We start from the raw sequence: 72089 nt of genomic DNA, 5'->3' as shown, positions 1-72089 counted from the left end.
AGCCTGAGTTGTGGCCTTATTCATTGGAACAGTTTGATCAGTTCCTGAAACCTGGTAAAACAATAGTAAATCACATATGGGCTCCAAAACTACATCTTTTGTGTTTAAAAAAAAGTTAATAACTATGGTATGTCTACTGGACCACCTAATTCATCTTTTACTGGTCCTCCCATATCTGTTTCTACTGGCCCTTGGGTAGAACCCAACCCACTCGGAGGTGTCTCAGTTTGATTTCCTTTACTAGATTTACCATATAGCAGATGTCTCTTCCTCCTCCTCCCGGTATACCTCTTTGACGATTTTTTACCATTTTTCTTAGGTGACACTTTCTTCTTGATTGATGGAGACACCGATGCTTTTTTCTTTATTTTTTTTCATGTCTTTTTTGTGATTCAATATCACTATTATCAGTCTCATAACCAGGAGGAGGAGGCTTGTAGGCCTCATCCTCGGCACTCTCGTATCCGTCATCCGATGAAGAATCATCTGTGAACACAACGGGCTCTTCCTCTGGTTCTGGCTCTGGTTTGACTGCCATTGGTTGACTTACTGGGTGCTTAAAGTAGATGTAGAACTCATTTCTATCTGGACAACTTAGGGTAGCTTCACACATGTCATTAATATCCTGGTCACCCTTAAGGATATGAAGCCCAAACTCCAAGTTTCTTGCCGCTGGATCAAGCCAGTAAATTTCTTTGTATTTTGGATAACCTAATCCCCTAAAGAGTTCTTCCAAGTCCTTCTTGTTGACAAAATCAACATCCATGGGTGAAAATTTCTCAATCTTTCCATCTACATACTGTAACACTCCATTTGAATCTTTCTTTAATCTCCCACCATGGTGAAAAACAGGGACAACAAACACAGACATCTGTAAAAATTCAAACCACAATTCAGTAACAGAGCTAAACTTCAAACTTAATCAAGAATAAATAGACTATAATGTCTATCAGTTAAGAATTCTTAACTCATCAGTAAACACAAAGGTAAAAACTTTCAAAGTTAACATCACTATTATAGTTTCGCAACAACCCTAACTCATCAAACAAAGCTAGTGCTTCACCCCATCCACCTATAATCACCATGCAGAGGAGAACTGAGTTATCAAAGCTAATTTCACTCCCACTATCTGACACACTCCTCAACTTGATTGCAGTAAAAGATAAAGTAAGTCGAAGAGAACGATGCATTCTTTACCTTTTTAAAGAAATATGCCAAATGCAGTCAATGTCTTCCCACACAGTGGTGCAACACGCTCGCACGTCCTCAACGTAACGCTCTTTTGGAGAGAAGGAGAAAGGTTTTCAGAATTAAAGGCAAATGTAAATGATGAGGGAGAGGAATGTGTTTTATGAAATAACACTCTTTATGAAACGCAACGTTTTAACAAAGGTCTAGGGGCGATTTATCTCAATTATGAAGGAGAGAAACTCATGTGGACAAGTTACTAACACATCAGCAAGTGACCTGCTCGAAACCGGTTGCAAGAACTGAAACGTACATATATCAAAGTAGATCTAGACCGATTTGAATTTTTAGATTTCTTAGGAGGTGGAAAGTCTATCAGGTTAGGAACCGGAAAGAGCATTTACTCAATTAAAAATAATAATGTTTTGTCTTTTTAAATGTAGTGAAGTGATGACATGAATAATCTAATGAAGAGGCAGTAGTAGTAGATACACAGGTAAACTTATCTCCAAAGGCACGCACACACTCCTCACTCGGTATATTCCTATCACTAATGACGCGTCATAATTAATATTTTTTTATTAATATTAGATATTATTTAATTTATATTTTACTTTTATATTATTATAATTTAAAATTTAAAATTTAAATACTGATAATTAAAAATAATAAATTTTATTAGTTATATAATATTACGTTAATTAATATTTAATAATAGAAAAAAATTTATTCTCCTTCTTTACGAGATGTTAAAATGATACACCTCTTTCCTCTATTTATAAAATGTACATTTTCTTAACTTATAACTTTTAAAAAGCCTCATTTTTAACCTATTTTAAATTTTTTGTATTAATTAATTTTAACTTTATCTATTTAAAAAAATTTTATTTTTTAAAAAATACTTTTTAACAAAAATTTTATTTTTTATTATTAAATTTTGTTTATCAAATTACTTATTTAATAAATTATTTTTTATTAATTAAATTATATTTTTACTAAAATTTTTTTAAAAATTTAATAATTAAATTATTTTTTAATAATTTTGTAATTATTAAATTATTATTTTATCAAAATTTTTGTTAATAATTTTTTTATATTTTATTATTTTAACATTAAATAAAAAAATCTTATAAATGTATAATAATTAATATATTAATATTAAAAAATAATATTATTAAGATTTTTTTTAATATTAAAATAATATATATTGATCGAAAAATTAATAATAAAATATAAAAAAATTATTAATACAAAAATTTAAATTAAATTAATTTTTTTTTTAAATTATAAAAGAATATACATCTTATAAATAGAAAAAAGAGAAGTGTCATTTTAATGTTTCGTAAAAGAGAGAAATAAAATTTTGTCTTAATAATTACTGTACGTATAATGAACTAATGGTGTAAGTGTAAGTAAGCTGAGGTCAAAAGTAAAAAAGTCCACGCATATATATATTTCACGAAAGAACTCGTCAACTTCTTTCGCTATTTCTTTCTCTTCTTCGTGTTCCCTTCCAACAAATTTTTCTACCCCTTGACATCCTTATAAGAGCATCAACCTTCACCCCCGTTATTAATCTCCCTCATCACAACAACGAAAACAATCTAAACTAACACCACACACACATATCTAATTAGCATCAGCATCATGGGGCTAAGCTCACGAACTATAGAGATTACTGTTATTTCCGGTAAAAACGTTCATGAGAAGGAGGAATCATACGTCGTCGTTCGAGCTGAGTCACTCAAATCTTGCACAACAAAATCAGCCAAAAACACTGACATTATCATCAACAATAATCATACCTCAAGTTTGATTTCATGGAACGAGAAGTTATTGCTTGAGATTCCAATGCATGCAAGGTCCATTACATTTGAGGTTCAATGCAAGAATTCAAGAGCAAGTAGTGCTAGACCGGTTGGGATGGCAAGGATTGCTATTTCGGATATATTGTTGGGTGGTTCGGGGTTCGGCAGCGACAGCGACGTCGACAATAATGTGTTGAGTTATACGTTGAGGGACTGGGATGGACGGAGAAATGGAGTTATTCATTTCTCCGTAACGACTGCGAAGATCACGGCCGCCGTGGAAGAAGAAGTGGAGCCGCCGGTGAAGGGTTTGGTTGAGGATCACATGAAGAAGAATAATAAGAACTCCAATGAAGTTGTTCTTGGTGTTCCTTTATGGTGGAACTACCCTAATATTATTTGAAGATCTATATTATTGCTCTCTTTTTTGTTGTTGTTTTAAGTTTATTCATTTTTTGTTTTTCCAGATCAAGGATTCACTTAATTAATTGCTCTTTAAAAACAATGTTCTGAGGCAACAATTTTTTATATTTTTTATTATTATTTGGCTACCATAGCATAAATACTAAATTATTCTTAATAAATAAATTTTATAAATTTATATATACAAATTTTAAAAAATATAAATATAAATTATATTATTCTAAAATTTTAATAAATATAAATATAAATTATATATGTCTAAAATATTTGTAAATTTAGATATAAATTATTATTATTTTTGTAGCATTATTTTTAATTTTATGCATATCTCTTGTAATGAGATATATTTATTATTTAAGCTCACATAGAATTTTCTATAAATCGTAATTAGCTTGCTTCACTACTTAGTTTTTTCGTATTACTTTATAAGGAATTCTTACTTGAAAAACACTTACGTATAGATTAAAATTGTACATAAAATACATAACGACATTCCATGCTAAAGAAGAAAAGAAAAGAATGAAAAAGCAAAACTCAAAAGTACAATGTTCACATTCTTATTAATTATTATATTATATATTAGTAAATAAAATTATCATCTTAATTTAAACGGAGTTATTACGTGTTTGGCAAGTTATATGGTCAAAGTGAATAACAATACTTTTAGTTGAAAGTCGGTTGCTGGTTACGGTTAAGTTCACAAGGAAAATAAACAATTGCGGCCATTTCACAAGGGATTTGCGCGGTTTAGAACCGCCGCTACACGGATCCGCGAATTTGATTTGCTGCCAAGATTTTGGTAAGCGAAAAAGTCTAAGAAGCCAACTATAACATAAGCTAATTTAAGTTAATTTTTTGTATTTTTAGTTTTAAAATTCGAAAAATTAAGATAGTGAGAAATCGTATTTTTTTTAATAACAAGGATTATACTTTTTCAACTAGTTAACTCTACCTAACTAGCTACCCTTTTAATTGCGAAATCGTTGATAATTGATCCGTTCTAATTCTCTAAATATTTTATTAACAAAATTACACATACACTCATTCATGTTGTAGTTATGGCACTACTATAGGATTAAAGAGAAAAATTAAAAAATATGGCTCATGTGTGTACATTTATTTTTTTTAAATTAAAGATAAAATATTCTATATATATATTAAAGATAAAAAACATGTCCACTAAAATTAATTATTATATATTTACTTATAATATATATTATTTAACATATTTTTAATGTGTATTTTATATTAGTTAATGAATGGTTTTTGATAACTAATAATATTGATATGAAAAAGTATAGGGTACCAACATATTATCTGCCAACTTCTGCCAACTCTTATTTATATTTATGTTTTATAGAAGTGTGTTCGTAGATGTGTCTAATAATTAATATATTTTAAACACATATATAAAGAGACACATCCAGAAAATATATCTATAAAGACACTTCTATTAAACACAATTATAAAAAAGATATTTTTATTAGACACATCCACGAACACACTTCCATAAAACACAATTATAAATAAGAGTTGGTAGAAGTTGGCAGATATGCTGTTGGTAACGTAACGGAACCGGATTGATATATACCTAACATATATAGTTGATTAAAGAGAGTACGTGCATACAAAGTAGATATAGAAGTAAAAGCTCAACACCAAAGAGATGAACGTTTTCAAGAAAAAAAAAAATCTAAAATCATAGAAATGAAATATTTTCATGATAGAGTTTGAAGAGAAGGTGACGAGGAAGAAAGAGTGTGAGTTATGTATCTCGGTGAATGAACAATGCGAGAATTGATTGAATGAATCCATAGCATACACACTAGCTATTATTTATACCAGATATAGCAGTTACCCAAAAGAAGCAACATATATAACAGATTCTGTTAAAACAGAATAACTGAAACTAATTTATCACCCTATCAGTTACACTGAATAATACTAACTCCATTATTCTGGAGAGAGAGTGTTGAAAGAAATCTAAAGCCAGAGAAAAAAAAAGTTTTCAAATATTCTATTTAAAAATAAATTTAATTTTGATACATTGTCGTATAAAATAATTTTATACGTGTATTCAATTATATATCGTTATGTCAATAAAAATATCTATTTTTTATATTGACTATGTAAATAGTCATTCAAACAAATAAATTAATTAGATGATTATATAAAATCTTACACTATCAGAATATTGAATTAAAACTTTATATATATTTGACATTTTGAAATTGTTCAACACTTTAATTTGACCTTTTGTCAATAAAAACAAAGTACCTAAATTATAAGAATAACCTCATAATTAATTTGATTTGGAAGTCTTATTGAGAAAATTACTAAGACAAAGTATTTGGAGCCATTGGACTAAAGGAGTGTATGATTTCATTGTTTACGAATATTTATCTACTTTTTAAATTTTATTTGCCTATAAACCATGTCAATTTTAAAAACTTATATACCATAAATATTTTAATGGGTTAAGTACCATTTTAATTCTTAAGGTATAGGTAAAAAAAATTTTCGTTTTCAACTTTTTTTTTGCATACTAAATCATCCCTAAGATTTAACTTAATTTTAAAATCATCCTTACCTTAGTGACCAAAATCGTATGGAAGTGACGGTGGAAGTAGAGATAGAGATGGATCATGGACAACTTCTTCTTCTCTTCCCTCTTCTTCTTCTTTTCATCTCCCTTTGCTAAAATAGAAACACTCTCTTTCTCTTAATTTTTTTTATTTTATAATATTTTTTATTATGAGTAATTTAGTCCAAAATTTAATATTTAAGTAAAAAATAACGATTTTAAAATTTGGTATTAAACCTTAAGAACGATTTCGTATAAAAAAAATATTAAGAACAAAAAAAAATTTTCGACCTACATTTTAGAGACTAAAATCGTTCTTTAACTCTTTTTTAATTGCATAAAGGAAAGGAGTAAAAACCAATTTGTAATAAAAATATATATAGTTTATACATCAATTATGCTACATATATAATTCATCAAAATACATCTATAGAAAAGATATTTACCCTCATATAAAATATGTTTAGTTCTCTTTATAATGAGTCTAGAATTTTACAAAAACAATGTATTAGTACATTCATTTCAATAAATTATTACAAAATGCGTTCCAAATTAAAAATATCAAAATTATAAATATTTGTCAAAAAACTGGTTTATTTACATACTGGGACTTAATGATTCGTGTTTGGTAGTAGAAAGGGAACATATATAATATTAAGTCACATATTTGTATTTTGCAGTGAAATGTGAAAGACTAGATCACCAATCACATTATATATTATGTCACATGGCAAGAGTCTCAGCTGGCTTTTTTCAAGCCAACTAAAACCAGGACTCTTATGAACATTTTTTTACATTATTTGACAACAAATCAATATTAATATAATTAGTCTTCTCTCCTCTATTCTTAAAAATTTATATATAATGCTAAGAAAAATGCACATACATCATTTTACATCAAATCAATATCAATGTAAGATCATAATCTACAAAACACGGATATTTTATTGAGTTGTGGTGTTCACGTGTCGGACACATTTCGAATACGACACTCACTAACATTTGTCCGACACACGTATTTGCTGTGTCCAACCGTATCTTAATAAAAATAAAAAATTCTTCTCCGGACACGCTTAAACACACCTAAATACCATCACGTATCATCGTGTCCAGTATTATTCTTAATATATATTCTTAAAATAAATTTAGATATAGTATATATTATTATTTATTAAAATAAAAAATATTTTAAATATTTGATATAACAAAAATAAGATATTAAAAAATTAAAAAAATTAATTTATATTTTAATATTAATAAAATATCAAATATTATTACAATTTGTCTAAAAAATATTTTATATTTTATATGTATGCGTGTCCCTGTATCTTATAAGATTTTAAAATTTGCGTGTCGATGTGTCCTATATCCGTATCAGAGTGTCCGTGCATCATAAATCATAATACTCCTATAATTTTGTCCTCTTTCTTCGCATGTAATCATATTTTCTTGACATTAATAATAGTTAAGAAAATAATAGCTACGGAAAGTGCTCTTCTTTAAATTTCGAGGTTAACACTAATTTGGTATTAAATATAATGTTTGTGACTTTCATTTTTTGTTTTTGTTTTTTTCTTTTTTTTATGAATAAAGTAAAGGATCCTACGCCTTATGACTTTTAAGTTAATAACAAATCAATGCAAACTTCAAGTTATGCTTCATCTTTATTTTTATTTTTTTTTCAATTATATCTCTATATAGCATTATATGATTTTTTAACATTGTAATAATTGTTATATGTTACTTTTGATTTTCAAATTATTAGTATATACATGTGTAATGATGATGATAACAAACTTTATTTACTTTCAATTTTTTTTTTAAAACCACACCAAAATATTTATTCAAACCAAAACCATAAGCTGCAAATTTCACTTTAATCTTGTTCCTTTTTTTCCTCCCTATGCACTAGTTCATTTTAAGTCTGTTCTAAGCTTTAACTTTTAGTAGATAATAATATATATTGATGCTGAAATAAAAATTCAAAAGATTTTAATTTACCCTTACCTCTATATATGTACATAATCTGTCTAGAGTGTATTGTGCATAACATAATTGGACTTGTTGTTCACCAAAGTTTTGAATATGTATTATTAATCTATTATTATAGGACGATAAATTAATAGTTATAATAACCTGATATGTTTTCTTTTTATTTTTATTTTTGTAATCTGTAGGATCTGGGTTATGGGAAAAATGTATTGGAATTGCAAGCTATATTTAAATTTGGTTTATTGTTTAACAATATAAAATACATATAATTTTGGAATATGATCTATCTCTAATAATTTGTAATTTTCTTTGTTGGAAGAAAGAAAGAATACCCTTTTAGAGTTGCAAACTATTATTATTGGCTTTGGGTCAGGACTTGGGGTCTCAACAAAATGGAGTAAACTAAAAGACTAAAGTAGAGTACAAATTAAAAGAACCCTAATATTGCTACAAAAGTGATGGGTCCAACAATGCACCTACATACGTATAAGCTCTAACCCCACTCCTATTCCTATATGCTCTTCTTCTTCTCCAATACCACACCACTCCAATAATTGTATCAATAATTATGGCCTATTATTACTCATAACATTTAAATATTTTTTTTAGTTGAATCACAGCCATCATGTCTTTCTTAGATTTATGTATGGATCGCACAAAACAAGATTGATGGTACACTACAAGAAAAATCACTTTTAGTAGTCATTTATTTTACTTTTAGCAGCAATAAAAGTAGTCGCTAATACGTATACCGGTAATTAAACATTAGCCGTTTTATACTTCGTCACAAAAAGGTTTTAGCGGCAATTATAACCTTTGCCGGTAAAAACCTTTTTAATGGCCGCAAAAAATATATAACTTTTAGCAGCTATTTTCTTGGCAATTTATATGGCCACAAAAAAAATTCTAAAATTGCAATGTTATTCATTTTTAGCGGCCATTACTATTGCCGTCAAAACCTATTTTACCGGCAATTTATATGGCCACTAAAAAAAATTCTAAAATTATAATGTTATTTACTTTTAATTGTCATTATTATAGCCGCTAAAATCTCAAAACTTTTCTTAGAAGCAACGAACTATTTTTTTTCTAGAATCTCAATTATTTTTTACAACAATTATTATTATTATTATTATTATTATTATTATTATGCATAATATAAATATACTGAAATTAATTACTACGAAATAAGATATTTCATTAAACAAAATATTGATACACAAATTTTTCTTAAAAAATAGTAAATTATGTTACAAATCTAAACAACAAAAAATTCTACAAGCCTATAAGCTTGTGTAACTATATACATTCATTAATAAATTCACTAGTATCTCAAGGACTCAGTTATGATATTTCCTTCCACTTGTGGAAGTTGAATGTATGGGGTTCACATCTTAATTCATCATGGCTACCCACATGAAAAAGCATAATGACCATAATACTGTTATGAAGGGAATTAATGAGATCAAAATAAGAGATTATACATAAAAAATTGTGTATATATTACAGTTCTTTTCAAGTAAGCCACTAGTTACCATACCATATCTCCTGGTGTAGAATTAAAGTCACCAACCACAATAACTTCAGGCGTGCATTCATATTGATCTGACACCAGAGTTTTGAATTGTGATAATCGAGAAAGAAGATATTTAGCTTGTGCAAGCTTGACATCAGTCCATTCAGATCCTTGGGACAATAACTCAGTATCATTAATGAATTTCACCACTAGAGCAACCATGTGTCATATAACTAGAGCTACACAAAAAGCATTGAAAAGTAAAAGAATTAGACAAGAAAAATAAAAACAAAGCATGCCGTTTCATACCAATAAAAATGTGTGTTGGCCACAATAACAACATGACAAGAGGGATCTTTGACCCTAAACGCAACCAAAATTCCTACACAGTCATGCTTTAGTCTCACACAAAGATCATTGGGGTCTCCACAATCTTCTTTATTCGATTTAGGTCCTGAATCAAAAGATCAGTTAACGAACAAATATTGCACACATGCATTTGGTGCAGAAACAATCAAAGGAGTACAGCAATAACAGACATGAAAAAGCAGGATAAATGCATAGCTTCTGTAAGTAGTCTATCAGTAGGTTAATACTCGGTAACAATATCAATATCAAGGCAGTATTATACACAAGATGGGACAGTCTCTAATATCAATAAGAAAATACATGCGCTTGATACACTAACCATCATTGGATGCAGCATCCTCTTGTTTATTTGGCTGACCTTTGCTTTCTTCGTCATCATTTGGAGAGTTTCCATCTTTAATTGACTTTACTAGATCATTGTATTCAATGTTCTTTTCCAAAACCAACTCTGCACTAAATACCAGAAAGTAAGAATAAATATAAACTAAGAATGTTGAAATCATTAAAGACTAATTGAAGTTTTGATAACTAATCAGTCCCATTGTTTTACTAAAAGACAGGACAAAAATGAGAGTCAGATAAAAAGAACCACAATGATCTGAATACCAATTACACATAACTAGCATACTACCTTGTTGTGTAAATATAGTAAAATTTGTAGTTCACAATAATTTACTGATTAAATTTTGTATTTTGGTATCAATATTTACAAATGAAACTTGGGAAGCAAAGAACTTTACTTGAGTGACGGGGAAGGAGAGTGTGGGAACAAAGAGCTCTTCACATAAGCCTACATAACAATTTTTGTTTAAATTAAAATTAAAAAAATAGTCAAAGTCAATGGTTGCGCATTAAAATTTAGATTTTGAGAAACTGAACATACCTGAGCTAATATGTTATACGAGACTAAGCTGAATCTAACGCCTGAATTTAATTATAAAACCTAAAGGAAAAATTAGATTTGACATAAAAGAGAAGAAGTGAAACAAACAAAGTTTGAATACGATGGCGTTACCATTAGGTTTAGTTATCTCACCAAAGTCAGGGCACAGACACAGCCCCTGCACAAAAAGAGCACATAAAAGGGACTTGCAGGATGATCAGTTACCAGCAAGATCCACACATTAATGCTGAGAATCGAACAAATTCATATTTATAGCCTGAAAACCTTGAAAAACACATAATCAACAAAAGGCCCAAAAAGGAACCATAAATTTGAGGAAAGAATATGCTTGGATACAATACATGATGCCTGTCAAATAGCGGTGAAAGATTCAAGCATTGAGGGAAAAAAATTTTCATCTACTGCATTTATCAGAATTATATTAAATGATATATGAAATTTCTAAGAATCTATCACCAATCAGGCTTAAAATTTCCATAGGAGCAAATCCTAATGAAAGTATAAAACTATCTTAAGAAATACATAGATTTAAAGCAATGACATTTTGATCAAGGTTTTGCTCAAAATAGCATTGACTAAATGGTAGAAGAACCGAAATCTATGTGAATTTCAATTCATACATAGCATAACGAATATAGCTTGTAACTGAGTCAATTAATAAATCTAAGTTGAAAATAAATACACCAACGTACTCACTATTTTAGATTAGGATCCATAATTTTCTGTATCAATGTCTTTGCCCCAGCAAAAAACCAAAATGGACAAACAAACTCTGCAGCATTGATCTACATGTTTAAAAGAAAAAGCAGCAGTTATTACTTATTAATCTATAGCACTACATGCCCCTAGTAGTTTTAAATAATTGTTGACAGTATGCCTTCTATTTGTGCATTGCATTGTTGATACCAGAATCTGATTATGGAGATGTTTCAGAAACCAGTGCTTGACGAAAATTCTGTTTGTCCTTCACTCTTCTCTACCATTTAGACAATGATTCTCTCATATTCTCTGACACCACTAACTTCTTGAACCTTGACCCCATCTGCATTCACATAACCAAGCATTTTGAGAACAACTTCTAATAATGTAGAACAATAAGAAGAACAAGAATCTCCTTAACCTGTGTGATGATAAAATAGAGGAAAATTTACTGCCACCTAAATTTAGAAGAGAAAAAAGAAAGAAACATTCAACGGTGAGGAATCATTCAATTCAACCATTATTTCAGAAATTCAGTATCTTAGAATAAGCAAAAATTAACAAACTCAAACAGAAATAAAAAAACCTAGCAACTCGTATTATTAACAAAAGTACAAAACAAGCAAAAGTAAATTGAAGCAGCAGTGCTTATCGACGGCGAAGGAGGAAGGCAAGTGACGGAGACGGAGGAATCGGAAGTGACGGCAATGGAAGAAGGGAAGTGATCTTGGACAGAGAGCGACAGAGAGCTCGAAGAGGCATGTTGACCTCGGGGGGAGAGAGAGAGAGAGATCTCAAAGACACGACGACTGACCAAGCAACCTTTGTGACGGCAACGCCACGGGGTCAACGCTCTCTTCATGCAACTGCGACAAAAAGAGGAATGATGAGAGCTAAGAAGAGTTCCGCGATGAGAAGAGTGCGACGGCACCACGGTCTGTCCCCGCCGATGGCGACAGCACCAGAGGAGAAAAGTTCGGCAATGAAGGATGGTGACGGTGCCTGGGTTTAGGGTTAGACTTCTCAGAGAGTAAAAGAAAGGGGGTGAGGTAGATGTCTGTGGATTTTGTTGTTCTTGTTATAAAAAAATATTTTAATAAAAATAATACCAGCCACAGTATAATGACCACTAAAATTTTTTTATTAAAGGTAGTTTTTTTATATTTAATAATAGAGTTAATTACCAATTATGTCCCCGAATTTGTAAAACGTTGACATAAATAACCCTAATATTTGATTATGACAATCATACCCTTAAAAAAGTTAAAAACGCTACAAATCTGTCCATCCGTGAGGAGAACCCTTCTCCGTTTAACAGAGCTTGGTGATGTGGCAAACGAAATTTCAACGTGGCCTCCGTAAAGGGCTTCAATCCCTTATCTCCCTTATATAGAATTGAGAGAGAACATTTTCCCTAATTTCAGCAGAAAACAAAACTCTAACCATTGCCATGCATGGTGGAAGGAGAGTCATGTCCAATTGTAATCGAAGGACACAGTCTATAGAAAATAGTAGCTCTGAAGGGATCGAAGAACATGTGAGCAAGCCATATTGTGGGACATGCTTCTGCCGTCTTCAAGTGGTGGCGTTAAAGTCGAAGACGAGGAGAAACCCAGGAAAATGGTTCTTCAGGTGTCCTCTGTGGAAGCTATGTATGAATTTTCTGCTTCATTTATCCCTCCGTTGACAATTGAGCTTGATGAATGGTTTTTGTGTTGGGGAGACGAAGAACACTGGGTGCCGTTATTTTCAGTGGATGGACGAAACGAATGAGGAATCTGCTGGGGTGGAGGAATGCTCTAAGAATGGCACAGTAGTATGCAATGCATGTGGGGTCTTGAAAGGGAGGTTTACCAGTGTTGAGACTGAGACGACACACAGAGATTGAAAGATGTTGATAGAGCAGATGAAGAGAGTTGAATTACTTCTGTGTTTCATTCTAGGTGGACTTGCAATGGTTAGGGTTTTGCTTTCGGCTGAAATTGGGGAAAACGTTCTCTCTCAATTCTATATAAGGGAGAAAAGGGATTGAAGCCCTTTACAGAGGCCACGTTAAAATTCCATTTGCCACATCACCAAGCTCCGTTTAACGGAGAAGAATTCTCCTCACGGATGGGCAGATTTGTAGCGTTTTTAATTTTTTCGAGGATATGATTGTCGTTATCAAATATTAGGGTTATTTATGTCAGCATTTTACAAATTCGAGGGCATAATTGGTAATTTACTCTTAATAATAATAATACCAGCTATAATATTATGGCCACTAAAATTTTTTATTAAAAATAGTTTTTCTTATATTTTTAGTGGCAATAATAATAATTGCCATTATAATATATAATATTAATGGCAAATAACCAAAAAAATGGAAACTCACCAAAAAATATAATATTAATGGCAAATATATAATAGCCACAAAAACATACTTAAATAAAAAATAGTGACTATTGTATTATTGCCGCTAAATATTTGTCGCTAAAATAAATTATTCTTGTAGTGGTAATTGAGATTTGATGTTTAAACTTTAATACCAAAATTAGGGGTATACGCGGATCAGATATGATATCCGCACTTTTTAGTGTCGGATCCGATCCGCAAATGTTCGGATCGGATATCGGATATATCCGCATAATTGAATCTTTTCTTTTTAATCACATTTCTATGTAAAAAATTCAATAAAAATATTTCTTTCACACTTTTAAACTTATTTATTCCTAAAATATTTTTAATCAAACTCTTTCTAAATAATAAAAATAAAATAATACAATATATGAATAATAATTACTAACTAAAAAATACAAACAAGTAAATATAATACCAAACATATATATATATATATATATATATATATATATATATATATTTTAATTATTATTGTGCGGATCTGCGAATCCGCAGATGTGCGGCAGATATCCGCGATCCTATCCGATCTGATCAATTTGCGAATCGGATTAGATCCGTAATTTCGGATCGAATGCGGATATTTACCGCGGATCTGCGGATACGATCCGATTTATGAACATTCCTAACCAAAATATTAATACCGTTGTTAAAAATATTAAAGAAGTGGCCTATATTATATACATTCAACATACACGCAAGTCACTATAGTTTAGTAGTTACCAATCTTTAACTATGATTTGGTTAAGTGATGAGGTAAACAAGTTATTGGAGAAAAGTATGCACCTTCTTTTTCAAAGAAGTAAAGCACATTCAATATTTTCCATAATTGCTAAAATATAGCAATTGTCCTTCTTTTCTTTCAGTAACCATATTTGTCATTAATGTCTCTTATACACTTTGAATTCATCAATAAGAGTGGAGCAATATCCCAATCAATCTTTAAGAAAAAAGCTTCTACAAGTTATAAGTAAGTGTGTTTTTAATTTGATTAGTTGATTTGTTTAGTCAATTGTATATAAACACAATATATAAATTTAATTTAGTCTCAATCTATATATCTCAATCTCAATCTCTCTTCCAAATATAGTTTAATTGACTAAATCTTTACAATTGCTAAAACATAGTTGTTATTCTTCTTTTCTTTTACTGATGGTGAACCAATAAGTTAATGACCATATTTAGCATTAACTTCTCTTATACACACAACTTTGAATTCATCAAGAGGAGTAATACTTTAAATAATTTTTTTTAAGAAATTTTTAGTTAAACATTTTAGTATTCAATAAATTTTAGTCACTAAACCAGTCTTTAAATCTTTAATAATTAAAATTTATTAAAAATTAAATTAAATTATTTGGTACTGACTTGAGATATTATTCATAAGAGGGACATATCACAAGATCAATGTCGCATTTAAGTCATTCTTCGTCTGTAGTTTTATCTTTTTTAAATTCATCTATATATTGCATAACATGACTTTACAATATGATCATTGTTATTTTGTAATTTTTAAATTTTTTTTCACATTTTTATATATAATTTTTTATATGCATTTCAGAAGATAAAGAGACATTTTTTTACTTTATAAGACTATATTATTATTAATTTTGGTTGACATTAGGTTTAATGGCATAGAGAAAAATGTTAACAAATTTGTTTTAAAAAGTGCAATATAGCAAGTATTATTCAATATTAAACTATCAGTTTAAATTTTGAGTTATTTATTTGAATATTTAATTTAATTTATGGATTTTTCAACTTTATTTTATTTAGTTAGCGGGTTAAGTTTTATGTAGTCTTTAAAGAAAATTGGACTGCATTTTAAAAAATGAAGGCTTTCTGAGTCTTTAGAATGTTGTTGTATATTTTGCTCATTGAATTCAAGGTGTGAAAATAAAAGTGATTACTTAAAAATTTGTATGCAAGAAGAAAACATGGTGGATCCGTATATATAATCATTTTTCTAAGCAATTTTTATAAGTTGTTGTAAGATAGTAAGAGAAGCCGAGAAAGAATTTCATTACTAATGACTCATGAGTGATGAGTCCATGACCATGTATGTAGATATTATCCGTTTGACGTTTACTCATGCCATGTGGAATAATTAAGCAACAACATAGATTAGGTTTGGTTAAATTATCATCTTCACTGATTGATTAATTTATGTACGAAAATTAGAGCTTTCAAACCTTAAATTCTATAATAACTCCAACTGTTAAAGAATTATTATGATGAATTGATGATGATAACTTGATAAGGGTATGTATGTATGTAGGGTTTTTCATTTTTCTCAATTATTGGTGGCTTTGTGGGATCATCATTTTTCAATGCGGAATCCAAGAAGGTGCGTATCTTTGCCGTTGCATAATCTTTTTCACAATCTGGTGATGAAAGTTCTTCAAGAATTGATATAAAGAAGAAAAATATTCCTCTATGATCAGAAAATTTAATTATTATTACATATTTTTTTAATATTTTTATAATGAAGAGTTCAGATTTAATAAATTAACAAAGTGTGCAGCACTCCATACTTAGTAAGGAGCGTTTAAGGATGAGTCAAGTTTATTAAAGTTTAAAGGTTACGGAGTTAAAGTCACAAACATGAGTTACCTATTTGTTGTATAGCACAACTTTACAGAAAATGCAATGTTCCTATTTCTTTTACCCATCTTAGAGTGGGTTTAAACTTTAAAGTACATAATAATAAATAAAAATATAAGGGGATAAAAAGGAACAAGATTGATGGAGAATGCACGCACTAGCATCTATAAATAGGGTTCAAACAAGTGAAGGAAGCAAAACTAAAATATAAATCATGTAATTTCGGCCTGAGTCAACAAACTAACCAGTCTAAAGGAAACCAAGAGCAAAATATATGTATCAACTCAATGCTAGAACTCAGAGTGACAATGGCTTTAGTGCTTTCAACTCGATAAACTTCCTCATTGAATTGACCACTTTCAAAATGATCAAATGGAAGGGAAGAATGACGCAGTGACTCTTTCCTCATAAGATCTCCACTAGCAAGGTGTTGCTCTAGTCGAGAATATGTGACTGAATCCCCAGTGAAATTTCAGAACAAAATTAGATAGTTTCTTTGGAGATATGTTGTCAATCTTACTCTATGCATTCTGTTTTATTGTTTTTAAAGTATGAATTATTATTTGATTTCTGCGTATACTTCATTCATGCTAACTTTAACATTATGACACATTAGCTGTTGTGGAAGTGACATGTGAAGTAGGAAGTAAAACCATTAAATCGTATTATGGTACAACAAAGATCAATGGAAAGTACAGTATAACTGTGAAGAATTTTGATTATGTCAAATATGGATCCGCAGTGTGCAAGACTAAGCTCCATGCTCTTCCTAAGGATTCACCCTGCAACATTCCTACCTTGTTGAACGATGGAACTCACTTGTTTTTCAAGTTTGAGGACAAGTATGAAGTTGTCCTCAAGGCTAAGCCATTTGCTTATGTTTCAAAGAAGCCATATGAAGAATGTGAAAAACACAGTCACCACCACAATCACAAACCTTCACCTACTCCATATTATAATAAGTCACCACCTCCTCCACCATCACCCACTTACGTATATAAGTTTCCTCCTCCACCTGCATATTATTACAAGTCACCTCCTCCACCATTTATAGCATATGTGTATAAGTCTCCACCTCCACCAGCATATTATTACAAATTTCCACCTCCACCATCACATACTCATGTCTATAAGTCTCCACACCTTCTCCTCCACAACATACTACTACAAGTCTCCGATGAAAGCGAAACTACTATCTTATGATATGTTCTATAGAGTAAGATTGACAACATACATATCTCCAAAGAAACTACCCAATTTTGTTCTGAAATTTCAGTGAAGTTTCAGTCACATATTCTCGGCTAGAGCAATACCTTGCTAGTGGAGATCTTATGAGGAAGGAGTTACTACGTCATTCTTCCCTTCCATTTGATCATTTTGAGAGTGATCAATTCAATGAGAAAGTTTATCGATTTGAAAGCACTAAAGTCATTGTCACTCTGAGTTCTAGCATTAAGTTGATACATATATTTTCCTCTTGACTCTTTTCAAGCGGATTAGTTTGTTCATTCAGGCCGAGATCACATGATTTATTATGATGATGAATTGCTGATTTGCTGCAGATTGAGCATTAAGATCCAGTTACTTCTAATGCATCCATGAATGGTAACCGCCAATGACTCAGATCGAGTCTCCATTTGAAGCTTTGAACACCGACAGGTACAATTTTAGGATTGATTTGAAATATTGATCCATTTGGAACTGGAAACTATTAGTGATTTTAAAGTTTAAGATTGATTTGAATATTGATCCATTTGCACTATTTGTTATATATGGTGCAATCAATTGATGATAATATATGTGAATTGTTATATATCTGTGGCTGGATTGCTATGTTGAGTAATGCAGAATTTTTTTATTTCATATGAGTATGCTTAAATGTGAAAAGTGAACAAAAATAATGATTTACTAATCCTGAGTACTTGGAGCTGATTTAATCTTTCCAATAAGTCACAATATGTAAAAGTAAGTTAGAATGCAAGGTTAGAGTGAGTGAAAAGCTAGGAATCAATTTTTGTCCTCTCAAAATCCAAGGTTACATGTTGTAGAATTATGCAGTTTCGGGCAGCACTTTGTTAACAAAACTGGGAGCAATCTAGCTACTCAAAATGAGTGAAATTATTTTTCTATGAAACCTTGAGATGTCTAGATTGTTCCGCTAAAATTTTAGAATTTTTTGATGTGTGATTTGGGAGATATGATTTTTAGAAAATGATCATTTTCTGCAAAAACAACGTAGTTTGGACTTTTTAATTGCAGTGACGACTTCTAATTGTGTCTCATACTAAATTAGTGACTGTCTTGGAATAAGCTTTCTTGAACTTTTTACCATTTAGTGCTATCAACTCAATAAACTCCTTCATTGAATTGATCACTTTCAAAATGATCAAATGGAAGGGAAGAATGACGCAGTGACTCCTTTTTCATAAGATTTCCACTATCTAGGTGTTGCTCTAGTCGAGAATATGTGACTGAATCCCCAGAGAAATTTCAGAATAAAATTAGGTAGTTTCTTTGGAGATATGTTGTCAATCTTATTCTATGCATTGTGCTTTATTGTTTTTTAAGTATGAATTATGATTTGATTTCTGTGTATACTTCATTCATGTTAACTTTAACATTATGACACAGGAGCTGTTTGGGAAGTGACATGTGAAGTAGGAAGTAAAACCATTAAAGCGCATTATGGTACAACAACATCAATGGAAAGTACAATATAACTGTGAAGGATTTTGATTATGTCAAATATGGATCCACAGTGTGCAAGGCTAAGCTCCATGCTCCTCCTAAGGATTCACCCTGCAACATCCCTACATTGTTGAACGATGGAACTTACTTGTTTTTCAAGTCCGAGGACAAGTATGAAGTTGTCCTCAAGGCTAAGCCATTTGCTTATGTTTCAAAGAATCCATATGAAGAATGTGAAAAACACAGTGACCACCACAATCACAAACCTTCACCTACTCCATATTATAACAAGTCACCACCTCCTCCACCATCACCCACTTATGTATATAAGTCTCCTCCTCCACCTGCATATTATTAGAAGTCACCTCCTCTACCATCTCCAGCATATGTGTATAAGTCTCCACCTCCACCAGCATATTATTACAAATCTCTACCTCTACCATCACCTACTTATGTTTATAAGTCTCCACACCTCCTCCTCCACACCATACTACTACAAGTCTCCGATGAAAGCGAAACTACTATCTTATGATATGTTGTATAGAGTAAGATTGACAACATACATATCTCCAAAAAAACTACCCAATATTGTTCTGAAATTTCAGTGAAGATTTAGTCACATATTCTCGGCTAGAGCAATACCTTGCTAGTGGAGATCTTATGAGGAAGGAGTTACTGCGTCATTCTTTCCTTCCATTTGATCATTTTGAAAGTGATCAATTCAATGAGGAAGTTTATCGATTTGATAGCACTAAAGCCATTGTCACTCTGAGTTCTAGAATTAAGTTGATACATATATTTTACTCTTAACTCCTTTTAGGCGAATTAGTTTGTTCATTCAGGCCGAGATCACATGATTTATTATGATGATCAATTGTTGATTTGCTGCAGATTGAGCATTAAGATCCAGTTGCATCAAATGCTCCATGAATGTTAACCGCCAATGACTCAGATCGAGTCTCCATTTGAAACAGTGAACACCGATAGGTACAATTTTAGGATTGACTTGAAATATTGATCCATTTGGAACTGGAAACTATTAATGATGTTAAAGTTTAAGATTGATTTGAATATTGATCTATTTGGACTATTTTTTATATATGATGCAATCAATTGATGATAATGTATGTGAATTGTTTGAGTGATCTGTGTCTGGATTGCTATGTTGAGTAATGCATAATTTTTTTATTTCATATGAGTATGCTTAAATGTGAAAAGTAAACAAAAATGGTGATTTATAAATCCTGAGTACTTAGGGCTGATTTAATCTTTCCAATAAGTCACAATAGGTTAAAGAAAGTTAGAATGCAAGGTTAGAGTGAGTGAAAAGCTAGGAATCAATTTTGACCTCTCAAAACCCAAGGTTACATGTTGCAGAATTATGCAATTTCGGGCAGCACATTGTGAACAAAACTAGAAGCAATCTAGCCACTCAAAATGAGTGAAATTATTTTTCTATGAAACTTTGAGATGTCTAGAATGTTCTCCTAAAATTTTAGAATTTTTCGATGTGTGGTTTGGGAGATATGATTTTTAGAAAATGATCATTTTCTGCAGAAACAATGCTGTCCGGACTTTCTAATTGCAGTGACGACATCTAATTATGTCTCATACTAAACTAGTGACGGTCTTGGAATAAACTTTCTTGAACTTTTTACCATGTAGTGCTTTCAACTCGATAAACTTCCTCATTGAATTGATCACTTTCAAAATGATCAAATGGAAGGGAAGAATGACGCACTGACTCCATCCTCATAAGATCTCCACTAGAACGGTATTGCTCTATTCGAGAATATGTGACTGAATCCCCAGTAAAATTTCAGAACAAAATTGGATAGTTTCTTTGGAGATATGTTGTCAATCTTACTCTATGCATTCTGCTTTATTATTTTTTAAGTATGAACTGTGTATACTTCATTCATGTTAACTTTAACATTATGACACAGGAGCTGTTGTGGAAGTGACATGTGAAGTAGGAAGTAAAACCATTAAAGCGTATTATGGTACAACAAAAATCAATGAAAAGTACAGTATAACTGTGCAGGATTTTGATTATGTCAAATATGGATCCGCAGTGTGCAAGGCTAAGCTCCATGCTCCTCCTAAGGATTCACCCTGCAACATTTCTACCTTGTTGAACGATGGAACTCACTTGTTTTTCAAGTCCGAGGACAAGTATGAAGTTGTTCTCAAGGCTAAGCCATTTGCTTATGTTTCAAAGAAGTCATATGAAGAATGTGAAAAACACGGTCACCACCACAACTACAAACCTTCACCTACTTCATATTATAACAACTCACCACCTCCTCCACCATCATCCACTTAAGTATATAAGTCTCTTCCTCCACCAACATATTATTACAAGCCACCTTCTCTCCACCATCTCCAACATATGTGTATAAGTTTCCACCTCCACCAGCATATTATTACAAATCTCCACCTCCACCATCACCTACTTATGTCTATAAGTCTCCACACCTCCTCCTCCACACCGTACTACTACAAGTCTCCGATGAAAGTGAAACTACTATCTTATGATATGTTGTATAGAGTAAGATTGACAACATACAGATCTCCAAAGAAACAACCCAATTTTGTTCTGAAATTTCAGTGAAGATTCAGTCACATATTCTCGGCTAGAGCAATACCTTGCTAGTGGAGATTTTATGAGGAAAGAGTTACTGCGTCATTCTTCCCTTCTATTTGATCATTTTGAAAGTGATCAATTCAATGAGAAAGTTTATCGAGTTGAAAGCACGAAAGCCATTGTCACTCTGAGTTCTAGCATTAAGTTGATACTACATATATTTTGCTTTTGACTCCTTTCAGGCGGATTAATTTGTTCATTCAGGCAGAGATCACATGATTTATTATAATGATGAATTGTTGATTTGCTGCAGATTGAGCATTAAGATCCAGTTGTATCTAATGCATCCATGAATGGTAACCGCCAATGACTCAGATCGAGTCTCCATTTGAAACTATGAACACCGACAGGTATAATTTTAGGATTGATTTGAAATATTGATCCATTTGGAACTGAAAACTATTAATGATGTTAAAGTTTAAGATTGATTTGAATATTGATCCATTTGGACTATCTGTTATATTTGATGCAATCAATTGATAATAATATATGTGAATTGTTTGAGTGATCTGTGTCTGGATTGCTATGTTGAGTAATGCAAAAATTTTTTTATTTCATATGAGTATGCTTAAATGTGAAAGGTGAACAAAAATGGTGATTTATAAATCTTGAGTACTTGGGGCTGATTTAATCTTTCCAATAAGTCACAATAGGTTAAAGAAAGTTAGAATGCAAGGTTAGAGTGAGTGAAAAGCTAGGAATCAATTTTGACCTCTCAAAACCCAAGGTTACATGTTGCAGAATTATGTAGTTTCGAGCAGCATTTTGTGAACAAAACTGGAAGTAATCTAGCCACTCAAAATAAGTGAAATTATTTTCCATGAAACCTTGAAATGTCTAGATTTTTATCCTAAAATTTCATAATTTTTTGATGTGTGGTTTGAGAGATATAATTTTTTGAAAATGATCATTTTCTGTAGAAACAATGATGTCCGGACTTTCTAATTGTAGTGACAACTTTTAATTGTGTCTCATACTAAACTAGTGACTGTCTTGGAATAAGCTTTGTTGAACTTTTTACCATTTAGTGCTTTTAACTCGATAAACTTCCTCATTGAATTGATCACTTTCAAAATAATCAAATGGAAGGGAAGAATGACGCAGTGACTCCTTCCTCATTAGATTTCCAGTAGTAAGGTGTCGCTCTAGTCTAGAATATGTGACTGAATCCCCAGTGAAATTTCAGAACAAAATTAGGTAGTTTCTTTGGAGATATGTTGTCAATCTTACTCTATGCATTCTGCTTTATTATTTTTTAAGTATGAATTATGATTTGATTTCTGCGTATACTTCATTCATGTTAACTTCAACTTTATGACACAGGAGTTGTTGTGGAAGTGACATGTGAAGTAGGAAGTAAAAACATTAAAGCGCATTATGGTACAACAAAGATCAATGGAAAGTACAGCATAATTATGAAGGATTTTGATTATGTCAAATATGGATCCGCAGAGTGCAAGGCTAAGCTCCATGCTCCTCTTAAGGATTCACCCTGCAACATCCCTACCTTGTTGAACGATGGAACTCACTTGTTTTTCAAGTCCGAGGACAAGTATGAAGTTGTCGTCAAGGCTAAGCCATTTGCTTATGTTTCAAAGAAGCCATATGAAGAGTGTGAATAACACAGTCACAACCACAATCACAAACCTTCACCTACTCCATATTATAACAAGTCACCACATCCTCCACCATCACCTACTTACGTATATAAGTCTCTTCCTCCACCTGCATATTATTACAAGTCACCTCCTCCACCATCTCCAACATATGTGTATAAGTCTCCACCTCCACCAGCATATTATTACAAATCTCCACCTCTACCATCACCTACTTATGTCTACAAGTCTCCACACCTCCTCCTCCACACCATACTACTACAAATCTCCGATGAAAGCGAAATTACTATCTTATGATATGTTGTATAGAGTAAGATTAACAACATACATATCTCCAAAGAAACTATCCAATTTTGTTCTGAAATTTCAGGGAAGATTCAGTCACATATTCTCGGCTAGAGCAATACCTTGCTAGTGGATATCTTATGAGGAAGGAGTTACTGCGTCATTCTTCCCTTCCATTTGATCATTTTAAAAGTGATCAATTCAATGAGGAAGTTTATCGAGTTGAAATCACTAAAGCCATTGTCACTCTGAGTTCTAGCATTAAGTTGATACATATATTTTGCTCTTGACTCCTTTCAGGCGAATTAGTTTGTTCACTCAGGCCGAGATCACATGATTTATTATGATGAAGAATTGCTGATTTGCTGCAGATTGAGCATTAAGATTCAGTTGCATCTAATGCATCCATGAATGGTAACTGCCAGATCGAGTCTCCATTTGAAACTGTGAACACCGACAGGTACAATTTTAGGATTGATTTGAAATATTGATCCATTTGGAACTGGAAACTATTAATGATGTTAAAGTTTAAGATTGATTTGAATATTGATCCATTTGGAATATTTGTTATATATGATGCAATCAATTGATGATAATATATGTGAATTGTTTGAATGATCTGTGGCTGGATTGCTATGTTGAGTAATGCAGAAATTTTTTATTTCATATGAGTATGTTTAAATGTGAAAAGTGAACAAAAATGGTGATTTATTAATCCTGAGTACTTGTGGCTGATTTAATCTTTTCAATAAGTCACAATAGGTAAAAGAAAGTTAGAATGCAAGGTTAGAGTGAGTGAAAAGTTAGGAATCAATTTTTGACCTCTTAAAACCCAAGGTTGCATATTACAGAATTATACAGTTTCGGGCAGCACTTTGTGAACAAAACTGGGAGCAATCTAGCCACTTAAAATGAGTAAAATTATTTTTCTATGAAATCTTGAGATGTCTAGATTGTTCTCCTAAAATTTTAGAATTTTTCGATGTGTGATTTGGGAGATATGATTTTTAGAAAATGATCATTTTCTGTAGAGACAATGTTGCCCGGACTTTCTAATTGCAGTGACAACTTCTAATTGTGTCTCATACTAAACTAATGATTGTCTTGGAATAAGCTTTCTTGAACTTTTTACCATTTAGTGCTTTCAACTCGATAAACTTCCTCATTGAATTGATCACTTTCAAAATGATCAAATGGAATGGAAAAATGACGTGACTCCTTCCTCATAAGATCTCCACTAGCAAGGTGTTGCTCTAATTTCGAAAAAATCGATTCAAAATTGGATCGAACGGACTGAATTAGTCGAACTGGGCCCAAACCAAATCCTTGGGCCCAACCAGCCCAGCACTTAAGTGGCCCCAAGCTTTCTTCTTCCTCATTTCAGCTGAAGTAATGCTGAAAGTTACAAAGGGAAGGAAGAAACAAAAATTTCCTCGAAACCCTTATGGCAAAATTCAAACTCCCGTAATGCTAATACACATTTATTAATTAATAATTATAAAAATGTTATATGTTTGAGTGATACTCGAATTACAATATTTTCTCTCTTATACTCATTTTAGACTCATCATTTTATCAGAATAAAATAAAATGATCGAACCTTACTTAAAATGGGTGTTGTATTTTATTTTATTTTATTTTATATTATATTATATTAATAAAATGATGATAAAAAACTACAATCTTACTTAAATGGTGGTTTCTCTTTCTCAATTCCCTTCAATTATATTTTTTGTTATAAAATTATGCATTTTATAAAAGACTAAATATTGATATTTTTTTAAACACTAAACAACAACTAGTTTAGGATAAAATTGATAATAATCTATAAAAATCCTAACTCTAGAAACTTAACACATGCTAGAAGTTATCACAAATTTAAAATCAAGTAAGAGAATATAAAATAAAAAATACTAAATCCAACTCAAAATTTTAAAGTAGTAAGTTAACGAATTTCTTATGTTATAAATTCTTACTCTTTCTTATTTTTTTTTAATATGAGACTAATTTCATACATTTCTCACATTTCTAATATTAACAAAAACAACACACAAAAGACAGAGACACAAAAATTAGTATTTTTGTATTTTGTTTGGTAATAAATTAAATACAAGATAGAATAAACAATAAAAAACCCAATTAACCTTATTTTTTATTTTTTTTCCTTCACACAATTTAAAAAATAGAATAATAAAAATATAATTATAAAAATTAATATTGACGATAAAAAAATGTGTCTCCGTTTAATGTCTCTGTATTATTTTTTATAAAAAAATACAAAATACATTAATTTAATATTCTAAAATACAATATCTCTCTATTTATGTCTTATTTACCAAATACAATTTTATATCTCTATATTTATATTTTAGTGTTCTATTTTTATAAACAAACAGTCTAAAAAACACAGATTTGCCACTAATCTAAAGTCTTAGCTGCTTTTTTTTTTTGTCGCTTTTTTTTTTCGTCTCCTCATGGGCTTCAATTATTTTGTCTCTTTTGGTCATGAGCTTCAATTCTTGATGATACAATAAAACTTGCTGACTCATTTATTGGGCTATTCATTTAGCATATATATATATATATATATATATATATACCCATTTTAACCAAAAGCTCATCCGGCCACGTTTTGATAATTCTTGCTGGACACCAAAAAATTAAAGACACGTGAAGACAATCAATTTTGTGAGAAACCATTTTGTATATCTATATTTAGTTATTTACCTCTCTATTTAAATAAGTTTTTTTTTTATCTCTCTATTTATGTTTTCGAATGCAGCCGTAGCTTGAGGTTCGGGAGCTTGACTTTAGAATTGATTTCGTTGATTCTTCTTTGAGCACAATTTTATATATATTTGCACAATTCGCTAATACATTACTGCGTATATATTTTTTTATAATATACATTACTTTTAAATTTTAATACAAAAAAATAAAAACTTTATACAACTCACAAGTTTTGAAAAACAGTGTACCGTGGCCCGATAGGTCAAGAACTAATCTGTTATAAATCTAAATTTTATTTAAAAATTTGTTGCTGGCCAATAATAAGTTGTTACATGCATAAGGAGAGATTCGCATCCCTAATACTTATATAAGCGGACAAGTAAGTATATATATATATATATATATATATTGGTCTTGGACTTTAATTGTTTTTAACCATAGTTCTGAACACCAAACTGGATCGGCCGGTTCAACCGAATTAACCTGAAATTAGTCACCAGGCTAGTTCGGTTAGCTTCATAAACCGTTTAGCAAAAAATCGATCAAAAAATCGGTCGAACCGGCTGGTAACCGGTGAACCGTCGGAACCGATTGGTTTTTTAAAAGATTTTCGGTTCAGGTACTCCATCCAAACGGCGTCGTTTTATACTTTATTTGAAAAAAAAAAAAAAAACCTAAATGGCTAACCAAAACCCCCAGGACCCCCAACCCACTCCCACCCCCACTCCCACTCTCACCCCTCTCGGCGTCTCTTCTCTCAAACTGAAGAAAGCTTGAGATTGAAAGAAGGGGAAGAACCCTAGCCACCCACAGTCACCGCAACCACCCACAGTCACCCAACCCGTAGCCACCGCAGCCCCCAGAGCCCCGCATCGTTTGTCATCGCTGAACCCTTCTCTCCCTTCTCTCTCTCTGTCGCGCTCTTTGTCTCTCTGTTGCTGTTTCGCTGCTTCTCGCCGTGGGTCGTCGTCGCCGCTTCTCCACTCCTCGTTGTGGGTCGTCGCTGCTTCTCCCTTCCTCCCATGCGTCATTTTTGCTTCTACCTTCCTCGTCGTTTCTGCTTCTCTGCTTCTCTTTTACGTTTCTGCTTCTCTGCTTTTCTGAGTTTTGTGATATTAATTTTTGGAATTTTTATTTGGTGATTCTGAAATTATTGATGATTCTGAAATTTGATGAATTCTGTCGTTGATGAGTTATAAATTCAATTGTTTAATTTATTAATTTTGTTGAGATTGATTTTTAAAAATCCAATATGTTGTACTTGTTATTTTGGTGAATTGTTGTTTTGCTGTTATTGATTCAAAAAAGAAACATTGCTACAATTCTACATTGAGTTATTTATGCGGATTTGTTCTGATTTTGGATTGGTGACTCTGTTTGCTGATTGTCTGATTCTAAATTGTTGATGATCCTATGGTGCATGCTTCATTGCATTGTGCTGAATTGATGAAATTTCTCTGATTTTGAGATGTTTATGGTTTGACTCTGCTGCATTGTGTTTATGCTAGAATTTTTGTTTATGCTATTTCTTTATATATATATATTGTTGATTATTTGTGAATTTTTAATCATAAATTATGAAAAACTGTAAAATTTTAAAATTTATCAACTAAAAATTATTAAATTCAAATATTTAAAATTATATATTAAATTTTTTATAATTTTATTATATATTTAATTAAATCGGTTAAACTTTGGTTGAATCTTTAAATTATTGAACAAGTCATCTTATCGTTCGGTTTTTGCAACCTTATTTTTAACACACTCTCCTTCATCAAAGGGCAGTTTTGTCTTTGGACAGTCTTCGACCAGGGCCAAAAGTATTGTATTTTTTGGGCTTAAGTTTATAGTCCTTGTGGAGGTTTTATTTGGTCATAGAGTAACTCAATACCCGGTAAAAGAAAAAGTACTAAATCGTCTATTGGACAAACATATTTTCATCGTTGCATTAAATTTTGCCATAGCCCAACTTACTTGAATGTAACACAAAGTCCTCCAAATTCAAACACAAGGATGTCTGTCCAAAAATAAAAACTACCAGGATGAAAAACAATTAAAAAATAAAATGCATTACCCCAATCCAAAAAAAAAAAAAAAAAAGAAAAGTGGCTGAAGCATGTGATGTAGCATCGAAGATCTCTACTAGGATTTTATTATCTCATTTGGAGAGCCAAATTTCTATTACTAAAGTTGCGTTTATTTTTTTAGATTAAGACTGAACTGAAACTTGAGTATTGTATTTTGTAATAAAAAATTAAAATTAAAATTAAAATTTTAAAATATAAAATTTTAGCTTTTTTAATATCTCCAAAAAGTAGGAATACAGAATGCTAAAATTTTTAAGAACAAAGACAAAAATTTTATTAATATTTTTTTAAAAAATAATCTTATTTAATTTTTTAAATTCTAAATCTATCCTTTAATTTTTATATTTATACTAAACCAAACATATTACTGAGACATAACTCGATTCAATACATTTTATACTAAATACAATAAAAAAATTTAATTTAATTTTTATCTTTTAATCTTTGTCTCTTCTCTGTCTTTATTCTAAATGGAGTCTAAGAATTACAACTTCTCAACCAACAAGACCGCTTCGATTGTTGATCAACCAACAACGCCGAAGACTACTCCCTTTTTTGCTTTGTGTTTTTTTTTTCTTTTATTTTTTTGATATCCAATTCTTCTACGAGTCTGCTATCAACATCTCATCTACTTTTCTTACTCTATCTCCACTACCTTATTCCATCATCAATATTTCCATGGTGCTTCACCCTTCCTCTATGACCTCCATCTTGGTTGTCTACTATAGTCTCTTTTGCCTGATTCCAAATGATCACAAGAACAAAAGTTGAGCCCAAAAAACCTTCAAGATAAAATTAGCAAATTTAAAACAGTGATAGATGTTATATAACCACATTATTATTTTAGTAACTAAATTAATTCAATATTTTAAGAATTGATAATTAGTTAAAGAAAAAAATGGAAAAGAGGAGAGATATAGAAAAAAAAGAAAAATTTAATTATAAAAGTAATTTGTTGACTTAATATTTTTTAATTTGAAAAGAAAAATTTCATTATTGACACATGTCGTTATTGTAATTAATGAATTTTCAATGAAAATAACAAAATAGAAGGGTAAATCAAGTGCTAATACAGAGACTTGGCTTTCCCTAGAAGGGTAAATCAAGTGCTAATATATGTATTATAAAAAGAGAGTTGATGTATAAAAATAAGTTAAATATTTTATATATTTTTTATGAAATTAATAATTAAAAATTATTAAATAATTTAATAAATTTGATTAAATTATTATTTAGTAATTTTTAATTATCAATTTTATATTGATAAAAATAATTTTAGGTGAATTTTACTTAAAAATAACATATTTAGAGACAACAATCTAAAATTTAGGGCAACGATATTTGTGTATATAATGTCAAGTATACATAGCAGTTATACACTTATACTGAGAATTGAGCTTCTACAAAAATTAGGGTACAAACTAATATAAGAGTTAGGGTATCATTTGAATTTAGAATCTGCTTAGATAGTTTGTTTCTTTTTTTTTATGGTATTCCACAATTTAATAGGTTAAAGACTAATTTGTTACAAATTAAAATTTTATTTAAAAATTTATTATTAATAAATATAATGAGTTGTTATTACATGCATAAAATAAAATTGAAATATTAATACTTTAAATAAATTAGTGAATTGAGTGGTAGACGAATCCAAATTAATTATCCTAAGTAGTTTATCTCTACATCGATGCTTGATTATACATATAAATCTGTTAAAAATATCTATAATGTTGAAAATTTGAAATCACTATCTCTTATACATGTACCTTTGATAAATAAAAGGTAGCTCTTATATTTAAATTAAATTTAACAACAACAATAATAAAATTTAATTATAATTTTATTAAATTTTTAATTAGGTCTTTATATTCTTTTTTTTTTTAATTAGATTCTGACATTATTTTTAATTTTATAATTAGATCATTTTCATATAAAAAATTAAAATTATCAGAATATGTTTCTCATTAAATACGGTCAAAAATTTTATTAGATTTTTAATTATGAATACCTTCAATTTGTGAAGAAATATTCAGTTAACTTTAATATTTTTCACACTAAAAATGATCTAATTGTTAGTGTTGCAAGTGTGAAGAGTATTAAAGTTAGTCCCACATCAAAGAAAGTATGGAAGAGTGAGGAGTTTATAAGATGAGAGATCCATTAACTTGACACCTTAAGATTTTGAGTTGGATGTAGTGTCTTCTCATCTTATGTTCTCTCACTTGATTCCTCCCCGAAACAATTAAACCTAATATATAAATAATAGTAAAGAAGATTAATGTGGTGAAGTATGATGGTATATTGGTATGTAGTCCCTCCAACCAAATAAAATTTGGTGAGATTTTGAAGGCAAGTTCTTGGTTGAAGAAAATTAAAGCAACTCCAAGTAAAAGGAGACAGTTGCCGACTGTGTAAACTTGACAATTCGAAACTGTAAAGTTAACTAATGATCTAATATTTGATTTGGATAAATAGAATCTTTTGACTTTTATTTTGATTTTAAGCTAGCTATATTATTACGATACACTAACGAATTCCATAGTGACATCAATTGCACGTTGAATAATTAAGAAAAGCAATGCATATATAATGTTCACTGTTTTCTTAGATATTTGATTGGGTGCATTATGAATATACTTTAAGAGAATAATCCAAGATGCAATATAAGAAATATAAGGTTTCTTAATTAGTTATGATGAGTTGTAATAAATATATATAAGATGAGGCAATAACAAGCACAACGTGGTCCTTTTTCGATCTTGTGTCCAAATACAGCGAAAACAAACTGAAAAAGAGAAAAAAGTTTTGTCAAATTAGGAAAAATGAAAAGGGAGAGGAAATCTTACCCTATTATCCATGTCCCTAGCTAGTCCCTACAACCACCGTCCCACTATAGTAGCTATTTTTTTCTATTTTCTTTTTATATATTCTATTACTATAATAGTAATAATTATCGTAAGTTATCTAGAAGTTTAATAATAATAATAATAATAATAATAATAATAATAATAATAATATTATTATTATTATTATTATTATTATTATTATTATTATTATGTGGATTAAATTGAAAAAAATAAACATAACAGTCTTTAAGTAATTATTATTATGTTTTTAGTTTTTTTACCGTATTCTCTAATCTTCTAATAACTAATCTGTTACGGATTGAAACTTCATTTAATTAAAGGTTTATCGCTAACAGTGCTGCATGTATAAGATGGGATTCAAACCCCCCATATTCAAATCTCCCATATTTGTTTAAGCAAACTAATAAGTTAACTACTAGAGGAATTCAATTTAATTATTTTATACTTATAAATTTATATTAGTATAACATCAGTTTTATGCCAATGATATATAATTTTAAAATACAAAATGTTTTATCATCAATATCTTTTGCGTTTCATTATATTCAACCCTAAAATAATACGTTTATAAAACTAAACTACTTCCTTTCGAACCAAATTATGAAAATAATATGCACGTTAATAACATGTGAGTAAATAAAAATGTAAACTTATTTATCTACCAAAACAATCTTTAAAAAAAAATTCTACTTATACTAAACAACATATAAACCTATTTATTATGGGAGACAAAAAATTAATAGTTGAAACATATATTTTAACACAATATTTAAAACTAAGTGAATACATATAATACGCAGGGTGTAACTAATTACCATTGTTCTGAAAACCGAATCGGACCGGCCGGTTCAACTGAATTAATCGAAAACCAGTCATCTGGTCGGTTCGGTAAAATCGTTTAGCAAAAAATTGGGCTAAAAACCGGTCGAACTGGTGATTAACCGGTGAAATGTCGGAATCGACCGGATTTTTTTAGGTTATCGGTTTTTTTTTATAATATATTTATAAAAAAAAACCCAACCCAACAATACCCAGCCCACCCCACCCCTACCCCCACCCCCACCCTTCCCCTTCTCTCCCTCTCTGTCTCTGAGAAACCCTAAACCTAGCCGCCATCACTCTTCCACCGTCGCACTCTTCTCACCCCACCCCACCCCTCCCCTCCCTTTTCTCTCCGTCTCTGAGAAACCCTAAATCCAGCTACCATCACTATCCCACTGTCGCACTCTTCTCATCGTTCTTCTCCTCGTCGCCGTCAGTCGGTCGTCGTCTCTTCGGATCGTTACTCTTCTTGTCGCTGTCGGCCGGTCGTCGTCTCTTCGGCGATCTCTCTCTGTCGCTCTCTTCAAGGTCAACAACACCTATTATCGTCACCTCCCCTCGACGTCGAGTCTGAGCTGTTGGCATCGCCGCCGCGAAGGACTGCTCCGTCGTCGTCGTTGCTCGATTTGTTAGTGTCCGTCTCTCTCTTCGAGTTTTCTCTCTGTCTGAGGGTCAGAGCTCAACGTCCTTTCTCTCTGTCTCTCTCACGGCGATTTGTTATTTGTTTGCTGGATTCAAGATTTTGATTTATTTGTTATCTGTTCATGATTTATTTGTTTGCTGGATTCATGATTTTGATTATTGATTTTCTGAGATTATATGTTCATAATTTATTTGTTTGCTGCTTTATGATTTTGGTTGCTGAATTATTTATTTGTTCATGGTTTTCTGAGGTTATTTTTTGTTTTTGATTTTTCTATTTTTGAATTATAAGAAATTATTTTTGAAAATTTTCTTGTTTTATATTTTTGTTGCTGATTGATGAAGATGGCTGATTACTCGTGAGAATTCAGGGAAAAATAATGTTGTTGTTGCCTCTGTGTTAATTGGAGAACTTGACTTATTTGAACTTGTCACATGCTGGATTTGTGGGAAAATATTGTTGTTGCTGCCTCTGTGTTACATGCTTGGTTACTCTTGATCTTTCACTATCTTTCGACATGAATGGTTCAATGCTTTGTTGTTACTGCCTCACCTCCAAGAATTGACATTTTCTCCAGAGATCTTATATATTGACATCCCAGTAACTCAAGACCTCCATGGTTTCTTTTTGGACTTTCCACTCAATGGATCTCTTCATACCATAATAGTAGGTCACACAAACTTCAGTGTGTTAAGTTTTTGGTTTCTATAATTGTTATGTAATTGGAATAATTGTTGATGGTTGATTTCAATGAATCTGGGATAATAGTGAATCTGGGATAATTTTGTCCTGCTGTTTTACTTCTCTTAAATTTTGATGGATGATAGTTTTGATGGATGATAGTTGATGGTAGGGGTGTTCGCGGTGCGGTTTGGTTCGGTTTTTGAAAAAAAAGTCATCCGATCCGATCGTGTAATTAAACTGCGGTTCGGTTTGGTTCGATTTTTTTATCGAAGCAATCCGAACCAAACCAAACCAATTAAAATCGGTTTGATTCGGTTCGGTTTGTTCGGTTTTTTCAATCAATTAAAAAAAATACATCGATTAGCAACGCTTTGGCCCTTTCACTATAATCCGTGCCAGTCAAATCAGAGAACTTAGAAAGGTAGCAAGATAATATATCTTATAAATGTACCTTCCCTCCAAAAAAGCATATAATAGTATTAGTATATACATTTCCATGCCACCTTTATGTAGCAACTTTCTTTGTTTACTTGAATATATCTTTGTTTTTCATGATTTTCACATATTCACACCTTGGTTTTGATGCTATGGAATTCTCATTTAATTAGCAATTAAATATATTTGTGTATGAACAAATTTATATGGCACAAGATTCACATGCCTTCCGATTTCCAACAATACACATTTTGTTATAATAAAGAGTAATTCAGAAATTTGCTAACTTTTACAAAGTCTTTCTTTTCTCTTTTTTATATAAAAGAATTATACAGCATATATTACTAAAAGTGCAGAACATCACAATAAATACCATACCCTGTTTAGCTAATTCTTGGAGAAGGAAACCATTGCCTGTCCTAATGTGAAGTACACTCCAATTAGATAAAACTTTATTTCCTAAGTCACTAGCTTCAGCTTTGACATCATCAACATGATTTGGTATGCGGCCTTGAGAGATGTCAACGCACAAGGCTTTTGTCCAAGATGCAACTACTTCCATCACATCAGCCCCAAACCTGCACATGCAAAATAGGCAGAAAACATAAATGAAAGTTAAACAAGTCATAATGTTCATCATTATAGATAGCGCAACAATGTATCACTACCAAAAATTGCCTATAACAATAATGTTCATCACTGCCTAGAAGTTCTCTTAACCAAATTAACCAAGTCACAACAATGAATCAATAACCAGCAATGAATCAATAACCAACAAGGCAACAACAGTACCAAATTACCAAGTCAGCAATAAATCAATAAACAGCAATGATCAAGAATAAAGTGAACAAAACCTGAATAATAAACTGATAACCCTAAGCTGAACAAGAAATCAATAACAAGCAAGACCAAATTACCAACATAAACTGAACAATAAACCATTAACCAGCATTCCAGCAATACCAAATTATCAAGAATAAAGTGAACAAAACCTGAACAATAAACTGATAACCCTAAACTGAACAAGAAATCAATAACAAGCAAGACCAAATTACCAACATAAACTGAACAATAAATCAATAACCATTATCCAGCATTCCAGCAATAACAAATTATCAAGAATAAACTGAACAAAACCTTAACAATAAACTGATAACACTAAACTGAACAAGAATGGTAAACAGCTAAACATTACCTGAATAGATGGCTCGGGCTCCATATTCACTTGAATCGGCTGCTGGGTGGAAGTGGCAAGGTGCTGTGTTGATCTTGGGTGCTATCTGTTGTGCTGCCCTATGCAAGTTTAATATAATTTGAAGATGAAAACATGTAAAATTACCAGAAATTCAAACAAAAATACACTGAACATAGAACAAAAATTATTCAAAGAAAAGCATAAATTCAAACAAAATTACACTGAACAAAGAACAGAAATTATTCAAACAAAAGCATAAATTCAAACAAAATAAAATTATTTAACAATGACCTGAAATTCAAACGAAAATTCACTGAACATGAAACAAAAATAATTCAAATTAATACCTGACTTGGATGAGTTGGATCCTCCATATCTGGTGTTCGGTGTTGGGAGGTGCTGCATGCTGGAAGGGGCTGGTCCGGCGCTACTGGGTGGCTGGTCCGACGCTGTTGGGAGGCATTGCTGCGAGGCGCGGCTGGGAGGTGTTGCTGCGAGGCGCGGCTGGGAGGCGTTGCTGCGAGGCACTGGTTCGCGGGACTGGGAGGCGCTTGTTCGCGGGACTGGGAGTGGGAGGGGCTGGGAGGCGGGGCTAGGAGGCGCTGCTGGGAGGGGGCTGGGAAGGGTTGGGGTAATGAGGTTTCTTGGCTGCGCTAGGGTAGGAGAATAGGAGTTAGTGAGTTAGTGGTTTAGGGTTATCTGATGGGTTGGGGTCATGTTAGGTTATCTGATGGGTTGGGCTTGGGCCGTTTGGGGGTGGGGGGCGAATGGTTTTTTATGGTTTTTAGTTGACCGGTTCGGTTCGGTTCGGTTAAGGTTTTTAGTATTAAAACCGAAAACCGAACCGAACCGCATAAAAACAGAAAAATATAATTTTTTCGGTTTTTTCAATTTTCGGTTTATTCGGTTTTCGATTTTTTCGGTTCGGTTGGCCGATTTTGTTCGGTCTGGTTCGGTTTTGAACACCCCTAGTTGATGGTGTTTTGTTAAATTATCTGAAATAATTTTATTGATGATTGATGATTTTTTTTAATTTGAAATTATATATTTAATTTTTAATAATTTTATTTAATATTTAATTAAACCGGTTGAATTCTGGTCGAACCATTAAACTAATGAACCAGTCACTCTACCGGTTTTTTGACCGGTCCGATTCTTGCAACCTTGGTTTATCCACTCTAAAATAAACTGAAACGACGCCGTTTAACTTAATCTTTTTTCTTGTTACTTGTTTGGGTTCAGTGAAGTGAAACGCTGTGAAGAAGGGAAAAAATGGCTTCTTCTTTTTCTTCTTCGATGTGCGCTTCTTACTCTTCAGTAATCTCGAGACCTTTTTATAATTCTCAACCGCAATTCGCGTTCTTCTGTACCGGGAAACTCGGTTCGGTTCCCGATTCGGGTGGGCGGTTCAGGTGTATGGCTGGTCAAACCGGATTCTTCACAAAGCTTGGGAGGCTAATAAAGGAGAAGGCGAAGAGCGACGTTGAGAAGATATTCTCCGGCGGGTTCACGAAGACGCGGAAAAACCTCGCCGTCATCGACGAGCTTCTTCTCTATTGGAATCTCTCCGACACCGATCGAGTACTCGACGAGCTCGAAGAGGTTTAGCTTCTTACGAAATTGAAAAGCTCCTAAAATAATAAAATGCGTAATGTAATGTTATTTGAAAAAGAAAATGGTTTTTTATTATTTACTATTTAAGTTTATGATTTGATGTGTTCATTTTGTGTTCAGGCTCTTTTGGTGTCTGATTTTGGACCAAAAATCACTATTAAGATAGTGGAGAATTTGCGTGAGGATATATTGTCAGGGAAGCTCAAATCAGGCACTGAGATAAAGGTATCATTTCAATCAGCACACACACTCTGATAGAAGAAAATCCTTGCACTTTGATCATTTTATCTATATTACTTAATATACCAGGGAATTTCAAATTTTGTGACATGAAATATGTTATGCATGGATTTGAATGGCTTTAGGAAGCATTGAAACAGAATGTCTTGGATTTGTTGACGACTAAGGGGAGTAAAACTGAACTTCAACTTGGATTCAGGTGAGAGGGCTATTTAACTTTTGATTTTGACATTGTTATGAGACAGCAATTTTTATTAGTTGCCAATTTTGTGCTTTATATTGGATTAATTTGTTATCTTCAGGAAGCCAGCTGTAATAATGATAGTTGGTGTTAATGGTGGTGGAAAGACAACATCTCTGGGTAAGAAAAAGACTTAAGAAATTGACCCTATTATTTGCCTTGTAATGAAACCAAAAATTGCTATGAAACACAATTTTCTTTTATCTTTCTCTCCTATGAACAAACTTCTAAAAGTTTGTTGTGTTTGGTGAGGTTGGAAAAATATTAAACTTTTATGGCATAGAGTAACTAATAAGTTAAAGTTTGGTCGTTGATACTGTTATAGTGTAACTAGTGCTTAAAAACTCCAATTCTTTTAACATATGAAGCAGAGGCAAACAGTTTAGAAATTTAAAAGCATGCGAACATGACAGCTCTTTCATGCAGGAAAGCTGGCGTATAGACTGAAGAAAGAAGGGGCAAAGGTTAGATTATGTTACTTGAGTTTGGTTTATGCCATGACTACTTAGGATATGATGGTTAATGCTGGTTTTCTGTTTGTATCTTTAAAAATCAACCAGATACTGATGGCTGCTGGTGATACATTTAGAGCAGCTGCTGGTGATCAGCTAGAGATATGGGCTGAAAGGACTGATTGTGAGATTGTTAGGGCTGAATCAGAGAAAGCCAAAGCATCATCAGGTACAAATGAAGTTAGAGCTCACTCAATTACCACCAGATCTTCTGTTCATTCTTTTTCACATAACTTCATTTCTTACTTTATTTGATTTTATTCTTTAAAAAATTCGATTAAATTTGTTTCTTAGTCTTTATTGTTATATCTATAGTTGTTACTATATTGTATTACTTGCAGTGCTTACACAAGCTGTGAAAAAGGGAAAAGAACTAGGTTTCGATATTGTTTTATGCGATACATCTGGACGTAAGTGCGAAATTTTACAGATAGCTATTTTGTGTTTTCATGAACTACTTGATTGTTTGTAATACTAACGCTGCTGATCACTTTGAATTGTCAGGTTTACACACTAATTACAGCCTAATGGAAGAATTGATTTCTTGTAAAAAGGCAGTGAGCAAAGTCGTTGCTGGTGCCCCTAATGTAAGTCCAAGTTTTTGGCAGTTACTTTTTGCTCTTTTTACACGCATTTTACTTCTGGTGATAGATGTACTTATGATTTGAAAGTGATTTCCCAAGTTTTATTCATATGAGGCTCTGAGGGGTAAGCTTTTAGACTTCCAGACAGAATTTGATGAGCCATTATAGTACTTACAATCTTTGTTAATGTACGAAAACTCTCTATATCTGTATTTTCTTACAATCTGTGTTTCATCTAAATGACTTCTTTATCCCTGTTCAACAAGATTGTGCGCTTTTGACATTTTTAATTCCTCATGGGCTGACACTAACAATAACTTCTTTCTTACCTGAGTTGCCTCTCTCTCTCTCTCTCTCTCTCTCTCTCTCTCTCTCTCTCTCTCTCTCTCTCTCTCTCATAATGCGATGTGAGGGTATTGATGATGTCTGCAGGAGATCCTACTGGTTCTGGATGGAACTACAGGTTTGAATATGCTGCCACAGACAAGAGAGTTCAATGAGGTAAACACTAGTTTATGTTTTGAATTGGATTTTTGTCTGACCAGTTCGAAGTTCTACTAATAGGAATAATAAACTTCATTCTATCCCTTCCCGTGCTTACATATTTTATCAAACCGTGACCCAATGAATTGTCTATCACATATTAGCTTTTTAGGGTGTAGTGTGATTATTGACCCTTAATATTTCCAAATCAATTCGATGTTAGTTGTTACCTAAACTGTTTCAACGCTAAAACCTCCAATGTGCAGGTTGTAGGTGTTACGGGTTTAATTTTGTCCAAGCTGGATGGTTCTGCAAGAGGCGGCTGTGTGGTATTCTCTTCATTTCATCTTACTGATCTCTACTATTTTAGGGCTCAACAAATCTAATATTATTTATTTTTGCTGGGCAATCATGTTGAAATTGTAAGACACTGATATCTGTTGTCAGGTCAGTGTTGTTGATGAGCTTGGAATCCCTGTTAAATTTGTGGGTGTTGGTGAACGTGTAGAAGACCTTCAACCCTTTGATGCAGAGGCCTTTGTCAATGCCATCTTTTCATAAACCAATGTTAGGTTATGTTAATATGGTATGCGAATTATGATTTGTTCTCGTCATGAAATTTTTTGCAAATTTGTCATGGTATAACTGGAATTACACGCATTTTGAAAGTACAGAAAATGGCTAAAACACTGTCCAAGACATGTCTCTTGTATATCTCTATTTAAGCTTTTGTTTATATCAGTTATCCAAACATACTTTTTACCCCAGCTTCTCTTTCTCTTCTATGGACAGTAATAAAATGCTACCTTAAAAATGTAGAACTCTATGAAAAATGAAATATTAGCATTTTAGTTAAACCAGAAGCACTTTGAATTGTAGCCTTGTGCTTGTAGGACATTTTCTTGCTTGTATTGGCTATTTCAATTTACTTTTCCATACCATTGTTGTATATGTTCTGCTTCAAGATCATTTATTAGCAGAAAAGCTTGGCATGGATATGAAGAGCCAATACCAGGTCATAGGAAAGACTGGCAGTGAAGCCATGCTTAGGAGAGGGAAGGCAATCAAGGCATTACAAAATTGTGTAAATGATTTTGTGGTGCAGAGACGATATTGCTTTTGATGCACGTTAGGGTGTATAGAAACATTTTTCATTCTCTGTGGCTCAGTTTTTGACAACACAAAGGTGTTTATATGATGTGCATGTAAACATGTGCCCCATTGTTTGTAATATATCTGTTTGATTAATGATATGTTTTTCTTGCTTAGATTTCTCAGGTTTTTCAGTTTCAACCATATCAATTCATCATCTATGCAAATTTGCACTTGTAAAGGAAATTTACCCATAATAATTATCTAAAAGGTTTGGTTTTTGCCTTTTTGGTAACGTTCATACATTACTGAATGGTAAGTAAAATATTACTACATGAATGATGTGGGTGTTATTTAAAATTTATTTAAAAAGTTAATATAATTTTTAAAAACTATTGATATGATTAGAATGGTCTTTACAATGCGTGCTTACATCTCAGTTAATAACAAAGTTAAAAACTTTATAATACAAAATTTTATGTGTAATACACTACTACTCTAGGTTGCCACATCATATGTTTGACAATATTTCATATTTGTTTTGTAAATTATCACTAAAAGAGGATAACCCCATTGGAATTAACAGAGGGAAGTAGAACATTATGAATAGGCTAATTCATCTTAAGAATTTTGGTATGACAATCAATATGAATCTAGAGCCACTTGCATCTGAAAGCTATATGTTCATAATCATAGACTAGAAGCTGGCATGTTATAGTAGGTAGAATGACAAATATAGACAGAATTTCCAGTTTTCTTGAGCTTGAAGTCAAGTGCAATTACAGTCAAATTTCTTCCACTCTTCACCACTGAAGCATTAGCTACCACTGCTTCCTGCATAAACCGTTTACATTTCAAAGGGTCGAACCACCAATCAGAAAGTAATTAGGCAATTATGATGAATCCATGATTTAATGTGCTGTTTCTTTAAACTGCACATTGCAGCTTATATGATCTTCATCCAAGTGTTACATTACATGAACTGTTAAGAGGCATATGGCAAATGTCAATGTAAGTCACCATCACCAAGACACCCAACATTGCATTGAGGTTGTGACTTAAGTGACTATTTGCCAAGAATTACCCGGGGTGGTTCGCATATTTTCTTTTTCATTCCTGATAATTTTACGCTAGAAATCTTGCATCATCCAAATTGTTTTTTCAATTCAGGATGCGCAGAATGTGAACCACAACTGTAGGGGTGGAAAAAGGCCAAGCGGCTTGCCAGGGGCTTGCAGCCTGGCCTGTATTTGACCTAGCCTGGCCTGACCTGTTATAAAATAGGTACAGCCTGGTCTGGCCTGTTATAAAATAGGTACAGGTCCAGGCTCTTTTAAAAGCCTTAATACATTAATAGACCAGGCCGAGGCTTACTAATTAGCTTTATAGGCCTGTCAGGCCTGCCTGAACCTGTTAAAATATAATTAAATATGTAAATAATTATTTATTATTAATAAAATTATGAGATATTTTAAATTTATTATATTTTATTATAAATATTTTTGTATATTTTAAATATATTAAAAGTTTAAATTTTTTTATAAATATTAAATATATGACATATTACATATAACTATTTTTATTAAAAAATAATTTTTTTATTTTTATAAAAAAAAATTATCAGGCCTTTTAACAGGCTTCAGGCCAGGCCAGGCTAAATAACAGGCCAGGCCTAATACTTTATAAAGAGCCTATAATAGGCTGTAGGTCAGGCTCAGGCCAATCAACTATATGACAGGCCAGGCCTGTTAAGAGCAAAGCCTGGCCTGACCTGGCATGTTTTCACCCCTAACCATAGCCATTCATTGCCTTGATATGCATCACAGAACGGTTGTTGATAGTCCATTAGAGGTGGTTGTTGCCATGAGGGTTGATTAAATCCTTGTGGCTCCTCCCATCTTTGATTGTTCCAACCTTGATGCCTGTTCTCATTGTAATCTCCTCTTTCTGCAATAAAGTTGTAACTAGACTCATAGCCAAAGGGGTGAGAGTTCATAGTAGTAGAAGAAAATAAAAACAAAAACTAACAAAAAGAAAATATTTTGAAAAAGATACGATTTTTGAAAAAAAGATAAGATAAGATTTTGAAAAAGATAAGATAAGATAAAAATTAAAAAAAAATCTAATTTTTTTTTGAAAAATATTTACAATAACCAATAATAAGGCACACGTTTGCAATTCCCCGGCAACGGCGCCATTTTGAAAGAACTGAAGATTGATGGTTTAGAAGTTATAGTAAACTCTCGTTGTAAGTATAGTTACTAAACCAAGCAATCAACCTTTCTTACAAACGTATTGGTTGTCACAAGTAACAAACCCTTTTAAAATTGATAACCGAGTATTCAAACCTCGGGTCGTCTTCTCAAGGAATTGCAGGGAGGTATGTTCTTATTATTGGTTATGGGTTTTGTAAATTGGGGTTTTGAAAGTGGGGAACAAGTAAATTAAAGGACAAATAAAATAAATAATTAACTATAAAATAAACTTTTGGTAAGATATGAAAATTCGGAAGTCCTATCCTAGTTACTCCTATGAGAATGGAAGTTAATCCTATTTAGTTAACCTTTGCGTAAGCAAGGGAAAGTCAAGTGAACTAATTGGTTAGATTTCCCAAGTCCTAGCCAAATCTTAAGGAAAGACTAGAGTTAGTGGAATTCCAGTTAATTAGCCGACATAACAATCAAGCATGAATAGTTGATAACTCAAGAGCTTCCAGTTAATCAATTAAAGCCAATAATATAAAAAGCTAAATTAAAATCATAAATATCTGGAATACCTCAAGTAACATTCATTCAAATCAGTAAAATCTAACATGGAAAAATTCATAAGCCAATTGGGCAACATAAATCAAATACAAATAAAAGCATTAAAGTATCTCAAAGTAGAAGAGAAGTCAAAATAAAGGAATATTGAACCTGATGTGAAGATGAGATAAATCCTAATTTCTAAAAATCCTAATCCTAAATCCTAAGGGAGAGGAGAGAGCCTCTCTCTCTAAAAACTACATCTAAAACCTAAAATTGTGAATTATGAATGCATTCTTATGAATGAATGCATTTCCCCACTTTATAGCCTCTAATCTGTGTTTTCCGGGCCGAAAACTAGGTCAGAAACAGCCCAGAAATCGCTGATTGTGAAATCTGGTCCGTACAGGTCGCGGCAAAGTGACGCGGAGGCGTCATCCACACGTCCGCGCGGATTGAAGTTTCGCAGATGCGACGCGTCCGCGTGAAGTGCGCATTCGCGTCGCCTATCTATACAGCCACTATGGCGAATTATATATCAAATCAAAGCCCCGAACGTTAGCTTTCCAACACAAGTGGAACCGCGTCAATTGGACCTCTGTAGCTCATGTTATGACCGTTTGAGTGCGAAGAGGTCAGGCTAGACAGCTTAGCAGTTTCTTCAACTTCTTGTATTCCTTCCACTTTTGCATGCTTTATTTTCATCCTTTAAGCGATTCTTGCCCTGTAATTCCTGAAATTTCTTAACACACATATCAAAGCATCTAATGGTAATAAGAGAGGATTAAATAAAAGGAAATAAAAGCCAAGGAAGCATGTTTTCAATCAAAGCACATAATTAGGAAGGCAAATACAAAACCATGAAAATAGTATGAATAAATGGGTAAAGAATAGATAAAAACCACTCAATTGAGCACAAGATAAACCATAAAATAGTGGTTTATCAGCCATTGACATAATCAAAATGGCCGAATCCAAAGAGGAAGGGGAGGACGTGAATCCCAATGAGGAAGACCTCATGGGACGTCTCCCATACAAGAAGGAGTTCGCTATTGAGGACCTAAAGGAATCTGAGGCTCATACAGAGACCATAGAGATTCCATTAAACCTCCTTCTACCATTCATGAGCTCCGAGAACTATTCTTCCTCTGAAGAGGATGAAGATGTAACTGGAGAGCAAGTTTCTCAATATCTAGGAGCCATCATGAAGCTGAATGCCAAGTTGTTGGTTAATGAGACTTGGGAAGATGCACATCCCTTGCTCATTAGTGAACTAAATACAAGGGTTCAGCAAATTTTACCTCAAAAGAAACAAGATCCTGGTAAATTCTTAATACCCTGTACCATAAGCACCATGACCTTTGAGAAGGCTCTGTGTGACCTAGGGTCAGGTATAAATCTTATGCCACTCTCTGTAATGGAGAAACTAGGGATCTTTGAGGTATATGCTGCCACATTCTCATTAGAGATGGCAGACAAGTCAACGAGACAAGCTTATGGATTGGTAGAGGACGTGTTAGTGAAGGTTGAAGGCCTTTACATCCCTGCTGATTTTATAATATTAGACACCAGGAAGGAGAAGGATGAATGCATCATCCTTGGAAGACCCTTCCTAGTCACAGCAGGAGCTGTGATTGATGTTAATAGAGGAGAATTAGTCCTTCAATTGAATGGGGACTACCTTGTGTTTAAGGCCCAAGGCTATCCTTCTGTAAACATGGAGAGGAAGCATGAAAAGCTTCTCTCAGTACAGAGTCAAACAAAGCCCCCACAATCAAACTTTAAGTTTGGTGTTGGGAGGCCACAACTAAACTCTAAGTTTGGTGTTGAGAAACCCCCACATTCAAACTCTAAGTTTGGTGTTGAGAGTCCACAACATTGACCTGATCACCTATGAAGCTCCATGAGAGCTCATTGTCAAGCTATTGACATTAAAAAAGCGCTTGTTGGGAGACAACCCAATTTTTATTTATCTATATTTTTATTGTTCTTTTATGTTTTATTAGGTTCATGATCATGTGGAGTCACAAAACAATTGCTAAAATTAAAAACAGAATCAAAAATAGCAGAAGAAATAGCACACCCTGAAGGAAGAGCTTACTGGCATTTAAATGCCAGTAAGAAGCATCTGGCTGGCGTTCAACGCCAGAACAGAGCATGAATCTGGCATTGAACGCTAGAAACAAGCAGCAATCTGGGGTTTAAACGCCAGGATTGCACCCTAAGGAAAGCTGGCATTAACGCTAGCAACAAGCATCAGGCTGGCGTTAAACGCCAGAAACATGCTACATCTGGGCGTTTAACGCCAGAAACAAGCTTCAGCCTGGTGTTAAATGCCAGGATTGCAGGCAGAGGGCATTTTACATGCTTAATTGTTGCAGGGATGATTCATCCTTGACACCTCAGGATCTGTGGACCCCACAGGATACCCACCTACCTCAACTCACCTTTTCTCCTCTTCACACAATCCAATAACACTATTCTCCAATCACCTCTTCACCACTCACATCCATCCACTCTTTCCCATAAACCCCACCTACCTTCAAATTCAAAATCTCTTTCCCACCCAAACCCACCCTAAATGGCCGAACCTTCTCCCTCTCCCTCCACTATATAAACCCCTCCATCCTTCTTCATTTTCACACAACACAACCCTCTCTTCTCCCCTTTGGCCGAAACACACCACTCTCTCCTTCTCCTCCATATCTTCTTCTTCTTCCTCTATTCTTTCTTCTCTTGCTCGAGGGTGAGCAACATTCTAAGTTTGGTGTGGTAAAAGCATAGCTTTTTTGTTTTTTCATAACCATTGATGGCACCTAAGGCCAGAGAAACCTCAAGAAAGAAGAAAGGGAAGGCAATTGCTTCCACCTCTAAGTCATGGGAGATGGAGAGATTCATCTCAAGGGTCCATAGCTCAGTAATAGAGCATTTGACTGCACAGCAAGAGAGCCCACTCATGGATCTCAACTAGAGCATGAGGAATTCCCTCATCAAGAAATCCCTGAGATGCCTCAAGGGATACATTTTTCCTCCACACAATTATTGGGAGCAACTAAGGATAAGAGTACCAAAATCACTAGGGATCAAGCAACAGAGGCAAGGAAGAGACATAGAGGAGCTCAAAGACACCATTGGTCCTCCAAGAAGAAGGCGCCACCATCACTAAGGTGGACTCATTCCTTAACTTCCTTGTTCTTATATCTCTGTTTTTCGGTTTTTGAACTTCATGTTTGTCTATGTTTTGTGTCTTTATTACATGATCATTAGTATTTAGTAACTATGTCTTAAGGATATGAATAATTTCATGAATCCTTCACCTTTCTTAAATAAAAAATATTTTTAATACAAAAGAACAAGAAGTACATGAGTTTCGAATTCATCCTTGAAATTAGTTTAATTATATTGATGTGGTGACAATACTTTTTGTTTTCTGAATGAATGCTTGAACAGTGCATATTTTTTATCTTGTTCTTTATGAATGTTAAAATTGTTGGTTCTTGAAAGAATGATGAACAAGAGAAATGTTATTGATGATCTGAAAAATCATAAAATTGATTCTTGAAGCAAGAAAAAGCAGTGAAGAACAAAGCTTGCGAAAAAAGGTGGCAAAAAAAAAGAAAAAAAAAAAAGGAAAAAGCAAGCAGAAAAAGCCAATAGCTCTTTAAACCAAAAGGCAAGAGCAAAAAGCCAATAGCCCTTAAAACCAAAAGGCAAGGGTCAAAAAGATCCAAGGCTTTGAGCATCAGTGGATAGGAGGGCCCAAGGAAATAAATCCAGGCCTAAGCGGCTAAATCAAGCTGTCCCTAACCATGTGCTTATGGCATGCAGGTCCAAGTGAAAAGCTTGAGACTGAGTGGTTAAAGTCGTGATCCAAAGCAAAAAGAGTGTGCTTAAGAGCTCTGGACACCTCTAACTGGGGACTTTAGCAAAGCTAAGTCACAATCTGAAAATGTTCACCCAATTATGTGTCTGTGGCATTTATATATCCGGTGGTAATACTGGAAAACAAAGTGCTTAGGGCCACGGCCAAGACTCATAAAAGTAGCTGTGTTCAAGAATCAACATACTTAACTAGGAGAATCAATAACACTATCTGAACTCTGAGTTCCTATAGATGCCAATCATTCTAAACTTCAAGGGATAAAGTGAGATGCCGAAACTGTTCAGAAACAAAAGGCTACAAGTCCCGCTCATCTAATTAGAACTAATATTCATTGATATTTTGGGATTTATAGTATATTCTCTTCTTTTTATCCTATTTGATTTTCAGTTGCTTAGGGACAAGCAACAATTAAAGTTTGGTGTTGTGATGAGTGGATAATTTATACGCTTTTTGGCATTATTTTTAGGTAGTTTTTAGTAGGATCTAGCTACTTTTAGGGATGTTTTCATTAGTTTTTATGCAAAATTCACATTTCTGAACTTTACTATGAGTTTGTGTGTTTTTCTATGATTTTAGGTATTTTCTGGCTGAAATTGAGGGACTTGAGCAAAAATCTGATAGGAGGCTGACAAAGAACTGCTGATGCTGTTGGATTCTGACCTCCTTGCACTCGAAATGGATTTTCTGGAGTTACAGAATTCCAAATGACACGCTCTTAATGGCTTTGGAAAGTAGACATCCAGGGCTTTCCAGCAATATATAATTGTCTATACTTTATTCGAGCTTAGATGATGCAAACTGGCGTTCAACGCCAGTTCCATGCTACATTCTGGAGTAAAACGCCAGAAACACGTCACAAACCAGAGTTAAACGCCAAACAGACGTTACAACCTGGCGTTTAACTCCAAGAGAAGCCTCTGCACATGTAAAGCTCAAGCTCAGCCCAAGCATACACCAAAGTGGGCCCCAAAAGTGGATTTCTGCACTAAGACTTATTTCTGTAAACCCTAGTAACTAGTTTAGTATAAATAGAACTTTCTACTATTGTATTAGACGTCTTTTGACCATTCGGTCTTTTGACCACATCTTTGGTCCTTTTCCCTATTATTCGAATTCATATCACATTTTGGGGGTTGGCCTCTCGGCCATGCCTGGACCATCATTTATGTATTTTCAACGGTGGAGTTTCTACACACCATAGACTAAGGGTGTGGAGCTCTGCTGTACCTCGGGTATTAATGCAATTACTACTATTTTCCATTCAATTCAGCTTATTCTTGTTCTAAGATATTCGTTGCACTTCAACATGATGAATGTGATGATCCGTGACACTCATCATCATTCTCACCTATGAACGCGTGATTGACAACCACTTCCGTTCTACCTTAGATCGAGCGTGTATCTCTTGGATTCCTTAATTAGAATCTTCGTGGTATAAGCTAGAATTATTGGTAGCCATTCTTGAGAATCCGGAAAGTCTAAACCTTGTCTGTGGTATTCCGAGTAGGATTCAGGGATTGAATGACTGTGACGAGCTTCAAACTCACGATTGTTGGGCGTGGTGACAGACGCAAAAGAATCAATGGATTCTATTCCGACATGATCGAGAACCGACAGATGATTAGCCGTGCTGTGATAGAGCATTTGGACCATTTTCACTGAGAGGATGGGATGTAGCCATTGACAACGGTGATGCCCTACATACATCTTGCCATAGAAAGGAGTAAGAAGGATTGGATGAAGGCAGTAGGAAAGCAAAGATTCAGAAGGAACACAGCATCTTCATGCACTTATCTGAAATTCCCACCAATGAATTACATAAGTATCTCTATCTTTATTTTCTGTTTATTTATTATTATTTTCAAAAACCATTATAACCATTTGAATCCCCCTAACTGAGATTTACAAGATGACCATAGCTTGCTTCATACCAACAATCTCTGTGGCATCGATCCTTACTCACGTAAGGTATTTCTTGGACGACCCAGTGCACTTGCTGGTTAGTTGTGCGGAGTTGTGACAAAGTGTGATTCACGTTTGAGAGCTCCAAGTCTTTGGCGCCATTTTTGATGATCACAATTTCGTGCACCAGCTGGGTAGTGGTCGATTTCTCAGGCGTTTTTTTGCTTATTTTGTCGATTTTATCTCTTTTCTTTTCTGGTTCATAACTTGGTTTCTTGCTGCGATGTCTATTTGTAGAGATGATTAAAAATAATGAATCCATGAAGGCCTTTAAAAAGGCAAAGAAGGCTACTGCAGCTCAAAACGCCTTGGCCAAGGCGGCCGGGGAGGGGTCTTTTCAAGTTCAGTCAAAGCCCTCCATGCCAAGCTCTCTTGGGCCGAGGAAGATGATCCCCACTCTCCGAGTTCATTTGGTTGATCCTTTGCAGGCTTCTGATACTATCTCTGGTGCTCCCCTTCCAAAAAAAAAACAAAAAACGACTGAGCCTTTTAATCTTGATGCCCCTGATTTTGATGCGGTTGAGTTTGTCGATCAGCAGATCGGTCCTTATGGTACCCTCCCTACTGACGATGTCTCTCTTCTTCGCCATTTGGATTTTATTAATCAGAGCAGCATCAAGATGGCGCATATGGGGGCTGCCATGTACCGAACTGCCCAAGATCTTCCTCTTCATGCTACCAAGGCCTTTATGGAGGAGGCTAAGCGGGAGTTTGACAGGATGAATGGTTTGAAGGAGGAGCTCCAGGTGAAAGTGACCAAGCTGGAGAAGGAATTGGAGGGCGAGAAGGCCAGTTCTGTTGCCTTGGCGGCTTCTATGAGGTTGGATGAAGACACGGCATTGAGGCACAAGGAGAGCTATGTTACGACCTATAGGGAGATGATGCGTCTCAGGGATGACTTAGAATCTGCCTGAGCTGATTATGCCGAGCTCCAGGGTCACCTTGTAGGCAACGTTACTGCTGCTTATGAGAACCTGAAGGAGCAGGTTTGAGTTCTTGCACCCAGGGCTGACCTTACTCTCTTCAGCTTGGACAATGTTGTGAAGGATGGAAAGATTGTCCCTGATGACCCTGATGATGATGATGTTGAACCTCCTCTTGTGCCTGCCGCCAAAGCTTCTGTTGAGCCGACTTCCTCAGCTCCTTCATCTGGGGTTGGTCGTCCTGAACCAGAGCCTGACTGCCAAATTCTGAATCAAGATGACGGGACAGTGGATGCAGTACCTCTTCAGACTCGCCCTCCTTCACCCCGTGTTGATGCTGCTGAAAAGTCTTTGGATCCTTAAATATTTTTCTGGATGTTTGTGTAGCTGGCCCGGCTTGTGGGCCTTTGAATTATATATTTTGTAAATGGTGGTTTGCTGACTTTGACACTTTTTTAGTTGCTTGTTTAGCAACTTAATTTTGAAAAACAAAATGGTTTCCAAGCTCTTGGGGCTGATTTTGGTAGCATTTTGAGCTCGTTTATTATAACTTTATGTTTTTCATAACATATTTGTCTGCACTTTTCTAAGTTATTTTTGTAATCCTCTTTCTTAGACCTTGTTCAGGTTTCTTTCAGGGATTACGTTTATAACTTTTATGTTTTGGGCCGACTTCATCATGCCGGGCCCTTCTAAGTTATTTTTGTAATCCTCTTTCTTGGACCTTGTTCAGGTTTCTTTCAGGGATTACTTTTATAACTTTTATGTTTTGGGCCGACTTCATCGTGTCGGGCCCTTCTAAGTTATTTTTGTAATCCTCTTTCTTGGACCTTGTTCAGGTCTCTTTCAGGGATTACTTTTATAACTTTTATGTTTTGGGCCGACTTCATCGTGTCGGGCCCTTCTCTTTCAGGGATTACTTTTATAACTTTTATGTTTTGGGCCGACTTCATCGTGTCGGGCCCTTCTAAGTTATTTTTGTAATCCTCTTTCTTGGACCTTGTTCAGGTCTCTTTCAGGATTACTTTTATAACTTTTATGTTTTGGGCCGACTTCATCGTGTCGGGCCCTTCCAAGTTATTTTTGTAATCCTCTTTCTTGGACCTTGTTCAGGTCTCTTTCAGGGATTACTTTTATAACTTTTATGTTTTGGGCAGACTTCATCATGTCGGGCCCTTCTAAGTTATTTTTGTAATCCTCTTTCTTGGACCTTGTTCAGGTCTCTTTCAGGGATTACTTTTATAACTTTTATGTTTTGGGCCGACTTCATCGTGTCGGGCTCTTCTAAGTTATTTTTGTAATCCTCTTTCTTGGACCTTGTTCAGGTCTCTTTCAGGGATTACTTTTATAACTTTTATGTTTTGGGCCGACTTCATCATGTCGGACCCTTCTAAGTTATAGTAATCCTCTTTTATAGGGCTGACCAGACCTCTTTCCAGGGATTTACTTATAACTTTGGTTATTGCGACTGGTCTGACTTTTTTACGTCGGCCAGTCTTTAAGTTATTTTTAGCAATCCATTTTATTAAGACCTCGTCAGGTCCTTTCTATGGATCACTTTCAATAACTTCTTGCATTATTCTATTTTCATCTTTGCCGATTTTGTAGAAATTGGGTTTAATCCTCGTTTGATCGACCTTTTAATGAATTTGGTTTTCATCTCTGTTGGTCTTTATCGTGATCGTGTAGTGAATTTGATTTTCACTTTCTGCCGATCTGTAGCTTTATAATCGGATGATGAATGTTTCAGATTAATGCGCCTTGAGAATTTGTAGAAGATCTAAACAGATTTTATTCAAAAGAAAATGTAAATATATACATGTGGGAGTTTTATCCCTCTAAGTCGGGCAATTTGTAGGTCTTGGCTTGGCGCCTCATTAAAAAACCTTTTCAGGAAAAAGAGTGCGCCTTGTCCTAAGATCCTTTATCGTCACTAACTATAGTACCTTCTTAAGTTGCAGACGTGCCATGACCTAAGAAGCTCTCGCCCTTCGAGTTTGGACAGTCTGTAGTAGCCCTTTCCAAGTACTTTTACGACTCGGTAGGGTCCTTTCCAGTTTGCTGCCAGCTTTCCTTCTCTAGGTCGAGTTGCTCCGATAACATTTCGGATTAGGATGAGGTCGTTTTTAGCAAAAACTCGCTATACTACCTTTTGATTGTATCTCGAAGCCATTCGACGTTTTAATGCTTCTTCCCTGATCCGAGCTCTTTCTTGGACTTCTAGAAGTAGGTTGAGTTCTTCCCTTTGAAGTTGGGAGTTGGCTTCTTCATTATAGTGGATCACTCTAGGCGACCATTCTTCAATCTCTACTGGGATCATTGCCTCCATTCCGTACGCTAATCGGAAGGGAGATTCCTTTGTGGTGGAATGTGGCGTTGTTCGATATGTCCATAGGACTTGTGGGAGCTCTTCAACCCAGGCTCCCTTTGCGTCCTATAATCTCCATTTCAACCCAGCCAATATGACTTTGTTGGCAGCTTCGGCTTGTCCATTGGCTTGGGGATGTTCTACAGAAGTGAATTGTTGTTTTATGTTCAAGTCGGCCACTAACTTTCTGAAGCCTGCATCTGTGAATTGGGTGCCATTGTCTGTGGTAATGGAGTATGGAACCCCGAACCTTGTGACAATGTTTCTATATAGGAATTTTCGACTTCTTTGAACAGTGGCATTAGCTAGGGGTTCTGCCTCGATCCACTTTGTGAAATAGTCTACCCCTACTATGAGGAATTTAACTTGTCCCGATCCCTGAGGGAAGAGGTCGAGTCCCTATTTTGCGAATGGCCATGGTGAGGTCACGCTGATGAGTTCCTCTGACAAGGCGATGTGAAAGTTGGCATGTTTCTGATATGGTGGACATGTCTTTACGAACTCTGTGGCTTCCTTTTGTAGAGTCGGCCAATAAAATCCTGCCCGGAGTACTTTTTTGGTAAGTGCTTGCGCTCTGAGATGATTGCCACAAATGCCACTGTGTACTTCTTCTAGAACTTTCTTTGTGTTGGAAGTCGGCACACATTTTAACAATGGTATTGAAATCCCTCTTTTGTATAGAGTATTGTTTATGATAGTGTAGTATTGTGCCTCCCGTTTTAACCTCTTTGCCTCATTTTCCTCTGTGGGGAGTGTTTCTATTTTGAGTTAATTAATTATGGGAGTCATCCACCCTTGATCCTAACCTGTTATGGCTAGGACTTTTTCTTCTTCCGAGATTGACGGGTTCTGCAGCATTTCTTGGATGAGGCTTCTATTGTTGCCCCTTGGTTTGGTGCTGGCTAGTTTTGAGAGTGCGTCAGCTCGGGCATTCTGTTCTCGGGGTATGTGACGAACCTCATATTCTCCGAGTTATCCAAGATGTTCCCTAGTTTTGTCCAAGTACTTTTTCATGGTGGGATCTTTGGCTTGGTAGCTTCCTGCTATTTGTGAAGTGACTACTTGTAAGTCGTTAAAGATGATAAGCTTTTGAGCTCCAACCTCTCTAGCCAGCTTCAAACCAGCTAGTAGTGCCTCATATTTCGCTTGGTTGTTTGAGGCAGGGAACCCAAATTTGAGGGAAAGTTCGATTTGGGTTCCTTGGTCGCTTTCAATTATCACACCCGCACCGCTTCCAGTTTTATTTGAGGAACCGTCCACGTAGAGATTCCATTCTGTGGGGATTTCTGGGGTGTCTGTAAATTCTGCAATGAAGTCGGCTAGGTATTATGATTTGATGGCTGTCCGAGCTTCGTATTGAAGGTCGAATTTGGACAACTTGACTGCCTATTGCAAGATTCTGCCTGCTAGGTCTGTTTTCTGCAAAATCCCTTTTATGGGCTGGTTGGTCCGAATCCTGATGGTGTGAGCTTGGAAGTATGGACAGAGTCGTCAAGATGTTAGTATGAGAGCATAGGCAAATTTTTCTATTTTTTGGTAGTTCAGCTCAGATCCTTGTAATGCTTTACTGACGAAGTATATAGGTTGTTGCCCACTGTCGTCTTCTTGAACTAGTGCTGAGGTTACTGCCCGACTTCCTACCACGAGGTACAATATAAGTGGTTCTCCTTCCCATGGCCGAGTTAGAATAGGTAGTTGTCCCAGGAATCTTTTGAAATCTTGGAAGGCTTGCTCGCACTCTATTGTCCATTCAAACTTCTTTCCCTTCCTTAGAGTGGCGTAGAAGGGAAGAGATCTTATTGCCGATCCGGCTAGAAATCTGGATAAGGCTGCCAACCTCCCGTTGAGTTGTTGTACCTCTTTGACACAAGTCAGACTCTTCATGTCGAGTATGGCCCGGCATTTATCCAGATTTGCCTCGATTCCTATTTGTGTGACCATAAAACCCAAGAATTTGCCAGCTTCTACTGCGAAGGTGCATTTTGCAGGATTGAGTCGCATGCCATGCCTTCTTATAGTGTCGAATACTTGGATCAGGTCGGGCAATAGCGTTTCTTCACTTTGTGTCTTTATTAGCATGTCGTCTACATAGACTTCCATTATTTTTTCGATGTGATCCGTAAAGACCTTATTCATTAATCTCTGATAAGTAGCTCCCGTGTTTTTAAGACCAAAAGGCATAATGATGTAGCAGTAGTTTGCTTTTGGGGTTAAGAATGAAGTTTTTTCTTGGTCGGGTGGATACATTGGGATTTGATTGTATCCCGAATATGCGTCCATAAACGAGAGGTATTTATATCTGGAGGAGGCATCTACCAGAGCGCCAATACTTGGGAGTGGATAAGGATCTTTTGGGCAGGCTTTGTTGAGATCAGTGTAGTCGGTGCACATTCGCCACTTCCCATTTGATTTTTTCACCAAGACGACGTTAGCTAGCCATAGTGGGTACTTGACTTCTCTTATGAATCCTGCCTCCAGTAAAGCTTGTACCTGCTCTTCCACAGCTTGGGATCGTTCTGGTCTGAGCTTTCTTCGTCTCTGTTGTACTGGCCGAGATCCTGGGTAGACCGCCAACTTGTGGCACATTAATTTGGGGTCTATGCCTGGCATGTCTGCAGCCTTCCATGCAAAGAGGTCGACGTTATCTCGTAAGAACTGTACGAGTGATTCTTTTATGTCTCCTTTTAGGGTCGTATCAATATTGGTTGTTTTGTCCGGGATGTCTCTGATCTGGACTTTCTCTACTTCACCTTCGGGTTGTGGGCGGAGTTCTTCCCGCCTCTGAACTCCACCGAGTTTGATTGTGTGGAATTCTTCTCCTCTGCCTCTGAGGTTTATACTTTCATTGTAACAGCGGCGCGCCATCTTCTGGTCTGCTTTTATTGTAGCTATCCCTTCTGCAGTTAGGAATTTCATGCATAGATGTGGAGTCGAGACTATTGCGCCGAGCTGGTTCAATGTTGTCTAACCTATTAAGGCGTTGTAGGCTGAACTCACGTCGACCACGATGTAGTCTATCTTAAGTGTTCTTGACTGGTTTCCTTTTCCGAAGGTTGTGTGTAGTGAGATGTATCCGAGTGGTTAAACTGGGGTGTCTCCCAGTCCGAACAGGCTATTCGGATATGCTCTAAGTTCTTTTTCTTCCAGGCCGAGCTTGTCGAAGGCAGTTTTGAACAAGATGTCGGCGGAGCTCCCTTGGTCTATCAATGTGCGGTGGAGATTTGCGTTTGCCAGTATAATAGTGATGACCATGGGATCGTCGTGTCCTGAAATGATACCGGATGCGTCTTTTTTGGTGAAAGTAATTGCGGGGATGTCGGGTGCTTCCTCCTTCCCCTCAACATGATATACTTCTTTAAGATATCTTTTGCAAGATGATTTGGTGATTCTTTCTCCCGCAAATCTGCCATGTATCATGGACGTGTCTTTCTGGTGTACGAGGTGATCGCTCAGTTTGTCCGACATCTTCGTCCCTTCTTCTTTTTCTTTGCTCATCGTCCTGGGTGGCCAGGTACCGATCTAATTTCCCTTCTCTTACTAGTTTTTCTATGACATTATTTAAGTCAAAACATTCGTTTGTGGAATACCCGCAGATTCGATGGTATTCACAATATTCGGTGCGATTTCCTCCTCCTTTTTTGCCTTTGAGTGGTCGAGCTGGGAGTATTTTTTCAGTGTGGCAAACTTCTCTGTAGACATCCACAAGGGACACCCGAAGAAGGGTATAATTGTGGTATTTTTTTATTTTTTTTCCCATGTCAGTCTTCCTTCTTTTTAGACTCTTTATCCTTATCCCGGGAGGGATAGGTGAATCTGGATTTTGAGATCTCTCCTAGTCGAGAGTTCTCCTCCATGTTGATGTACTTCTCTGCTCATTCTTGCACTTCGTTCAGAGATGTGGGGTATTTTTTCGATATAGATTGGCTAAAAGGTCCCTCTCGCAAGCCATTGATGAGGCCCATAATGGCGGCCTCTGTTGGTAGGCTTTGTATGTCCAGACATGTTTTGTTGAATCTTTTCATGTAGTTGCGAAGACTTTCCCGATCTCCTTACTTGATTCCTAATAGACTTGGGGCGTGCTTAGCCTTATCTTTTTGGATGGAGAATCTGGCCAGAAACTTCTTGGCTAAGTCGTCGAAGCTTGAGATGGACCTAGGAGGTAGATTGTCGAACCATCTAATTGCTGTCTTTGTTAAAGTAGTTAGAAAGGCTTTGCAGCGAACTGCATCTGAGGCGTCGGTGAGATACATTCTACTTCTGAAATTGCTGAGATGATGGCCAGGATCTGTAGTGCCATCGTACAAAGTCATATCCGAGAGTTTAAAGTCTTTTGGGATTTTGGTCTTCATGATCTCCTTGGTAAATGGATCTTGGTCCTTGCGGGAGCTATCCTCATGAGAGGATCGATTAGCTTTGGCCTTGAGATCTGCTTCGAGTTTTAGGAGTTTGTCCTCCAATTCTCGGCGTCGCCTTATTTCCCTTTGTAGGTCTTTCTCAGCCTCTCGTTGATGTAGGGCTTCTTTTTCAAGTTGTTTTAAAAGGTCTTGAAGCGCTTCCATGGCTCCCGTGTTTGGAGAATTCTTTTCGTTGTTAAGTTGAGGAGTATCCTTTGGTGTAGTGTCTGCGTTTTTGTGCGGTGTTCTATCCTCTAGATCTGAATCGTGGTCGTTGTCATGGTCGTCTGCCATGGTGATGGGATGACTTTCAGGTTCCCCGGCAATGGCGCTAATGTTCCGAGGGTTACCTGAAACTGTAGGTCGATCTCGGACGAGATCTTCTGTGCTGATCAGAGATGACGTGTCCGGCTTGTGCGCGACGGCCAGAGCTGTCACGTCCGACTTGTTGGACTGGCAATGCTGGTGATCCTTCGTCACCGGAAGGTAGTGGTACCTACAAGGGACTCCGATGCTTAAGTTAGCAAGGGTATTAAGCAGGTTTTTAGTAGAATCAGAGTATGAGTTATACCTGGGTGCTCCAGTTTATTTATAGAGGTGTGGAGTGACTTTTTTAGATAAGACAAGTTAGTTATCTTATCTTTATCTTATCTTTTGGGTGAGGTGAGCTTATCTTCAAGGGAACCGCCCTTATCTCTATAGGCTTGGGCTGCCTTTGGATTTGGGTCGTGTTCCTCTATTCGGGCCCCTTATTTGGGCTTTCTTGGTAATTTGGCCGAGCTCTTTGAGAAGAGGTCGAATAGTCTGACCTAAAGAGGTCAGTCGCCTTATCGCTAATTATCTCGGGTCGGATAGCTCGACCCAGGATGTGAACAGTTCCGATAATGGACCAAAATTTATTTTACATGATTTTTATGCTTCAAAGGGCATTATTCATCAACGTAGTTGTGTTGAAACTCCTCAACAAAATGGAAGGGTAGATCGCAAGAATCAACATATTCTAAATATAGCTTGTGCTCTTATGTTTCAATCTAATTTACCACCATCTTTTTTGTCTTATGCTGTTAAACATACTGTTTATTTACTTAACAGAGTTTCATCATCCACAATTAATTTTAAAACACCATTTGAAATTTTATTCAATCATCCACCAAGTTATCACGACCTTAAAGTTTTTGGATGCTTATGTTTTTTTCTACACTAATGGCAAACATATCAAAATTTGATCCAAGAGCCAAAAAGGCTGTGTTTATTGGCTTTAAACATGGTTTTAAATGATATATTGTTTCTGTTTTAGAAGATAAAAAAATGAGATTTCTAGAAACGTGATTTTTTATGAAATAATCTTGCCCTTAGTCACAAAAAATGTCCAATTCCATACACCCAACCCAACATTGCGAAACATGCCTTCTCAAAAACAAGATTTAGTTAGTCTTCCAGTTGAACCCTTACCCATACCTGTTGACCCAACTCCATCTAATTCTTTATTTTCTCCAACAACCTCTCCTTCTTCCTCACTGTCATTTTCTAACCAAGTTGAACCCATGACCACTGAATCTCTCTCAAGGCACACACCTTTCTCTCCTTCCGTACTAAACACCAGTCCACCATCACCTTCTCATCCCACGTCACCTTCTTCACCACCTGAGCAACCCCATCCTCGTCATTCTGACCGGCCTCACCGACTTCCAACATATCTCTCTGATTACTTGTGTAATTCCTCTCTCATCTCTACAAATCAATCTCCCTCAAAGTGCAAGTATCCTTTATCTTCAGTCATGTCTTTTTATTCTCTTTCATCTTCACATAAAAAGTTTATTTTATCTCTATATTCTAACATTGAGCCAAAGTCCTTTAAGGACACCAATCAACACTCTAATTGGTGTAGTGCTATGAAAGATGAGTTGGATGTTCTTGAGCTGAACAAAACTTGGCGTCTTGCTGATTTCCATACAGGGCTTAAGCCGGTTGGCTGTAAATGGGTCTTTCACATCAAACGCAAGCCTGATGGTTCAGTTGATCGATATAAAGCACGCCTTGTGGCTAAAGGGTTCACTCAAACTGAAGGTGTTGATTTCTTGGAAACTTTCTCCCCTATTGTCAAGCCTGCCACCATCAGATTAGTTTTGGCATTGGCCTCTATAAAGCATTGGCCCATACATCAGTTGGATGTCAATAATGCTTTCTTACATGGGGATCTTTCTGAGGATGTTTATATGACTCTGTCACCCGGAGTTACATCTCCTCAACCGAATCAATGTTGTAAGCTACTAAAGTCACTGTATGGTTTACGACAATCTAGTTGTATGTGGTATGACAAACTTTCTCATCTTTTACTATCTCATGGATATCAGCAGACCTCATCTGATTATAGTCTATTTGTTAAATTCATTGGTGATCAAATTTCTATCCTTTTAGTCTATGTTGACGACATTGTTGTCACTGGTAATTCTATTTCTGAACTTGCTGCCATTAAGTCTATTTTGCACCAACACTTCCGAATTAAAGATTTGGGCCCATTAAAATATTTTTTGGGTATTGAGGTTACTCAATCAGTGAAGGAAATTTGCTTATCTCAGAGAAAATATTGTCTTGATCTTTTGGAGGATTCTGGTTTATTAGGTGCTAAACCTGTCTCAGTTCCAATGGATAGTACCACAAGACTATATCAAGACAAAAGTCCCCTGCTATCTGACCCTTTTATATATCGCCGTTTGGTTAGCCGTCTTATCTATCTTACCACTATTCGATCGGACATCATGTATACCACTCAACAATTAAGTCAATTCATGGAATCTCCTAATGAATCTCATCTTCAAGCTGCCAAGTGATAAACCACTATTTTATGATTCATCTTGTGCTCAATTGAGTGTTTTATCAATTCTTCACCCACTTATTCATATAATTTTCATGATTTTACAATTCCTTCCTTATTATGTGATAAATGTGAAACATGTTTCCTAGGCCTTAAAAATGTTAATTTTAATTATCCTTTATTACCATTCGATATCGTGATCAGTGTGTTGAGTATTTTCAGGCTTTATAGGGTAGGAATGACTTAGAGGACAAAAAGGAAACATACAAAAGTGGAAGAAACGTGCAAAAATAGAGTTTTGAAGAAAATGGCAGTGAACACGCGTGGATGATGCGGACACGTGCCTAGCACAAAATGGCAGCAACGCGCACGCGTGGACGACGCGCACGCGTGCCTAGTGCAAAACACAACCAACGCGTACGCGTGACTGACGCATACGCGTGGAAAGGAAAACCTCCAAATGACGCGCACGCGTGACAGATGCCACGTGCAAGAATCTGCAGAAAATGCCCTCAGTGATTTCTGGGCCCTTTTCGGCCCAGATCCAAGCCCAGAAACACAGAATAGAGGCTGGAGAATAAGGGAATCAAATCATTCATCATTCATTCATCTAACATTCATAGAAAATACACAATTTTAGGTTTAGATGTAGTTTCTAGAGAGAGAGGTTCTCTCCTCTCTCTTAGGTTTTAGGATTTAGGATTTATTTTAGGATTATGATTGCTTCTTCATTCCAGGTTCAATGTTCCTTAAATTTATTTTCTCTTCTACTTTTATTTTTTCTATTACTTTAGTTTGTTTATTTTCCCAATTTGGTTTGTGAACTCTTCATGTTAGATTTGATTTCTTTATTCAATGCAATTTGAGGTATTTCATATTTATGATTGCTTTCTTTTATTTATTATATAAATAATTTAGATTTTTCCCCCTTTGGCTTTGGTTGAGTAATTGGTGACACTTGAGTTGTCAAACTCAGCTGTTGATTGAAAGTTGGAGTTTGTTGACTGATTTGGATCCCTTTAAAGCTAGTCTTTCCATAGGAGTTGACTCGGACTTGAGGAATCAAGTTGATTGGTCCACTTGACTTTCCTTTATTTAGTAAGGGTTAACTAAGTGGGAGCAATAAACAATTCTCACCACACCTAACAAGGATAACTGGGATGGGATTTCCAGTTCTCATACTTTGCTAAGAATTTTTATAGTTAGTTTGTTTCCATTGCCATTTACTATTGTTGCTTTTTATCTTATACAAAAAATCCTAAAATATACCTTTCCATAACCAATAATAAATACACCTCCCTGCAATTCCTTGAGAGACGACCCGAGGTTTAAATACTTCGGTTATAAATTTTATTGGGTTTTGTTACTTGTGACAACCAAACTTTTGTACGAAAGGATTCTTTGCTGGTTTAGAAACTATACTTACAACAAGAATTTATTTGTGAATTTCTTTACTAGCAGAAAATCCGTTCGTCAAAATGGCGCCGTTGTCGGGGAATTGCAAACGTGTGCCTTATTATTGGTTATTGTAAATATTTGCTTTTTGCTTGTTTATTTGTTTTTGTTTTTAATTTTTTATTTTTATTAGCTACTATGAATTCTTACCCCTCTGGTTTCAAGTTTGGTTCCAATGCTGTTATAAGGAATGGAAATTATAACAGGAACATGCATCAAGGTCAAAACAATCAGAGATAGAAGGAGCCACGAGGATCTGATCAATCCTTTTGGCAACACCACCTTCCAAGGTACCATAGACAACGTCCATCCCACAATGCATGCCAAGACAATAGTTATGGTGGATCCCTTCGTGACAACCAACACCCACCAAATTACTATGGTCAATAACCATTCCGAGGTGCGTACTGAGATGATAGATATGGTGGACCCCCTTGTAGTTACCCACAAGCCCCATCATATGCTTATGAACCACCTCCTCAACATAGCTTTGAACCACCACACTCATAAGCCACCTACCACCATTCACCTCCATATGACCCTAACCCTTATCCACCACAATTCCAATCTAATTACTCCCAAGAACCACCACTTCAATATGCACCATGTCCATATCCATTGACCTGAGAATCACAGGAGCGTCTCAAGGAAATAGTGAAAAAATTTCATGCAACCCTTCACCAACTGGAGCAAGCGATCAATCAATTAGCTTCCAGACGTTCAGACACTCAAGAAACCCCCATGGCTTCATGTGGACAACCTAATGAAGAACGTAGCATGAGGGAAATGCTAGAAGCTCCGGTGGACAATAAGGAGAATGACTTTGTACTGGAACAAGTGGAGGAAGCCGGAATTATCATCGAAGAAGAATTGGTTTAAGACTTAGGAGATGCGGAACGTCCATGGGAACCTCAAGTCACAGAGCCCCCTTCTAAGGAGTTTGAATTTGATGTTGAGGAGGGTGTACAACCTCCAAGGCATATCATGGTTGAAGACTTTGAAGGGGATTATCAAGAGATTGATTCAATCATTAATGAATTCTTATCTACATTTGAATCCTCTCCTATTGGACTTGACATGGAGATTAATGAAGAAGAAGCACAACCTCCCATGCCCTTGGTGAACAATGAAGAAGAGATCGAATTGGAAGAAAACTACCAGGAGGAAGAAGTTGAAATTGAAGAAACTTGCAAAGAGGTAGAAGTTGTCAAGGAAGAGCTCAAGGGAATGGAGCTGGAAATCACCTTACCAAATTTGTTGGAGACCTCTCCCCCAAAGCCATCATCATCCATTCCTTCATTCAAGTGGGTAAATCTTTCATCTCTAAGCTTAATTAGCCCACTTGAATATGCTTTGCTTGAGACGGATGGGCAACTTAGAGCTCTTTGTGGCTATAAGAGTAAGAGGGAGATGGTTAGTGGTAAGAGTTGTCATGCAAGGTTCAATATAGTTGCATGCTCCAAACTGAAGTACAAAGGTTGGTACAATTCTCGATTGAATGGGTCTAGGAAGTTGTTTGAAAGCTTTAGTAAGAATTCAGATTGCTTGCCACCCGGTTGGAACAATGATGATCAAGGCAATGACGGGTGCAAAAGCAAGGTTTGGGACCCCGGAATTCATTCCAACAATCAACACTTTTGGGGCCTTGTCACTTACTTTAGATTGCTTGACGGCTGTATGCACCTAGTTTGGGATCCTGGAGGCCATTGGAATTATAAACATTAGTGGAGATTCAAGGATCAGTACAAGCATAAGCCACCGTGACAAAGGGCTCACCGAATGTCCAACTTAAGGATTATAACTAAAAGTACTAGGTGGGAGACAACCCACCATGGTATAATTGTCTCTTTTTATTCTTAGTCTTACTTTATTTTATTTTTTACTAGTGTTCGTTCATCATTTCTACATATTCACTTGCATTCTGCATTTTGTATTCTGCATACAGATATTGAAAAAAAGTGGCAGAAAGTTGCGTGGGAGCAGTGCAGAAAGTGTGCCAATCGCACAAGCATCACCACGCGTACGCGTCCCTCACGCGTACGCGTCATATGAGATTTTGGCACCTCAGGCGTACGCGGCAATGACGCGCACGTGTGACCCTACGAATTCGACGTAAAAGGTGTATTAGCCGAAAGCTGGGCTGACTTGGTGCTGGCACTGTGCCCGAGGCACAAATTGCATCACGCGTACGCGTCGTCAACGCGTGCGTGTCACTTTCACAATAAGCACTACCACGCGTGTGCGTGCCTGATGCGCACGCGTCATATGACATTTTGGCACACATCCCAAAATGAACAGAGGGTTGTGCGAGTGCCACGTTGCCCTCGCGCTAGTAGCACAAACACGGTCACGCGTACGCGTGACCGACGCTTACGCGTCGCCTTCCCAATTACGTGATTCACGCGTACTCGTGGAGCACGCATGCGCGTCGACCGCGCTTTATCACCAGATCCCTGCGCCGCCCACTTTTTATCTTTTCTTTCCTCAATCCTAATTTTTTTTCTTTTTTTTTCTTCTTTCTTTTTCTTTCTTCTTTATTCTCCATTCTTTTTCTTCTTCTCTCTTCTATCCTTCCTCCTTCTTCTTTTCTCCTCTTTTCTTACTTTCTTCTTCTTCATCTCTTTAACTTCTCATCCTTCTTCACTTTCATTCTATTTTACTTAATTTATTTACATACTTTCATTCATTACATTTTAATTTTGTGCATATTTTTATTTCCTTTTCTAAATTTTTTATTTTTCCATTGGTGTTAAATGTCCTTATTCAACTGTTGCATCTTTTCTCGCATTACTCTGGTGCTTCATGACTTGTTCTGTTCTGATTGGGTGATTTTATTTCAGTCAATGCTAATTTTTTATGATACTTGTATTCCTTTTGCATTGACATGAGTTTATATTATCTTTCATGACCCACTACCTCTTCCCCTTTGTTGCAATGTCTGCACTATTGATATGCCATGTGCTTATACTGTTTTCTCACCTGCATGTTGTAGCTACCATGTAACTGAGACTCTCAATATTTGGCATTAACCCAACCATATTATATTTGTTTCCTATCTTTGTTTTTGGGTTACTTTTCTTCTTTTTTTCTCTTCTTTCAGGATGGCCACCAAGAAGGGAGAGGAAAAGCTTCTTAAAGGGGCAACAAACAAGTCCATCTGCACAATCTTTAGAGAAAAGCGTCAGTTGGAGCCACCCGTCCACTTGCACATCTGAGCATGCACCAAGAACGGTGCAATCTTTAAGTGTGGGCAGGTCGATACCGACTTCCGTGGGTTAGTTACTTCCTTTTTCAACACCAATGTTAATTTGTCAGTTGTTGCATTTGCATGTTTGATTGCTTGTTTGTTTGATTTTGTGCATAATTTACCACTACTTGGTTGAAGTGATAAATTCTTTTTCAAAGAAACCTTTTACAACATTTCACTAATTTGAATTAAAAATTTTATTAAGCTTGTTTGAAGAAATATTATAATGGAACATGGTTTTAGAGCTCGAACACACAAAACCAGTGAGATTTTGAGCCTACTTGATTGGTTGCATCTTATCAACCAATATTTTTTTTTTTTGTGTGTTGTTCTCTCTAAAATTGTGATCTTTATCTTGCTTGATTCTATATTTCCATTGTTTAATGTATGCATGCACTTATGTGATTGAGGCCTTGTTTCACTTAGCTTACATACCCATATGGCCTTAGCCTTTCATTATCCTTTGCAAACCAATGTTGAGCCTATTATACCCCTTTGTTCTTTAATTTAGCACATCATTAACTCTAAGCAGAAAATAATAATGTCCTTAATTTGAATCCTTGGTTAGCTTAGACTAGTGAGAGTGCTTATGATTTAAGTGTGGAGAAATTGGGTTTGGAAACATTTGGTTTGAGAATTGAGAATGTTAGAATTTTCTAAAAATGTGAAAGAATGTTGAGAATATGTTCATACATTCATTACCTTAATCATATGCCTTGAGAAAAGCAAAAGAAATAAAAATTATAAAAAAAGAGAAAAAAAAGAAAAAAGAGAGAGAGAAAAAAAAAGAAAAAGAGCAAATAATAAAAGGAGACAAAATGCTCCAAAGTAATTGGTGAAAGCAATGCATATGAGTTATACTCAAATTCGGATGCATGAATATGTGGAAAACATAATTAATGGGTAGTTAGGCTTTATATTATGATTATATGGATTGTCCTAAGTTAGGTGAGAAGTTTAGGTTAATTAAGGATTCAGATTTTAGTCCACTTAACTAAATACAATCCTACCTTGACCCTAACCCCATTACAACCCTTAAAAGACCTCTTGATTTGTGTATTTGTGCATTAAACTTTTGTTGATTGGTAGAAGAAGAGCAAGCCTTAGAAAGCAAGATTAGTAGAGAATTGAAAGAATCGAACCTCAAACACCTGAGCGATTAGAGTGTATACACTTCCAGTGAGGGTTCGATGCTCGATTTCTTGTTCTCGACTTTCACGATCTATCTTCTTCTTGCAAGTCTATTTGGACTTCATTTTTATGATTTGAATTAGTGAAATCCAGTTCATATTTGTTCTTGAAAGATTTATTTACTTTTCACCAAGTAGGGAAAAGTATTTTGCATTTAGCTGCATTTATACAGATAGGTTGCATTTCATACTCTCTACAATTCCTCTTCACTCTTTTAGTTCTCTTGAGGTTAGCATGAGGACATGCTAATGTTTAAGTATGGGGAGGTTGATAAACCACTATTTTGTAATTCATCTTGTGCTCAATTGAGTGTTTTTATCAATTCTTCACCCACTTATTCATATAATTTGCATGGTTTTACAATTCCTTCCTTATTATGTGATAAATGTGAAAACATGTTTCCTAGGCCTTAAAAATGATAATTTTAATTATCCTTTATTACCATTCGATGTCGTGATCCGTGTGTTGAGTAATTTCAGGCTTTATAGGGCTGGAATGACTTAGAGGACAGAAAGAAAACATACAAAAGTGGAAGAAACGCGCAAAAATGGAGTTTTGAAGAAAATGGCAGCGACGCGCACGCGTGGACGACGCAGACGCATGCCTAGCGCAAAATGGCAGCAACGCGCACGCGTGGACGACGCGGACTGATAAACCACTATTTTATGGTTTATATTGTATTTAATTGAGTGGTTTTTATCAAACTTTTCACCCACTTATTCATAGGATTTGCATGATTTTACAATTCCTTCCTAGTTTAGTTCTATGATTGAAAACATGCTTCTTTGGTCTTAATTTAGCTAATCTTAATCCTCTCCTATTACCATTCGATGCCTTGATCTGTGTGTTAAGTGTTTCAGGCTTCATAGAGCAGGAATGGCTTAGAGAATGAAGATGAAGCATACAAAAATGGAAGGGACACAAGGAAATTGAGGAGATGACCAGCGATAAGTCACGCGGTCGCATGGCTCACGCGACCGCACGAAATAGAAGAAATCAGAGTGACGTGTTCGCATGCCTGACGCGACCGCGCGGATTGGAAGCTGCACGAACGATGCGAATGCGTGGATGACGCACACGCTTGATACGAAAAATGCTAAGTGACACGATCGCGTGGACGACGCGGACGCGTGACGTGCGCGATCTGCAGAATTACAAAAGTCACTGACAGAGATTCTGGGCCGCATTTCAACCCAGTTTTTGGCCCAGAAACACAGATTAAAGTCAGGAAACATGCAGAGACTCAAGAGGCTTTTTTCATAATTCAATTTTAGGTTTTAGATGTAGTTTTTAGAGAGAGAGGTTCTCTCCTCTCTCTTAGGATTTAGGATTAGGATTCCTCTTAAAGGATTTAGGATTTATTATTCTTTCAACTTACAATTTCTTCTGAGCTCCAGGTTCAATATTCCTTTATTTTGACCTCTCTTCTACTTTGAGATACTTTAATGTTTTTATTTATGTTTGATTTATGTTGCCCAATTAGCTTATTAATATTTTCCATGTTAGATTTGACTGCTTTGAATGAATGTTATTTGAGGTATTCCAGATATTTATGATTTTAATTTAGCTTTCTACATTCCTGGCTTTGGTTAAGAAATCAGTAACTCTTGAGTTATCAAACTCAACGTGATCGATAATCGCCATCTTTGCTAATTAGCTTGAACTTTTATAATCCCAATCTTTTTCTAGGAATTAACTAGGATTTGAAGATCAAACTAATTAGCCACTTGACCTTCCTTCGCACCAGCAGAGGTTAACTAAGTGGAATTAAGATTCAATTTTCATCATCATTGATAAGGATAACTAGGATAGGACTTCCAATTTCTCATACCTTGCCAAGAGTTTATTTTACAGTCATTTATTTATTTTATTTGTCATTTACCATACTTGTTCCTCATTCTCAAAACCCCCAATTTACAAAACTCATAACCAATAATAAGAACACATCTCCCTGCAATTCCTTGAGAAGACGACCCGAGGTTTAAATACTTCGGTTATCAATTTATTTAGGGGTTTGTTACTTATGACAACCAAAACGTTTGTACGAAGAGATTTCTGTTGGTTCAGAATCTATACTTACAACGCGACTTTATAAAATTCTTTACTAGCAAAAATCCTAACGTCAAAATGGCGCCGTTGCCGGGGAATTGCAAACGTGTGCCTTATTATTGGTTATTGTAAATATTTTTCTTTTACTTGTTTATTTTTTTTCTCTTCCCCCTTTATTTCTGATAACTACTATAAATTCTCACCCATCTCGCTTTGAGTTTGGTTCTAATTTTGTTGCAAGGAATGGAAGCTATAACAGGACTATGCATCAAGGTCTAAGCAATCAAAGATGGATGGAGCCACGAGGATCTGATCAACCCTTTAGGCAACAACACCCTCCTTGATATCATGGACAGAGACCATTCTACAATGCATACCCAACTGATAGATTTGGTGGACCACCTTGTAGCTACCAACAACCCCCACCCTATGCTCAGAGACCATCCTTTCAACATAACCTTAACCCACCATACTCACAAGCTTCTCTTCACCATTCGCCACCATATGATCCTTATCCGTCCAAATGCCAATCCAATCACTCCCAAGAACCACCACTCCCCTATGCACCATGTCCATATCCATCAAGCCAAGAATCACAGGTTCGCTTCGAAGAATCAGTAAACCAATTTAATGCAACCCTTCATCAACTGGAGCAAGCAATAAATCAATTATCTTCCAGATGTTCAGTCACTCAACAGACTCCCATGGATTCATGTAGAGAATCTAATGAAGAACGCAGCACAAAGAAGACGCTAGAAACTCCAGTGGAAAGTATAGAGCATAACTTCGTACTGGAACAAGAAGAGGACGCTGTCATTGTAGAAGAAGAAGAGTTGGTTGAGGATTTAGGAGATGCATAACCTCCGCATGAATTTAGAGTTGTGGAGAATTCCGTCGAAGATGTTACAATTGATGCTAAGGAGGATTTTGCACAGCCTCCAATGCAGATATCTTATGAAGAACTAGACGGAATAACCCAAGATGCATGTTTTCTTGATGATGATAGTCACCAGTCAAGTCTTCCTAGTAATGAACTTGCATCCGCAAGTGAATTCTTTGAGACGGAAGAATCTTCCCCAAGCGAATACGAAGATAATGCAGAGGTCGACTTTTCTCAGCCTCCTAATTATGACTCAAGTGATGAGGAAGATATGGAAGACTTTGACCAAGACATGGCTGGAATGGAAAAAGTTTGCAAATAAGTGGAGGAATTCATAGAAGACCACAAGGGAGTAGAGCTTGCAGAACCACTGGAAACACCTATTCCAAGGCCACTACCATCCAATACAAACCTCAAGTGGGTAAAATTCTTAGCTTTTATCTTTACTTTTCCACTTGAATATGGTTTACTTGAAACAGATGGCCAGCTTAGAGCTCTTTGCGGCTTTAAGAGCAAAAGGGAAATGACTCGCACTCAGAGCTGGTATGCAAGATTCAATAAGGCTTCGCACTTCAATTTAAGGTGCAAGGATTGGCGTCAAGCTCAATTGAAAGGATCTCGGAAGCTATTTGGTCACTGCAGTGAGAATTCAGACTACTCACCACCCGGCTGAAAAGATGTAGATCAAGACAAAGATGGGTGAAGAAGAAAAGTTTGGGATCCTGGAGTCTATTCTGACATTCAACACTCCAGGAGCCTGCAAGCCTGTTTGAACTCACCTAAGGGCTTTACGTACCTTGTTTGGGACCCCGGAGGATGCTGGCATTCTAAACACTGGTGGAGATTTCTAAACGAATTCAAGCACAAGCCACCATAGCAGGAAGCTCATCAAATGTCCAACTTAAGGACTTTAACTAAAAGTGCTAGGTGGGAGACAACCCACCATGGTATTATCGTTCCTCTTTCAGTTTTAATTCTAATCTGTTTTGTTTGTTTTTGAGTTTTGATTGAACCTGGAATCATGCATACTTGCATAGCATTCATATTAAGCATTGCATTCTGCATACTGCATTATAAAAATATATATATTTTTCGCACATGACGCGCTAGCCTCACCGACGCGTCCGCGTCGCAGGTTCATTAGGGAGAAAAGAAAAGTGAACAGAGAGTCACGCGAAAGCGTGGCTGGAGGCGTGCCTTTGGCAAAATTTGACCGACGCGACCGCGTCCGCGTTATGTGGGAAAAACGCCGCACACGCGTTCGCGTCACCCACGCAAACGCATGCCTCCAAATCGACGTAAAAAGGGTGTATGGCCAAAAGTTGAGTTAGAATTGGGCTGGACTCGTGGTAGAAGCACAAGCCCTGCCAGGCGTCTGCGTGCCCCACGCGTCCGCACCGTTTTCAAATTTAGGCCATCCACGCGATCGCATCAACCACGCGACCGCGTCACCCAGATTTTTGGCATAATGCATTTAAACAGAGAGTTGTGCGAACGCGAGGCTACCCTCACGCCAGTAGCACAAATTCACTCACGCGATCGCGTGCCTCACGCGACCGCGTGCCTCACGCGACCGCGTCACTTAACAATAGCGCCACCTTCGCGAACGCGTCACTCACGCGTCCGCGTCACCTGCGCCACACAACTTCTCCAGATCAGCGCCAATTATCTTATCTTTTCTTTTCTAATCCTAATTTCTTCTATCTTATCTTCTTTTTTTTCTTACTTTATTTCTTTCACTTCTCATTCCTTTTCACCTTCATTCTATTTTACTTAATTTATTTGCATATTTCATTCATTGCATTTTAATTTAGTGCATATTTTTCTTTTCTTTTCTAAATTTATTATTTTTCCTTTGGTGTTAATTTTCTTATTTAACTGTTGCATCTTCTTTTGAATTATTTTGGGTGCTGAGTGACTTGTTCTAGTTGGGTAATATTATTTAAGTCAATGCTAATCTTTTATAATACTTGTATTAATTTTGCATTGACATGAATTTATATTGTCTTTCTTTACCCACACTCTCTTCTCCATTGTTGCAATTTTTGCACCATTGGTATGCCATGTGCTTCTATTGCTTTCTCACGCACATGTTGTAGCTACCATGTACTTGAGACCCTTATTATTTGGCATTAACACCCATATTCTATTTTTTTTTCTATCTTTATTTTTGGGTTACTTTTCTTCTTTTCCCTCTTCTTTCAGGATGGCCACCACGAAGGGAGAGGAAAAGCTTCTTACTGGAGAGACAAACAAGTTCATCTGCTCAATCTTTGAAGAAAAGCATCAGTTGGAACAACCCCCATCCACTTGCACATCTTAGCATGCACCGAGGACGGTGCAATCTTTAAGTGTGGGGAGGTCGATACCGATCTCCATGGGTTAGTTACTCTTCTATCTCAACACCAATGGTTTATTTTCCTTGTTAGTTGTTGCATTTGCATGTTTGTTTGATTTTGTGCATATTTTGCCACTTGGTTGAAGTAATATTTTATTTTTCAAGAAACTTTTTATAGTATTTCACTAATTTAAATTAAAAAAAAAAAACTTTTTTGAAAAACTTGTTTGAAGAAATATTATTTTGGAACATGGTTTAGAGCTCGAACACACAAAACCAGTGAGATTTTGAGCCCATTTGATTGGTTGCATTCTATCAACCAATATTTTATTTTTGGTGTGTGTTTTTCTCTCTAAAATTGTGATCTTTGTCTTGCTTAATTCTATATTTTCATTATTTGATGTATGCATGCACTTATATGATTGAGGCCTTGTTTCACTAAGCTTACATACCCATATGGCCTTACCCTTCCATTATCCTTTGCAAACCAATTTGAGCCTATTTTACCCATTTGTTCTTTACTTTAGCTCATTACTAACTCTAAGCAGAAAACAATAATGTCCTTAATTTGAATCCTTGATTAGCTTAGACTAGTAAACGTGCTCATGATTTAAGTGTGGGGAAGTTGGATTTGAAAATATTTGGTTTGAGTAATTGGGTGTTGTATATTTTAGTGAAAATGTGAAAAATAATAGTTGAGAACATATTATTGCATTCAATACTTTAATCATATGCATTAAGAAAAAAAAAAGAGAAGAGAAAAAAATAAAAAGAAAAAATGAAAAAGAAAAGAAAAAAAAAACAAATAATAAAAGGGGACAAAATGCCCCAAAGTAAGTGTTGGTATCAATGCATATGTACTGAACTCAAAATTAGGATGCATGAATATGTGAAAAACACAGTTAATGGGAAGTTAGATCTTGTATTGTGATTATATGGATTGTCTTAAGTTAGGTGGGAAAAGTTTATGTTAATTAAGGATTCAGATTTTAGTCCACTTGGCCAAATACAATCCTACCTTGACCCTAACCCCATTACAACCCTTAAAAGACCTCTTGATTTGTGTATTGGTGCATTAAATTTTTGTTGATTGTTAGATGAAGAGCAAGCTATAGAAAGCATGATTAGTAGAGAATTGAGAGAATTGACCCTAGACACTTGAGAGTTAGAATGATATACACTACTAGTAAGGGTTCAGTGCTTAATTCTATGTTCCCTACTTTCATGAGCTATCTTCTTCTTGCAAGTTATTTGTATTGTATTTTGTGATTTGAATTAGTAAAATCCAGTTCATATTTATTCTTGAAGGATTTATTTACTTTTTCACCAAGTAGGTAGAATCATTTTAGCATGTAGTTGCATTCACATTCATAGGTTGCATTGCATGAGTCCTGTTTTTCCCTACGCATTTATTTTGTCTCCTTGAGCTTAGCATGAGGACATGCTAATATTTAAGTGTGGGGAGGTTGATAAACCACTATTTTATGGTTTATATTGTATTTAATTGAGTGGTTTTATCAAACTTTTCACCCACTTATTCATAGGATTTGCATGATTTTACAATTCCTTCCTAGTTTAGTTCTATGATTGAAAACATGCTTCTTTGGTCTTAATTTAGCTAATCTTAATCCTCTCCTATTACCATTCGATGCCTTGATCTGTGTGTTAAGTGTTTCAGGCTTCATAGGGCAGGAATGGCTTAGAGAATGAAGAGGAAGCATGCAAAAATGGAAGGGACACAAGGAAATTGAGGAGAAGACCAGCGAGAAATCACACGGTCGCATGGCTCACGCGACCGCACGAAATGGAAGAAATTAAAGTGACGCGTTCATGTACCTGACGCGATCGCGCGGATTGGAAGCTGCATGAACGACGCGAATGCGTGGACGAC

General features: G+C 35.3%; 2 protein-coding genes and 1 long non-coding RNA gene across 6 annotated transcripts; 2 read left to right on the top strand and 1 right to left on the bottom strand.

Annotated features, from left to right (window-relative positions):
• Positions 1–2780: 2780 nt before the first annotated feature.
• On the top strand, positions 2781–3408 carry LOC130979323 (uncharacterized). Its single transcript, XM_057902742.1, has one exon. It carries the CDS (start codon positions 2836–2838, stop codon positions 3397–3399), a length of 564 nt encoding a protein of 187 aa, XP_057758725.1. The 5' UTR covers positions 2781–2835; the 3' UTR covers positions 3400–3408.
• Positions 3409–34305: 30897 nt separating this feature from the next.
• LOC130982779 (uncharacterized) lies at positions 34306–35872 on the bottom strand. Its single transcript, XR_009087200.1, has 3 exons — positions 35531–35872; positions 35184–35281; positions 34306–34566 (listed from the first exon to the last, which is right to left on the bottom strand). It is a non-coding gene; the product is annotated as an uncharacterized LOC130982779 (long non-coding RNA).
• A 567-nt stretch (positions 35873–36439) lies between these two features.
• On the top strand, positions 36440–40206 carry LOC130979379 (cell division protein FtsY homolog, chloroplastic-like). 4 transcript variants are annotated; one of them, XM_057902810.1, is made up of 12 exons: positions 36440–36785; positions 36918–37022; positions 37163–37236; positions 37340–37398; positions 37705–37742; positions 37839–37959; positions 38132–38200; positions 38295–38377; positions 38807–38875; positions 39124–39186; positions 39305–39443; positions 39835–40204. In XM_057902810.1, the coding sequence occupies exons 1-11, from the start codon at positions 36456–36458 to the stop codon at positions 39416–39418; spliced, it is 1125 nt and encodes a 374-aa protein (XP_057758793.1). In that variant the 5' UTR covers positions 36440–36455; the 3' UTR covers positions 39419–39443; positions 39835–40204. The 4 variants fall into 4 exon arrangements, with proteins under 4 accessions (XP_057758793.1, XP_057758792.1, XP_057758791.1 ...); XM_057902809.1 differs by having other exon boundaries at positions 39823–40204; XM_057902808.1 differs by having other exon boundaries at positions 39838–40203.
• The last annotated feature ends 31883 nt before the right edge of the window (positions 40207–72089 follow it).

This window comes from Arachis stenosperma, chromosome 5, assembly GCF_014773155.1.
Source record: "Arachis stenosperma cultivar V10309 chromosome 5, arast.V10309.gnm1.PFL2, whole genome shotgun sequence".
Classification (NCBI taxonomy): Eukaryota; Viridiplantae; Streptophyta; class Magnoliopsida; order Fabales; family Fabaceae; genus Arachis; species Arachis stenosperma.
This window is presented reverse-complemented; position numbering and strand designations above follow the sequence as displayed.

Excerpts from the sequence above, each read along its gene's own strand:
- LOC130979323 (XM_057902742.1), top strand. The coding sequence starts at position 2,836 with ATGGGGCTAAGCTCACGAACTATAGAGATTACTGTTATTTCCGGTAAA.
- LOC130979379 (XM_057902807.1), top strand. The coding sequence starts at position 36,456 with ATGGCTTCTTCTTTTTCTTCTTCGATGTGCGCTTCTTACTCTTCAGTA. Across the intron at positions 37,399-37,704 it reads TGGAAAGACAACATCTCTGG|GAAAGCTGGCGTATAGACTG; the intron begins GTAAGAAAAAGA and ends TCTTTCATGCAG. Across the intron at positions 37,743-37,838 it reads TGAAGAAAGAAGGGGCAAAG|ATACTGATGGCTGCTGGTGA; the intron begins GTTAGATTATGT and ends AAAATCAACCAG.